The 60,948-nt window shown below is 43.6% G+C and overlaps 2 protein-coding genes across 4 annotated transcripts; both read right to left on the reverse strand.

Annotated features, from left to right (window-relative positions):
- Window positions 1-5,512: 5,512 nt before the first annotated feature.
- LOC115195972 (ADP-ribosylation factor-like protein 4C) lies at window positions 5,513-7,203 on the reverse strand. Its single transcript, XM_029756370.1, has one exon. It carries the CDS (start codon window positions 6,706-6,708, stop codon window positions 6,130-6,132), a length of 579 nt encoding a protein of 192 aa, XP_029612230.1. The 5' UTR covers window positions 6,709-7,203; the 3' UTR covers window positions 5,513-6,129.
- Window positions 7,204-18,385: 11,182 nt separating this feature from the next.
- LOC115195973 (SH3 domain-binding protein 4-A) lies at window positions 18,386-45,897 on the reverse strand. 3 transcript variants are annotated; one of them, XM_029756373.1, is made up of 5 exons: window positions 45,785-45,897; window positions 28,249-28,462; window positions 25,709-28,116; window positions 18,985-19,173; window positions 18,386-18,687 (listed from the first exon to the last, which is right to left on the reverse strand). In XM_029756373.1, the coding sequence occupies exons 2-5, from the start codon at window positions 28,370-28,372 to the stop codon at window positions 18,463-18,465; spliced, it is 2,946 nt and encodes a 981-aa protein (XP_029612233.1). In that variant the 5' UTR covers window positions 28,373-28,462; window positions 45,785-45,897; the 3' UTR covers window positions 18,386-18,462. The 3 variants fall into 3 exon arrangements, with proteins under 3 accessions (XP_029612233.1, XP_029612231.1, XP_029612232.1); XM_029756371.1 differs by having other exon boundaries at window positions 28,249-28,467; XM_029756372.1 differs by having other exon boundaries at window positions 28,249-28,492.
- Between the last annotated feature and the right edge of the window lie 15,051 nt (window positions 45,898-60,948).

The raw sequence follows: 60,948 nt of genomic DNA on the forward strand, positions 1-60,948 counted from the left end.
ATGTGACAGAGTTGATTGACACCCTATGTTCATCAATGGACAGAAAGTTCCACAGAATGGAATATCATCACGTGCTATCAGAAACCGCTGCACTTGACTCCAGGTTTAAGAAGTTAGCCTTCAGTGACGCCAGAGCGATTGATGAGGCTCTTCAAAGGATAACCTCAGCAGCAGGGAGGGACAGCCCCAGCAGTCAGCTGGCTCAGGCACGAGGGCAACAGGAAGAAGAGGGAGCAGATGGAGCAGAAGCACCAGCAGTAGTGCCACAAATGTCTGGATGCTGTTTGACGAGAGAGCAACTGGGGATGCAGCACGAAGGAATCTCACAGCAGATGCCATAATGGAGGTCCGATCCTATTTGGAGGAGCCCCTCCTCCAAAGATCTGCAGATCCTCTGAGCTGGTGGAAGAACAAGGCCTCTGTCTACCCACGGCTTACTGAAGTCATGACAGGGAGACTCTACATAGTGGCCACATCCGTTCCCTCTGAGAGGGTCTTCTCGAAAACGGGACAAATAATTACTGAGAGAAGAAACCACAACAGCCCCTCGAAAGTGAGGCAGGTTGCATTTCTGAATGCAAATCTGTCATTAAAGCAAAAATATGGTCAGCATTGCTGTGTGCTGCTGGTTATAACATGGCAATAAAGAAGAGAGAGAAAAGAGGGACCAGTTTAATGTTTTAAGTGGGATGCTGCAGTTTTGCACATTGTTATTTATTTTTCTTTGATATGGTGCAATATTCTATTATTATGTTGTTCAAATTGTATTAGTTTTGAATTGTTACATTTATATGCTCTTTGTTTATATACATAAAAAAAGTTATACTTTAAATGCACATGTGTAATAGCATCCATATTTTTTTTTACATTTATTTCAATTTGCTGTTAAACTACTACTGTTCTTTAGCATTTTTTGTATAATTCACCAGTTATGCCTAAAACTAGAGTCCATTGCAATTTACGGCAATTTACTGTTAATAATTAATACTTTACTGTTCGGTTTATTCAGTGGCGAACCATGACTATTGGACCTAGGCCCTGAGTTGCGGAAAAAGATCTGACATCATGCATATAGATGGATGACTCGTATGCTTGTTTATTTCAGAGCATGACTTGAGACCTTTCTTTTGCAGACCTACATAGGAGAAGCAATTCTTTGATGACAGAATCAAATGGTCCTAAGCCACGTCTCGGCTGTGGCTCACAGAAGCAGCACACGTACACAACGGTTGCAAATATTGATAGCAGGAACCAGGTTAGACGAAAATACGGTTGCGTCATTTCAAAGAAACATTTGCCAAAACAAACAGTCACTCAAAGAGTGGCGGAATAAATTCAACCACATAACTACTCACATTGTTTCAAGACCATGGACAGTATATGCTGTCAGAGAGAAAAATGTAGCGCTGTATTCGATGTTCTATCTCCAGCATGCAACAATAAAAAAAATGCACCACAACATAAAATGTCATGTACCCAGTACTTCCAATTGCAACGTCATTACCTTTGTTTTTACCACACAACCAGTGATCTAAATTTGAAATAATATTTTACACATTGTATTCACAATGATATGAATGAGATAGCAACAAAAAGCAAGCTGTAGATGAAAACAAAAAGTCCACTCACCATTATGATTATCATTTAAAAACAAAGTTCATTCTCCTGTCTTTTATGAAATGGGCAATGGCAGGTTCATATAGCTTGTCTTTTGATTTTAAATCCGAAATAAGTTATTTTTTCGATTGAGATCAAAGCCAGGGCTGACAGTCAGGCCTGTCCAGTGGTGTTCCTGGAATATGTCTTGATCCTTTTTAGTACAGAAAATGTTCTTTCTGCTGATGCAGTGGACACTGGAATGGTCAAAACGAGACAGGTAAGCAGATACAATTGGTGCATACTATCAATTAGTCTCTTCTGCTGGAGAAAGTGGAGCAGATCAGCCGAGCTCTTACCCTCGAAGTCAGACATTGAGTACATAATGGTGAGTTCTGTTTTAAGCCACGGCAAATCAAAATTAGGGCCATAGCTTTCCTCGAGACTTGAGGACGCAGCGTTTGGAAAGTTGGCCGTTTCCCTATATATTGGGAACTTTGTGAGTCAAGGAGGGCAAGGAACATGAGCCTTTCATTGTCATTGAACCTGTTTCTTAGCTGAGTGACAATGTTGTCGATGATCGCACTGTGTAGCTGTTGGTACTGCCAGCGAACGTCTCCTTGCATGTGTGTCCTGCTCCCCTTGGAACTCCAGTCTCACTCACGGTGTCCTCGTAGATGGAATCGAATTTTCCTTTTTCCCTCTCTGTGGTGTTGCAGAAGTCGTCCGCCCTGGACAAGCAGAACTGCATGTCAAACTCTCTGTTCTGCAATATTCCAAACAGCACGTCGGAGTATGCAAATGTGGAGTAGAACGCGGATAGCAGGAAGCACAACTCAAAGCTTGTCAGGTTGCGTCATGTATCCATCTGCGCTGTGAACCGTGTTTTCATCAGAATCATCGTGATGGTCCACTATATATTCAAAGAGTTCAATTAGTTACGCCTTTTTTTTATACACAGTGCAAACTAAGCGTGAGGAGAAGTTCCATCAAATTGGCGCCATTCTGGGTAGTCTTCGCTGGTATATTTCGTCCAGTAGTTTTGTTCGTTTGACAGATCTTGAGAAAAACGCTGCTAACCCGACCAAGATAAGAAAAAAAATCTTGCATTCTTTTAGTTTACCAGCACCTTGTGACATCACCAGATTAAGAGTGCGTGCATAGCAATGAATGAACAGAGCTTGCGGGATAGTTTCTTTCACCTTGGCTTGTACTCCGTTTATACCAGAGGCCATGACTGTGGCCCCATCGTAACACTGTGCCACAACTTTGGCCATGCATTCACACTCCTCTAAAAAGCTGATCATTCGGGCGGCAACTGCTTCTGCCTGTTTATCCTCAGTTACATCCTCAAGTTTGAGAAACCTTTCCTTCACACCACCATCGGTAGTGTAACGCAACACATAATACATTTGGGCTACATTGCTGATGTCTGTCGTCTCGTCAACCATAATGGTTACAAAGGGAGTTTTCTTCAATTCTTCCTTCGTGACATCTGTCATTACATTTCTAACCGCGTGTATCAGGTCATTTTGGATTTTGCTGGAAGTGCCTGTGAACACGGTAACCATAGCCACATGGCAGTTTAACGTGCTGTCATACTCAGCCAAGAAATCCAGTATTTCCAAGTAGTTCCCCTAATTAGCTGATTCTTTACCCTCATCATGTCCTCTGAATGCTAATTCTTGCTTGCCTAAAAACACAACCGTATGAATAAGGCCCTTTAGAATCTCCCTGTTGTGCCTGACTTCATCATTGTGAGCAAGTGTCTCATTGCGCCGCTGCTCGTTAAGAAGAAGGTCTACTCTTGTTTCCCCGAATGTTTTTAAACTCACTGTGCTGACGAAGTGCTGACTTTGTCAAACAGGCTAAATCTTTGAAACCAGTTGTCCAGGTTGAGCTATTATCGGTGCTGAAGAGTAGGCAATTTCAACAGTAAAGCTTTTTTTGTCAGCTGACAGCCGGTTATCCACGGATATCGCTCTTAATTGTTAACTTGAAAATGCCTTTCAAAACTCTTTTCTCGTTGCACCAAATCAGGCAGTACAGGAGTTGGTCTCCCGGTCTGTACAAGATTCAACTTTTCATTAAAAGTTAGTCTTGAAAAGGGCGATGCTAAACATTTAGCCACCACATCGTCCTCGATTACTCTCTCTGCAGTTGCCATCGCCATCGTTACAAACACTCACTGCAAAAAGCTAGCCAGCTAGCTAGGCTCAAGCGTGACAAAAAAAGATGAGGCTCGCTGTTGTCTCTGAATTAGTGACGTATACTTAGGCCCTCTAGAGGGCCTTGAGGCATCATACAGTTGTCCCACCTATTACAAGACAATTTGTGATTGGTTGATTCTACTGTCATTCCGAAATTCTGCTCTAATTGAAATCAATGTCAATGACATTGGCTGGTGTCTTCCATTCAAAGCCTGAGGGCCAAGCCAATGAGCGTTGTGCCCAGCTAGATTATTTCTACCAAGAGACTACCAAAGAAAAATTCTGATTGTATATTTTTTCTCTTGGATATTAACCCTTCCTTTTCCAACACAGACTGAAGAAATTAAATAGGAAGGTCAGTACAATTAAGACAAAAAAAGATTAAATCAATGAAAACAAAATTACAAATTATAATATATAAAATATATACAGATTTGTATCTATCCTTAGGCCTTCTCTGAGGCCGTTGAGGGCCCTGACGGTTCCCCACTGGGTTGATTGTATAATACTGAAAATAATAAATACAAAAATCATGGTGTGATGTATTTTTGTGTCCTTCCTTTTAAATGCCCCTGTCTTTGAAAGGTAAAGTGTGTGGTTGGTTAGCATGAACTGGTCTGGGACATCCCATCATCACTGGCTCCTGAGTGGCTCAGCGGTCTAAGGCTCTGCATCTCAGTGTTAGAGGCATCACTACAGACACCCTGGTTCGAATCCAGGCTGTATCACAACCGGCCGTAATTGGGAGTGCCATAGGGCGGCGCGCAATTGGCCCAGCGTCGTCTGGGTTTTGCTGGTGTAGGCTGTCATTGTAAATAAGAATTTATTAATTTGCTAGCTATCATACAGTAGACTAATAATTATATATTTAATATAAGTAGACATGCACTCATAATTGACCGTAGCGCATATATGAAAAGACAATCATTATATGAAAACACAATCATCGCAGGATGAACGAGTGATGAATTTCCGGCCAAGGGTGGTCCATTTAAAAATCATTCATTCTTTCCTCCCTCGCCCATTTCCATGCAACTGTATACTTGTCAGACGTCATGAAACGAAGTGTCCACTTAATTTGAGGGCTGAGGGGATCAGGTGTGTCTTTTAAGTGTTTGGACTGCAACCATAATGTCTCATAGGTTGCACCTCCAGCACGTCGTTACCATTGTTATCAACGTTATACAGATACCGCAGCATATTGATGTCAGACTGATTTAATGCTCAGTCTTTCTGAACGGGGGCTAATGACTGTTTCGTTAAAATTACACTACAGGGGCCTGGAAATGCGATGATATTGCTAAAGAAGACAAATAATTAGTAGAAAACAACTTTGCCATCATTATGATGTCGTGAAGTTTACTTGAGAGAGATGGAAATGTTGCGGTGAGATAGCAAAGTTTGTCAGAAATAGGTAACAACGCTAACGTTAGCCAGCACAAAATGTTTGCGCTCTCCCTTCAATCTTAGCTAGCTCGCTAAAGTTATACTGCATCTGAAGTCAATCTGGCGGCATAACAATAATGACAAAAGCTTGTCCTACTAATTATTTGCCTCCTTTCGGAATGTCATCGTGTTTCCAAGCCACAGTAATGCACTTTAGATTAAATCTTCCATGGCACTTACTGACACTGCATTGAGTAGAATGCTCAGCTGGGCATCAGTCATAAAACAAACATTCAAAACAATATTGTAACGAAACGTGCAAAATATGAATAGCCTTCTTTATTTGAAAGACACATTAAACCCAATATAGGCTATTGTATTCTACTATAAAAGAGCACTGTTTGCCCAGTTATCAAAGGAGTAGGGGAATGCCCAGTTATCAAAGGAGTAGGGGAAATATTAGAACGAAATGGACGGTCTCTCAAAACGTGTTAGTAACATAAACAGAGCATGCAATGTGGAAAAATTATAAGCACATTATAAGCACATTGATATTGATTAATGACATTCATTCCAATCTGGAAATAATGTGGGCTACTCCAGTATGTCAAAAAGTGTTGTGTAGGGCATTCACTCTCCAGGGAACAAGAAAATACTGTGAAGCAGCAACAAACAGGTACCAGCCTGTCAAGGACATTTCTGATAGCAAGAGGCAAGTTTTTATTTTCCCCCCTATGTGTGATTGAATGTAACAGCACAGCTAAAAGTGACTAACTTCACCAATAACCCCAAAGCTATACAGTGTATCATTAAAAAAAACACTGCAAGTGTAACAGTCTGCATAACAATAATCACCTGACATGCCTACTACAGCAAAAGTCATGGTACAGTAGCAGGCAGCTCAGAAGATAGGGGTCAACTTTACAGTAATGAGTCTTTATCTCTTTTTCTTTTGTTTCAATGATTTCCTTCGTTTCACAATCATTTCATACAGTTGATCCATGCCTTCATGGAGCCCTTCGCCTATGATGGCACATGCAGGCTGGACATGGTAAGTGGTAGAAGGGCTGAGCTCATGCAGTGCCAGTTGCTTCTCAATCTCATGGACAGGTAGAGACTTGGGCAAGTCCTGCTTATTGGCTATCACTAGTAGTGGAGTCCCTTGGTTTTCTGCGAATTTGGCAACTTTATGCAGTTCTGTTTTTGCTTCCTCTAGTCTGTCCACGTCCACTGAGTCCACTACGTAAATAATGCCATCCGTGCACCGACTGTACGATTTCCATAACGGTCTTAGCTTCTCCTGTCCCCCGACGTCCCAAAAATGACAACTGATCCCTTTGGCGGTACCGTTACTTAGTTTTATCCTCTCGGTGTTAAATCCGATTGTGGGAACAGTGTTCACAAATTCGTTGAATTTCAGGCGGTACAGGACAGTCGTTTTACCGGCGGAATCTAAACCCAGCAAGACAATATGCAGGGACTGAAAAGCAGCTATGTTAGAAAAACTGTTACCCATTTTACGCACTGGTGAATGAAAAGTCAAATAAGAGGCACCTGCTTTATGCTAAACAGACATATGGGCTATATCTTTCTTAGATCTCTATGAAAAAAAGTCATTGATGTTCCATTTCTGCTATTGCATTCTGCAAGCACGCATTTCTCAAGGTAGATAACCTGTATGGATTGGAGAAGAGCGCACGGTCACAATTAAATACTATCCAAAATTGTTATTGTCATCAGTCCCCTTGGTCTATAAAAGCTTCGATGGATGCAGTCACCTCTGGCACGTTGGCTCCCGACGCATACAGCTGCAGCAACAAATGCTATTCAATAATGGGATGCTGCCTAACAATCCACCACGAGTTGTTGTATTAACAGCTCATCTTGAAGTTAATTAAAATGCAAATGCCGACCTTCTCTGAAGAGGCCAGGTAGCCGAAATTCAGAACATTTCTGTTACCAGCGAAAATAAGAACATCCTGACGCGAGGTGCTGTGGAGAGACTGTGGTTCACAAGGTTGCCACAGTGGTTACCATTCAGCGTTGCGCACACATATCAGTCTACTACACTAGGAGACTCCGCCTTCGCGTAGCAGACAAATCAGGAATGTTATAGACTTCAGCATGGAGGGGCGAAACTTCACATTACCCGTGCCACATGTGCATAGAGGCAAGCAACCTGCACCAAGGGAAACGAAACCTCAAGGTTGCAAAACTTTGTAGTGTTATATTTATTTATTCATTAATGTATTTATTAAAATACATTCCTGGCACCTGTGTAGGCTATGACATACAGATACAAATAAAGATAAACATGAAGAATATGTAGGCCTATGACATGAATACTGCACCATAATTGAGGAGGTGGAGTTAAGACACACATTTTTGGCAGGTGTTTTTCTTTTTTTTGTTGCCAGGTAAGCCTATTGCCTTTTGTTTATGACCCATGGCAGGTTCTATTGAATGACCCATGGCACGTAGGCCTACATTTACAGCACATTACAAAAAAATGCATGTGTTGAAAATATTCACCACTAGATGTCAGGACAACTCCTCAGTAGGCTTCCAGTTCCATCCTTCAGCTTTATAGCAAACTAAGTGGCAGGGCTGCCGTTTTATTGTTTTTCAAATTAATGAGGGGACCTTTAATGTACAGCCTGCCTCAGGGGTTATTAACTAAGCACCTAATTAATATTTTCTCCATTTATCACAGTTCAGCCAGGGCTGCATTTTATTTTCAAATCAGCCTTTCCTAATCATATATGAGACAATTTAGGGTAGGACTATTAGTGTATGCCTATGCTTTGTAACTAAAGAGTTTGTGCATAAATACACACACTGCAACATATAGACTTTTTGGCTAATAGGCTATATATTTTGTTTCTTCAGACAAAAACTTTTATCCCGAGAGAGAGAGCGAGAGAGATATGCTCCCTCCATTAGGATGCAGTCAAGGGTGGCCTTTCTAGCTATCTAACTGACTCAACAGGGCCGTGTTCCCCACTAATTGCTTTCTATCCTTGAATGGCTCATTGATGCAGCATGTGGTGGGAGCTGGGATCAATAAAAAAGCTGAGACTCTTCACAAATCAACACATTGCAAATAATGTTGCCCTATCCAGCTCCCTATAGGAAGACAATAGGAGTCTCGCTCCCTCTCTCTCTCTCTCTCTCTCTCTCACTCTCTCTCTCTCTCTCTCTCTCTCTCTCTCACTCTCTCTCTCTCTCTCTCTCTCTCTCTCTCTCTCTCTATCTCTATCTCTCTCTCTCTCTAGCTCTCTCTCTCCATGTGAAATGTCACTTCTTCTTAATTGGTGTTTAACCAGTCCTACTTCCTGACACCTGAGACACCCTTCCAGCCAGGCCGGCTCATGCATTTTACAGTAGCTCTGTAAAGGGCTTAATGTAAAGGGCTTCAGTGGCAAAAGGAGGCATCAGCAACATTGATTTCCTTCCAGTTCTCTCAGTTTGCGTCTCAACTGGCAATCTTTTCCCCATGTAGTGCACAACTTTTTACCAGAGCTCCATTGGATGTGGTCAAAAGTAGTGCACTATGTAGGGAATAGGGTGCCATTTGGGACACAGTTGTTACTGTAGTTTTGATGGGGCAAATAATGACACAGGCCAAGTGTGCTTGGCGTTCTTGGAGGCTTGTAGCGTTTCTGCCAATACCGCAATCATCACTTTGTAGGCCAAATCTTATCTTACTATGTAATGTAGTTGTCATTTTTGGTTTAACTTTCAAGATTCCAGAACTTTCTTTTAATTCATGTTGTACATTGTTAGTTTTAAAAGAACATTTGGTGCCAAACAAAGTAATTTTAGTAGCCTACGGTTTCTGTATATTACACCTGAAAGCCTGATTAACAGCTAAATGAGGATACACTTAATGTTCTAACTTCTGCTCTATCTAGTTCTACGTTCAGCGAGGTTTGACATTTCTCCTTCTCTGAAATCGACCCCACACACTCAGATGTCCCTTGACTTTGTCTTCCACTCCATTTCCAGTGTACCTGGTACTGCCTCTGCTATGGTCCAGTGGACACAGCCTGCCTGCAGAGGAGAGGGTACACTACAGGGGGAGGGAGAAACAGTGCTGAAACACGACTGCTTTTTTCAGTAGGGAAACCGGAGTAAAATGGAGACCACACACGCACACGCACAGACCCATTCGCAAACATACAGTTGTGGCCAAAAGTTTTGAGAATGACACAAATATTAATTTTCACAAAGTTTGCAGCTTCAATGTCTTTAGATATTTTTGTCAGATGTTACTATGGAATACTGAAGTATAATTACAAGCATTTCATAAGTGTCAACGGCTTTTATTGACAATTACATGAAGTTGATGCAAAGAGTCATTATTTGCAGTGTTGACCCTTCTTGTTCAAGACCTCTGCAATCCGCCCTGGCATGCTGTCAATTAACTTCTGGACCACATCCTGACTGATGGCAGCCCATTCTTACATAATCAATGCTTGGAGTATTTCAGAATTTGTGGGGGTTTTTTTTGTCCACCCGCCTCTTGAGGATTGACCACAAGTTCTCAATGGGACTAAGGTCTGGGGAGTTTCCTGGCCATGGACCCAAAATATCAATGTTTTGTTCCCCGAGCCACTTAGTTATCACTTTTGCCTTATGGCATGGTGCTCCATCATGCTGGAAAAGGCATTGTTTGTCACCAAACTGTTCCTGGATGGTTGGAAGAAGTTGCTCTCGGAGGATGTGTTGGTACCATTCTTTATTCATGGCTGTGTTCTTAGGCAAAATTGTGAGTGAGCCCACTCCCTTGGCTGAGAAGCAACCCCACACATGAATGGTCTCAGGATGCTTTACTGTTGGCATGACACAGGACTGATGGTAGCACTCACCTTGTCTTCTCCAGACAAGTTTTTTTCCGGATGCCCCAAAGAATCGGAAAGGGGATTCATCAGAGAAAATGACTTTACCCCAGTCCTCAGCAGTCAAATCCCTGTACCTTTTGCAGAATATCAGTCTGTCCCTGATGCTTTTCCTGGAGAGAAGTGGCTTCTTTGCTGCCCTTCTTGACACCAGGCCATCCTCCAAAAGTCTTCACCTCAATGTGCGTGCAGATGCACTCACACCTGCCTGCTGCCATTCCTGAGCAAGCTCTGTACTGGTGGTGCCCCGATGCCGCAGCTGAATCAGCTTTAGGAGACGGCCCTGGCGCTTGCTGGACTTTCTTGGGCACCCTGAAGCCTTCTTCACAACAATTGAACCGCTTTCCTTGAAGTTCTTGATGATCTGATAAATGGTTGATTTAGGTGCAATCTTACTGGCAGCAATATCCTTGCCTGTGAAGCCCTTTTTGTGCAAAGCAATGATGACGGCACGTGTTTTCTTGCAGGTAACCATGGTTGACAGAGTAATAACAATGATTCCAAGCACCACCCTCCTTTTGAAACTTCCAGTTTGTTATTCGAACTCAATCAGCATGACAGAGTGATCTCCAGCCTTGTCCTCGTCAACACTCACTCACTGTTAACGAGAGAATCACTGACATGATGTCAGCTGGTCCTTTGTGGCAGGGCTGAAATGCAGTGGAAATGTTTTTGGGGGATTCAGTTCATTTGCATGGCAAAGAGGGACTTTGTATTGAATTGCAATTCATCTGATCACTCTTCATATCATTCTGGAGTATATGCAAATTGCCATCATACAAACTGAGGCAGCAGACTTTGTGAAAATTAATATTTGTGTCATTCTCAAAACCTTTGGCCACGACTGTACATACACACACGCACACACGCATCTACAGAAACACATACACACACGCAAGCTGTTGTGAAGCAGGATTTGCATATCGTCTTTAACCAAAAATGTACTTAACAGGATTTTTAAAATTCTATTCTATTAAATTATATACTGCTCAAAAAAATAAAGGGAACACTTAAACAACACAATGTAACTCCAAGTCAATCACACTTCTGTGAAATCAAACTGTCCACTTAGGAAGCAACACTGATTGACAATAAATGTCACATGCTGTTGTGCAAATGGAATAGACAACAGGTGGAAATTATAGGCAATAAGCAAGACACCCCCAATAAAGGAGTGGTTCTGCAGGTGGTGACCATAGACCACTTCTCAGTTCCTATGCTTCCTGGCTGATGTTTTGGTCACTTTTGAATGCTGGCGGTGCTTTCACTCTAGTGGTAGCATGAGACGGAGTCTACAACCCACACAAGTGGCTCAGGTAGTGCAGCTCATCCAGGATGGCACATCAATGCGAGCTGTGGCAAGAAGGTTTGCTGTGTCTGTCAGCGTAGTGTCCAGAGCATGGAGGCGTTACCAGGAGACAGGCCAGTACATCAGGAGACGTGGAGGAGGCCGTAGGAGGGCAACAACCCAGCAGCAGGACCGCTACCTCCGCCTTTGTGCAAGGAGGAGCACTGCCAGAGCCCTGCAAAATGACCTCCAGCAGGCCACAAATGTGCATGTGTCTGCTCAAACGGTCAGAAATAGACTCCATGAGGGTGGTATGAGGGCCCAACGTCCACAGGTGGGGGTTGTGCTTACAGCCCAACACCATGCAGGACATTTGGCATTTGCCAGAGAACACCAAGATTGCCAAATTCGCCACTGGCGCCCTGTGCTCTTCACAGATGAAAGCAGGTTCACACTGAGCACGCGACAGATGTGACAGAGTCTGGAGACGCCGTGGAGAACATTCTGCTGCCTGCAACATCCTCCAGCATGACCGGTTTGGCAGTGGGTCAGTCATGGTGTGGGGTGGCATTTCTTTGCGGGGCCGCACAGCCCTCCATGTGCTCGCCAGAGGTAGCCTGACTGCCATTAGGTACCGAGATGAGATCCTCAGACCCCTTGTGAGACCATATGCTGGTGCGGTTGGCCCTGGGTTCCTCCTAATGCAAGACAATGCTAGACCTCATGTGGCTGGAGTGTGTCAGCAGTTCCTGCAAGAGGAAGGCATTGATGCTATGGACTGGCCCGCCCGTTCCCCAGACCTGAATCTAATTGAGCACATCTGGGACATCATGTCTCGCTTCATCCACCAACGCTACGTTGCACCACAGACTGTCCAGGAGTTGGCGGATGCTTTAGTCCAGGTCTGGGAGGAGATCCCTCAGGAGACCATCCGCCACCTAATCAGGAGCATGCCCAGGCGTTGTAGGGAGGTCATACAGGCACGTGGAGGCCACACACACTACTGAGCCTCATTTTGACTTGTTTTAAGGACATTACATCAAAGTTGAATCAGCCTGTAGTGTGGTTTTCCACTTTAATTTTGAGTGTGACTCCAAATCCAGACCTCCATGGGTTGATAAATTGGATTTCCATTGATTATTTTTCTGTGATTTTGTTGTCAGCACATTCAACTATATAAAGAAAAAGTATTTAATAAGATTATTTCTTTCATTCAGATCTAGGATGTGTTGTTTAAGTGTTCCCTTTATTTTTTTGAGCAGTGTATTTGTTTATAGATTAAATCAAACGTGGCAGCCTGTCACGTACTCACCATTTCTTAGAGGAGCTTGAAATGGTGTGTGGATTAGAATAATATACATATTGAAATGGAAAGCAGACCACTCAACACATCTGAACACATGGGACCCATTCTGTTGCTAGGCACTGGCCATTTCAAGAGCCTTGAAGTGTTCCTGAGACGAAAGGAAACGTGTCAAGGTATAGACACAACAAGGATGCATTCAATGGAGAATAGCAACACCCAGTAGACTTAGTTCAGAGCTCGGACTTAAGAAACGATAAAGGTTAAAACCGTAGAGTTACAATGCAATACAATTTCATTCTGTGCCTAAAACACAGAACAGCCTATTTCGAATGACTGTATGGCAGAAATCTTCTGTAGGCTAAATGAAACTCCAGTCATGTGTTAAGAAACAATTACTGCAGCACTCCTGGTATAATAATCACTTTCTCATTTGGAGAGGTTAGAAGAGGGGATTGTCTAATAACCTCCTATTGATTATAAAAAAATGCAAGAAATGTAACCATTATTTAACAAGGCAAGTCAGTTAAGAACAAACTCTTATTTACAATGACGGCCCACCCCAGCCAAACCCGGACGACACTGGGCCAATTGTGCGCCGCCCTATGGGACTCCCAATCCCGGGCGGATGTGATGCAGCCTGGATTGGAGAGATAGAGAGAGAGAGACAGACAGAGAGAGAAAGAGAGAGGAAGAGTAAGAGGGAGAGAGAGTGCCAGTCTCCCTTCGCTGCTGAACCAGTGAGACCTTTACTTTAAGAGTGTCCCCTTTGTGCCATGGGTGTCCTGGCCATTCCCTCCTGTCCTCTTACTCTCGTGTGCTGACACCTGACAGTATGATATACAGATATCTACAAGACTCCATGGGACATTAGTGAGAAAGTGAACAGGAAAAGTAAAAACAAGGCCATTTGCTATACTGCTTAGGACATCATTTTTATATGACCAGGCCTAGAGAGTAAGACTACTGTAACTAGTCTACACTGGTTTCATCTGAAACTAGGTTAGCAGGCTTTTGTTTCCTGGTTAGGTTATTTATTTTGCACAGATAAAATATTGTTGAATATTGTAGTAACATTGAATTGAAATCAACAGGATGTAAGATGATTACTGTGTGTAGTGTTGTAGAGTGCGTAGACCCTCCCCCTCTCTCTCCCTCAGTGTCAGGCTGTTGGCAGTAGAAGCTCAAGTGCTTTCCCCCTCTTCTCAGACAGAGGCAAGCTCACTCCCTTGGCAAGTGTTTATATGGAGAGGTTACCATGGAGACAGCAAATCATCAATGCAGCACATTCAGCCAATATGTTCTCCCTCCCTATAAAGTCACACACACACACACACACACACACACACACACACACACACACACACACACACACACACACACACACACACACACACACACACACACACACACACACACACACACACACAACCACACACACACACACACACACACACACACACACACACACACACACACACACACACACACACACACACACACACACACACACACACACACACACACACACACACAAGGAGTCAGGGACAGAGGTGATTATTCATGATCCCAGGGAGACAGGATATGAAATCAAACAACATTTAGTAAATGGGACAAGCATCGCCCTCAGCTCACAACATTTTCCATCGTTAGACTAATGATCACATCATCATTACCTCAAAAGGGCATCCTACATTACAAAACCCACTAGCCTAGGCACCTCTTTAGACAACAACAGTTCATTTACAGTTTGAGAAATTAAAGAACACATGAGGTGAAACATGGGCCTGGGAAACTAAACCACTTCCCTGTCCCAAGCTGAGGAATTGAAGCTTATCTGAGAAAGTGATGATTGTAGGCCTGCTTTGCATTTGTACTTTGCATTTGCGTGAGGATTTCTTTCACAGCCATCCTCAATGTCCCAATACACTGTGTATGGTCTGGGCTGGCCTTAGTGTCTCATGGGCATTCATTGGTTTATGCATGATTCACAAGCAGAGGGTCGAACCCCAGACAATGGCGTGACCCTCTCTCTGAGCACGCACGATGAAGGCCATTGAGCTGTAACCAGGCGACGGGCAGGAAGGAATGTTCATCGCCATGGTGACTCATATGGAAGCAGGAAGAAGGGAACTGAAGGTGCCCCTCCGTCACCATGGGGAGTCTGTCTCCGTTAGGGAGGAATAATTATCATAGATTTAGTTTAATTAATTAACCCCATTATTATTATAAAAAGGTGCGACAGGACACAGTTACACAAAAATAGACGTGATCTATACGTTTAGGAATGCAGTGGTGTCTGGCCACTCTTCTCCTCTTTTTTGCTCCCCCTCTGTCTCTTTCATCCTCCTCTCTTTTGATAGAGGGGGTGGCACATTTAGATCAGAGCTATGGAAATTACATTGATTCAACTGCTGCAGTGCCCTTTGCTAGGCTCTAATGAGAGCTCTACCTTCAATATTGGGTACAGAGAAAGTTTCATATATTTAAACATCCTTCTACTTAACTATGTGTAATACCTTGGCTTGGGTAGCCACTCTCATATCACTTGAACTCAGATAAACCAAGGCCTCCCATGAACTCAAACAACTAGTGACGCAGGGCCTAATCCAAGCACTAGTCATATCCCGTCTGGACTACTGCAACTATCTGTTGGCTGGGCTCCCCGCTTGTGCCATCAAACCCCTGCAACTTATCCAGAATGCCACAGCTCATCTGGTTTTCAACCCTTCCCAAGTTTTCCCATGTCACCACTCCACTGGCTTCCAGTCGAAGCTGTATCCACTACAAGACCATGGTGCTTGCCTACTGAGCAGCAAGGGGAACTGCCCTTCCTTCAGGCTCTGGTCAAATCTTATATCCCAACTTGGCTTTCCAACCCCTCAGCCAAGTCAAAGTTCTTCTATGTCCTGGCACCCCAATGGTGGAAGCAGCTTCTCCCTGGTGCTAGGACCCCAGAGTCCCCGTCCATCTTCCGAAAATGTCTGAAACCCTACACTTAAAAATAAAAAGTTGCTATCTAGAACCTAAAAGGATTCTTCGGCTGTTTCCATTGGGGAACACTTTGAAGAACCCTTTTGGTTCCAAATAGATCCGTTTATGGTTCCACGTATAACCCTTTCCACAGAGGGTTCTACATGAAACCCCAAATAGTTCTACCTGGAATTAAACAGGGGTCTCTAATGGGGACAGGCCAAGACTCCTTATTGAACCCCTTTTTCTAAGTGTATCTTAAATAAGACATCTGTTTCACCCCCCCCCAAAAAAAAAAAATTGCACCCATCTAACTGTCTCTGCTCATAACTTCTTTATTGAGGAAGAATTGACTTACTACGACTGTGATATGTGGTCGTTTCACCTTGCTATCTTAAGATGAATGCACCAACTGTAAGTCGCTCTGGATAAGAGCGTCTGCTAAATTACTAAAATGTCAAATGTAACTAACAGACAGTTGCTGCAACCCAATCTCACTTTTTGACTGCATAATTTGACATTTGACTGCAGCCTCGCAATTAGACCTTAGCGCAAGTTGGACGAATGTCTACACTGGAAATTAGTTTGTGAGATCCTGTTGCATACAGTATTTAATCCATCCATATATTACTGTGATTTGTTGTTCATTATAATATCTTTGTGTTTTCATTAATTCCAGAATTGTTTTAGCTTAATTCATTAATCAGTTAACTCATTAAAAGTACCTTTTTTATGGAAATGCAACAAAAAAATTGATTCCTTTTGCAAGTCTACAATTAATTGTGTTATTCATCTACAGTATGAGATTGATCTCATGAATCAGCCTGATGCAAATGCTTAGGAATGCCTTAAATTAGCAAACAAGCCAACTGGCCACTAGCCCAAGAGTCTAATACCTCCTCCCCAGAAAACATTGTAGCCTAGGCTACTCTTTCACTATGCTCCTTTGTGTAGGGCCATACTGAGACAAATTATGTTTAATAATGTCTGTGAATGTAGAATCACGGAACACAAATTCCGACCATGAAAGCTGCACACTGCCTGACAGAGGCACTTTAGAATTGTCAGCCATTTTATTGAGTTAATACGAACCAACAGGTGTAAAGACAACAACTAATAGAGGCATCGATGTGCAGAACTTGTCAATCTGTACCGTCACAGACCAGTGTGACCATTTAACTACGCAAATAATACTATTAACATTTCATCTGCATTCACAAAACATACAAAATACAAAATCTTGCACTGAAAACACAGTACCGTTACATGAAGAGGAAGAATGTATAAAGATTAAAAGCTCCAGAGTTTGAGCTTTTGATTGATAAGGGTGTCATTGAAAATGCAAAACACAGCAACCAATATAAATATATTTATGAGCAAATCAAGGACAAAAAGGCTTGATTAGTTCACAAGCTTCAAAATGGAGTACCAAACCATTTAAACCATCACATCAAATTGAATTCCTCAAAAGAATTGTTCATTCCGTTAGTGCCGGTTAAAACAAATGAAATAAAGAGACCATGTCGTGAGGTAATTCTGCATTTAAATTTTCAGAAAACAAAGAGAAAAGATCCTTGTTGGATACATTATGTAATTATTATTCTGATTTTTGTGGCACGCATTTTGTCCTAAAATGAACATAGAGGAAACTAACCAAAGGGGGTTTATTCTGAAATGATGATACTTTTGTGTAGAACAACTGATCTAGGCTAGCACCTAACTGTTTTGGCAAGCAAAAAGTACAAAGCAGAGCAGTCAAAAAGAGATTTTAAGCACAGAAACACTTAAGGGGGATAGAAATAGAAATCAGAAGTGATTGCGTATAATATAATGCACTTCATAAATCAAGTTTCTGTACATTTTTCATTTGAAATATATATCTCTATATATTTAGTGAAAAAAAAGCCATAAAAATGAGTACTATGCCACTTTCTGTAGAAAAAATGTGTAGCAAAAGACAATACAGATTAAAAACCACCCTTTAGAAATTGATTGAAAGATCAACCATTATGAAATCACATCAATATTGTGGCTTAATAATAATCTACTTTAAATTCCAATGAGAGTGTTGAGTGTTTACCCCGCCAGAGAAATGAACCTACAGTAACATGTGCTCTGTGTGAAGTGGTGGTTACTAGTTACAAACCATTGTAGTCCTGTGCAAGAGGATGGGAGCAGGGTCAAGAGTTGAAAGTTCCTGGTATAACAGCGATGGTCAAGGTGTGATTAGTGATTGGTCATCCTGAGGGCTGGAGGAGACCAGTAGTAGTCCTGCTGGATCCATAGTGCCAAGCTCCAGAGACTCAGTGTGCATCCTAAATGGCACACTATTCGCTATATATCGCACTACTTTTGACCAGGTTCTTGCAAAAACTAGTGCACTACTATGTAGGGAATAGGGTGCCATTTCTGACGCAGCATCAAAGTTAAACTTCAAGTTAAATCAAACGTTCACCTAGTCTCCCACTGACGTCAATGCATGACAAAGTGAACATTTCACATCAGTGGAAGTTAGGAATCACCCCTCAGAAGGCCTCCTGAGACACAACTTCCTACATAGTGCACTACTTCTGACCAGGCTCCAGACAGAATGTGTGGTCTACTATGCCTGCATTTACACAAGCAGCCCAATTCTGATCTTTTGTTCAGTAATTGGTCTTTTGACCAATCAGATCAGCTCTGAAAAAGATCTGATGTGACTGGCCAAATGACCAATTAGTGGAAAAAAGATCAGAATTGGGCTGCCTGTGTAAACGCAGCCTATTTAGAGAATAGGATGCCATTTCAGATGTAGATGGTCTCAGATCAAATGGCATAGTCCCCCTGTCCTATAGGGCTGAAGGCAGAGCTGCGTAACGTATCTAGGCTGTTGACCAGAATAAGCGTTCCGGTGAGGTGCTTCCAGCGCTTGGTTATGGGATTCTTCATTCGGTCCAGGCCCAGGTGCAGCTCCTGGATCACGTCCCGGTAGCTGTCCCCGATTTGGGCCGCCCAGGTCAGCAGGAAGTCATAGGCTGGCTTCCACATTGACTGTCAACATAGGATCAATCAATCAATCGACTGTTATAGAACAACCGATCAATCAATCAATCAATCAATCCAATGTACTTATAAAACCCTTCAAGATCAACAGAGGGGACAGAGAATCATTCCAAACGCTTCTAAGGTCAAGTCTGACTGGCTGATATAAAAGAACATTGCACACAAGAAACAGATAGCAGGGTTAGCATTTTCGCACGTCCATTTTATTACAGGTCTGAGGCAGCCAATACCAGTCAAACCCAGTAAACGTTAGAGTATCTAGAAGTAATGGGCTGATAATCTCACCTCATTGTCCACCAGGCCGTTCTTGTCCCTGTGCGGAGCATCGTATTGCTCCATCTGCTGCTTGTTCACCCGGGCCAGCTTCTCCGCCAGCTCCCTCCAGCGCGGGGCCACCTCCACGGCCGTGGTCAGCAGGACAAAGTCCATGATCAGCCTGGCCACCAGACCTTGGCAGTCCATCTTCAACAGGGCCTAGAAGAAAGGCCACACAAAGGCAACTTGGTTTACTAATTCAAGCTTTCTATTCCTCCTGGAGCATAGGTCGTCGACGGAAGACAACATTTAGCTACGACACAACAGTTCAACAACACACCCCAAGGATCAGCAATGACACACCATTGTGTCACATAGTGTTCACCATTAAAGGGGTGTGAAGACATGACTCTCTAGACATAGTGAAAGGAGTGGGGAGGAACAGCATTAGGGGGCCAGGGTATTGTCTTGATACAATACATTTGCGTCTCTAACTACGGCTACACTATCCCTCCCTATTCTCTACAAAGCCTGCTGTGAAGTCTGAGGGTGAATTATAGCATGATTCAGAAGAGCCTCTCTAGGTCTTACCACACAAACACACATATGTGTTGAATGAGAATAAAACCAGGAGGCCAGGGAAAATACACTCTTAATCCCCTCCTCTCTCTACCAGAAACACCACAGACGAACAGGGGATGAAAGAGAGACTATAAATCAAGTCTATCAGGATCCCACGAGGAGGTGGGTTGCCATACAGCATGTCTACACTGTGTAGGCTACAACCCAGGAGGGCTATATAATATCAAAGGAAAATGGAAAGTGCAACCCAATAAAACAATATGTTTTATGTACAGGAACTCATGTTTTGAAGTCTGAGCCAACCAGTTAAGCCTGCCAATAAGAGACTGCATATTTTTCACCACTATATCACAGTTAATACATAAACGTTTTTCCACTTCAAAGTCTCTTTGGAGAGTTTGCTTGCAACTTGACAGGATCTGCTGAGGTAGGCATACTATCTATATTTTGCACAGTACTGTATCTAAATAGAAGAGCCAGCATGTGTTTGCTTTGCAGAAAGAGAATGAGGCATGTGGAGCTCATACCACTCAAAACCATATGTTGGTCTGTCAAACTGGGAGCTGAGTGACTGCTGCATCCCAAATGGCACCCTATTCCCTATATCGGTGTTTCTCAACTCCAGTCCTCCAGTACCCCCAACGGCATATATTTATGTTGTAGCCCCAGACTCATTTAGGGCTTGAATCAGGTGTGCTTGTCCAGGGTTATAATAAAAACGAGTTATGTTGGGGTACTCGGGGACTTGAGTTGGGAAACACTGCTCTATATAGTCCCCTATGGGCCGTGGTCAAAAGTAGGGCACTAAATAGGGAATAGGGTGCTACCGAGACACACACTGTCTTCAAAGCATTTCAGTGCTACTCCAGTCACCTCGGGCCACCTGGCCTGACTCTGAACAGCACTGTTTTAATGAGCTGGCCTCTGTCCTGCGCTGACTGCTGTATCAGGACTCACATTTCTGTCAAAGTTACTAAAATAGGACTGCGGCGTAACGTCCACCATCACCACCATCTGTCTGGCTACTGAGCCGGCTTCTGCAGCCATCTGCCAACAATGCCAACTGAGTCAACTGTGAGTGACACAATGGAGTGGCTCAGTTCAGTCACAGACCTAATGCTGTGTCATTCACATCTGGCACCGGTCTGGCAGGGCCACGGAGTCAACATGGTAGCATAGTTACTAGGCTGAGTCCCAAATGGCACCTTATACCATATATCAAGGGTATTCAACTCTTACCCTACGAGGTTCGGAGTCTACTGGTTTTCTGCTCTACCTGATAATTGTACACACCTGGTGTCCCAGATCTAAATCAGTTCCTGATTAGAGGGTAACAATTTTTAAAAAATGATGTTGAACTGGCTTTGAGGTCCAGAGTTGAGTTTGAGGGCCCTATATAGTGCACTACTTTTGACCAGACCCCTATGGAGTGCCATTTGGAGTGCAACTCTAGTGACCATTTCACAGTTATGTAATATAGCCTTCAACCAGCAGGAAGATTAGTTGAATCACTGTCTCTTAAAACCTCTTAACTCAACATCTATCTTCTTAATCCTTCAATCACTTCCTGTCATGGAAACCTCAAACCAAATGACATGTCATTTTCCCATACAGTGCTGAGGAGTTGGGTCTTGGCAGCAGATAAACAACGTTTAAATGTTGCTTAAGTTATATCCCATAACATGAGTAAACCAAAAACTTAGTGATAATGTGGTTCATGCAGAACTCTTTTATGAAACCAATAGCTAATAATGTCATATTCCATTATCTTTATCTTCAGAGAGGTACTGTATAAAAAGGAATCCAGCTCTGTTGAATGACCTGCACAGTTCAGTGAGTGATCTCATTTATTTTTTAAACATTCCAGAATGCAATGGATCCTTATAAAACCTTCCAATTCCAAAAGGCCTTATGCAATTCACGTTTACTTATCGTTTCAACTCTTAATCTAAACCGATGATAAAACTACGTAACTCGCTGAAATTTTCTGAAGTGTATCCTGTGTGTGTGTGTGTGTGTGTGTGCGTGCATGCGCACACGCACACTCAGACAGTTTCCCATCCAATCAGAGAACGGCACCTGAATGCCAGTGGTAGGCAGGCTGATGAAAATGAGGAAGCTTTAGGGACATCCTTCAAAATTGTGTGTGTGGGTGTGGAGGCTTACTCCTTCTCTGACTTGATCCACATGTCCACTGGGGGAAAGCCCTGACAGACATGACTGACAGCTCAAATTTACCATGTGCCTCAGAGCTCTCAGAGGCAGTTATCTCTCTAAGCTTCATTCCAAATGAGCCTGTCTGGCTCTTCTCCCTGCATTTAAAAGGCAGGGAAAGGAGCGCATACACACACACACACACACACACACACACACACACACACACACACACACACACACACACACACACACACACACACACACACACACACACACACACACACACACACACAGGCAAGCGCCAAATGCATGCACACACACACACACACACACACACACACACACACACACACACACACACACACACACACACACACACACACACATACACACACACACACACAGTGTCCCTGAGACTAACAGCAGGGGAGGGGAGAGAGGAGAGAGGAGAGGGGAGAACACAGTAACAAGGACTCAACCTCCTCATTAAAGTCAACCAGGGACTTTATATGTGAGGAAAATGTTTCTACATCAGCAGTCTATAAACTTCTCTGTAGTTTGAAATAGGGAAAGTAGTCCCAACGGTGACTTTCAGTCATTATATTTAATGGTGCGTACACCATACATAGGATGATGGCAGTAGTGACTAAAATCATTGCCGTATCTATTTGTCAAAAGTGTCTGTGCAAAGTTACAGTGTCTTAATACACACACAATTTATTAAATGTATTTATTGTTTAATTTTGTATTTATTTATTACATTTTTCATATTTAAAGATTGATTACATTTCATATTTAAAGATTGATTACATTTCATATTTAAAGATGATTTTTTATTAAAATAGTCCAAAATAAATTAAAATAGCTTCTTAGCAAAGAGCAATTTATCAAGCAAGAATTTTGCTTGGACTGAGATACCTGGGTCTCAATAAATAAAGTTTAGAGAGAAAAAAGAAAGACTCTGGAGGTGTCTTACTACTCTGTGGAATCTGCAGGTGTCTCTCTCTGTCTTTCTGGTTGGCCGTTGGGATCAATTTCAGTGATGAGCAGTGGGATGGCATTTCAACTGTCTGCTACCTGAGCAACACCATCCATCACATTGAGAATTCTTAGCGGTGTCAGTTTGCGTTGGTCGCCCAACCACCCCCCTGGCCTGCTATCTCGCCTGACCAATGACTCCTTTCCTCTCCTCACATTTCAACTGACAACACCTGTCAGACCATGCTAGCGACTCAGAAAAAAAGGGAAGGCAGGCTGTTAAAGCCCATAGAGCACAGCATTGTGTAGGCTAGACAGAGCTATGAATATGTTGGTCGCACTTGTGAATGAACGTTTTGTTTGAATCATAGGCCACTTAGCGTGAAGTGCTAATCTCGGTTATCTTTTATTAAGCAACGTTTATATAATAATCAGCTACACTATATATACCAAACTATGTGGACACCCCTTCAAATTTGTGGATTCGGCTATTTCAGCCACACCCGTTGCTGACAGGTGTATAAAATCGAGTACACAGCCATGCAATCTCCATACACAAACATTGTCAGTAGAATGGCCTGTACTGAAGAGCTCAGTGACTTTCAACGTGGCCCCGTCATAGGATGTCACCTTTCCAATAAGTCAGTTTGAATTTGACTGGCCTGCACAAAGCCCTGACCTCCTTCCCATCGAACACCTTTGGGATGAATTGGAACGCTGGCTGTGAGCCAGTCCTAATCGCACAACATTAGTGATGCTCTTGTGGCTGAATGGAAGCAAGTCCCCGCAACAATGTTCCAACATCTAGTGGAAAGCCTTCCCAGAAGAGTGGAGGCTGTTATAGCAGCAAAGGGGGGACCAACTCCATATTAATGCCCATGATTTTGGAATGAGATGTTGGACGAGCAGGTGTCCACATACTTTTGGTCATGTAGTGTATTTTTTGTTGTTGTGTTAATTCAGACAAGCATATGACCTAACCATGGTTATGTTCTGTCTAACAATGCCTACTAACTGAGCTTTAAAGCTTCTTAGTTTAGTTTTTGCACAAACTTTTTGATTAACAGTTTCATTCCAGAGAATGAATTACTACTGTGTGAGATTAAGGTCACCAAAAGGGCAAATTACTCAATTTGAGGAAAGGCTACAGAACCACAGAATGACCACAGAACAACAGAAAGACCACAGAACTCTCACTAGACTCTCACCATAGACTCTCACTATAATGACATAATGTGCTGCAATATTGTCAAACCTTTATACAACCATCTCCCCCACACAAACCTATATACAGATCCCATATCTTAATTTGAGCCAGTTTCACACCGCAGATAAATAATCTTGTAGCAACAGGAAATGTGAATTGTTATGTGGAATATAATTAATAGAAAAATTGTATAGCGGTTGATACATTTTTTGTTAGTCATTTCCTTGATTTGCCCTAACTTTTTAAACCTTGAATACATTACACGTTTGCATTTCTTCTTGCTGTGCGGGAAAATTCCTGCAACAACAGGATGATCAAAGTAAGACGCAGCATATGTAGACTACAGCACAGCAATATCAATGGTCCTCAAGAACCTGCTCTAATGTACAGTATTTCATGGATCAATATGGACCAACAGTTGCGTCACTTATGTTATATCTGGTGTTTCTTGGCCTGATCAGGATAGTCAACAACACTCTGTTTCTACTGTGGCTAGAAGGCTATCAGGACTGGCTGGAATGAAAAGATAAGACATGGATCTTTTTCAGGGACCGCCTCCAGGACACCATTAGCAGAGTTGCCAACAACCAGATGCCTCCAGGTTTCAGGGATACAACTCATTCAACCATTCAACTTCCTCTTCCACTGAAAACCGGATGTGGGAACTCCACTCAGGTGTTTTCTTTTATGCCTGCAATGTTAGGTTACTCCCAGGCTAGGGGGCACAGTAAACAGATCTGTGTGTCCACCATAAATAATGTGTGTGTGTGTGTGTGCGTGTGTGTGTGTGTGTGTGTGTGTGTGTGTGTGTGTGTGTGTGTGTGTGTGTGTGTGAGGAGGGGTAGTATGAGGGCTTTGGGCATGGATCATTGTTATCTGAGACCAATCCATCCTCATCCCTTTGTCTACTGTATGTACAGTAGCTAGCAGTGGCAATATTTGCACAAACCTAAAGCCTAACATCAGCTTATCAAGCCTGTTGGCAGAAAAAATGGTTGCTTGTTTGAATTCTAGCCTGCCTTTGATCAAAAGACCATTGAAAGGCATAAACCACTTATATTTCATACCAAAATAAACTGATATATGCTAGCTCCGACTGATAAGAGGTTTACATAAGCAAGCATTGTGAAAAAGACACCTCACTTTCCCAGACAGATCCAATTTCTCCACAGATCCAAATTCAAACAACTGTTGCCTGTTTGTGACTGTTGCAATGCGGGGTATAGTTACATTACCAAGCACTTCTGTCTAAAACTTGAAAAGGGTGACTGGAGAGGAAGTGGGAGGCATGTTGAGTCAACACTTTTTGTCACAACAGCAACCCTGCCTGCTTTGAGGAGAATCTCTCAGGATATTGTCGTCTCGGTTTGTGTCTCAGTCTCAGAGTTGCACTGAATGAGGTGATGTAGCTGTGTTTTTGTGCACAACACACTTATTCTCCCAACAAGTAGACCTACTCCTAAGGTGATAAGGAAAACTTCTTACCACATGTGACTGAATAACCTGAGTGCAGTAACATATCAGCCCCCCCCCCCCCATCTTACAGTACATCACAGCCCGTTGCCTCTGACGGAATGGAAAAACCATGTCAACATCTGCTGCTGCTGATGGAAAATAGGAAATAAACACAGGAGCACTACACATTTCCAGAGAAAGTGGAATTTCCTATTTCTTTAGCTTTTTGATAAGGTTTCTGTATTGAACCATACATTTGAATAGCTTCTATAGCCTAAGAGGTACAACGTGCATGACGAGCGGTTTCCAAACACACATACACACACACATCAGAGAGCGAGAGAGACAGAGAGACAAACACACACACAAACGTACTGTCATGAGTTCCTTCTGGAAGGTCTTTCTCTCCTTGATGTCCATGTTAGTGCAGTCCTCCTTGAGCTTCTCCAGAACCGATGCAACCTTCTCAGGCTCGTTGTCCAGTTCAGTCCGACAGAAACAAGACAAAGGTAAGTTCCCATATCCCAGTGCATCTGCAAAGGCCTTCCAGTTCCCTATATTTTCCATGAGTACCGTCCTCACAGAGGCGTAGATGTATGTGAGAAATTTGCAAGGCTTCAGAATCTGCTCCACTAGCATGGTCGTCGTGAGGTCCGGACCACAGAAATAAATAGGCTTGACTTTCCCCAAAACCAGAACGTTTTTCGCGTGAACAAGACCGGTCTTTCCCTGATAATATCCAATATACCACTCTTTGGTCCACAGTTGTCCTCGTAGTTTGATTTTCTCCTCGCTCAGCAAGGCGATCACATCTCCCTTCTTGTATTCCAACAGGTATGTGCTCTTGTTTTGCCTGATCACAGATTTGAGCAACTTGCCAAACTTCAGGTTAGTGATGCAGCGCTCCTGAAACTGTGGATATTTGGCAGTGATGGCCAGAGGTGACAGAAGAATCTTACCCACCACCTCTTTCTTCTTCAGGAACCTCCTGTGGCCGGTGTTCCGCGCTCCACTCTTCAGAGGCGGTTGCGGTGTTTGGACGCAGAACTGAGCCAGGATACAGTCCAGGCCGTCTTTGACCTGGACCTGCAAGGTGAAGTCTGATATGTCCTCAGGGTTGTTGGATGTGATCATGTAAATGAGTCGGCTAACCTTCCCCAGTTTGACCTGGAAGGCCCGAATAATCCTGGCTTGCTCATTAGCCTTAATCATATAGTTAGACATGTTGGAGTATAGGCCAACCTTAAGGTCCTGGGGCCGTTCCAGGACAAACTGATGCTTCCCCCACAGCGTGAGCGCCACTGGAGGGGCAGAGTGGGCCTGCTTCCCCACCTCACTCACCAGTAGAGTATTAGGTGCACAGTCATGCCCAAATAGGGCCACGACCGTCTTGAATGTAGGATGGATGTGCTTGGGCCCATAGACACCCAGGGTGACTTTCTTCAACACATTGTCCCATACAGTTGTATTAAGGTTGACGTGCTGGGCCTGCACTACTACCACCACGTACATACACGGCTCCAAGTTATCCAACTGGACTTGTACTGTGTCCTTGTATAGGTAAGCATGTGGGATGATTATATAGGGTCCCTCCTTGCAGTCACTCCGGACGCAGAGCACCTCAGCTACCTGACCACTGTCTTTCTTCACCGTCACGGACACAGTCATCTCCAGAGTGATGAAGGACTTAGTCTCCATGTTGGACAGTTTGATTTCCACCACTGGGCTGACTGTGGAGCAGTGGTCATTGTTCAGCTCCAGTGGAGGGTCCAGTAGGGCCTTCATGGAGATCTGCTGGGTCTCTCCAGGAACCACGTGTCCCTCAGGGACATGGACGCTGATCTGGGTGTCTGGGAGCTGAACAGCCCCTCCACGACTGTCTAGTTTACAGACAATGTTGGTCTCCACCGGCTGAGTCTGTCCCCAACCAGGGCTCTGCCCCAGAGAGTCCAGGTCATGGCAAGATCTGGCCAGCTTCCGATGGTTTAGCCATGCAGTCCTGAAGTCCTCCCTGCTCTGAAACTGCTCTGGCGAGGGAGCCTTGAGGCTGGTGAAGAACCCGGAAGAAGGCAAGGGGGGGTTGGATTGCGTCTGTAGGATGGACAACTCAGATAAACTGTACGATCGCTTGCTCCTGAAGAATGGGTTATCCCTTCTCAGTGTCTGTAAAACCTGTAAGTCCTGGTTGGGGCTGGTGGCTGTCATCATGTCAAATATGTTGCAGCTACTGAAGCCATTGATCATGGTGGTGCTGGAGGTAGAGTTAGGTGCCGAAGGGGAGACTGGGGAGGCCAGGGAGTCAAAGACGGACAGGTCCGTGGACCTTCCCCTCTCATTACAGTTCTGGTCCAGAGAACCATGTAGATGAGCACTGTTGATGAAGGGGTTGGTGGAGGAGGTATGGAGGGAGAAGGGGTTGCTGTTAAAATAAGGCGAATAAGGAGTGGTCTTAACGGACACCCCTGTCCACTCCCCTAGGAGATCCAGCTCCTTAGCCCCTTCCTCTGTACACTCCCCTAGATTGTCTATCATGCCACTATCGCTGAGCGATGAGTTCCTACAGTTGATGGGCTGGACGTATGCTGAGGGGATGTAGCCCATCTCTGTGTTGTTGTGGGCATACCACCACTCTCCACCCGACGTGTCCATCACATAAAGCCGGTCACCTTTGGAAAACTTTAACGTGGTAAAGCTAGATGGGCAGTAATCCTTGATGGCGACTACTTCACGAGCAGTTACAAAGGAAGCTGAATTGTCCAGCCGTAAGGCACTGGAAGAAGGCACTGCATGAAAAGAAAAGGAAGATCAGAAATTCACATAAACATCCTCAATTCATCCTCAATTTGCATTCAAATCAATATATCTTTAAATGAATGAATTACTGTCTGGTACATTAGTCAGTATTGAATCCTCACCTTTGACATCTGTGAGGCTAGCCTCAGAGAGCCCTTCATTGAGATCAATGAGCGTGCCCTCCGATTTGCAGCGAGGGAGAACATGGTTAGTGTTGGTCACTCTGATGATCCGGTGGGCCGCCATTTTGGTGCGAATTGCCCGAGTTGCAGTCGCACTCCTACTCTTCCATTTCTCCAATTATGATATTCAGTCTTTGGCAGCTCTCCATTCTATCTACACTAAAGGAAACAAAAATGAGAACATCTTCATTAGCTGTGATTGAGCCATTCCTGTAAGAGCCATAAATGATTAAATCATCACAATTTACAACATGGTTTGATTCAGTAGGAAGTGGGGACAGTCTTGGCTAGGGACAAAAATGAATAGATTCCAGCAGATGCCAAATAATATCCTGTGAAGAGAATAAACATTTTGAGCAGTGCACCCTGCCTTGGGACAGTTTAACATCTTATGACACTCATATCCCACTGGGCACACACTGGTTGAGTCAACATTATTTCAAAGGCCATTCTATGAAATTACATTGAACTAATGTGGAATAGACGTTGAATTGACGTCTGTGGCCAATCAGTCTTCTGCTATTTTAACACCTTTCCAATTACTTTACAGTCATAGGTGTCCTCAATATGCTTGCATTTGCTGTTGTGTGTTCTGTATCTCAGTGCGCAGTTGAAGATGATAATTGCATATTTTCCATCTCATTCTGTTGCTTTGCAAAGCATAAAGCCTCAGGGAGAGACACTGAATCACATGGGGGATAGATATACAGGAAATCATGGGACATTCCCTGCTTAAACCCTCTCAGATGTACAATGTTCAGTAAAAATGTAAGCGCAGACTAGATAGGTCAGATAGGTTTCTTCCTTGACATAGCTATTGTCCTGACAATAATTTGGACATGACTTAGTGTAATTTGACTTGATACCACATGTAACATTTCAAATGTATGCAATGTGTATAGAGCAAGCAAATATCGCACAGCTGAGTACCATGTCACACAGCTTCCCCTATTTACAACAAACTAGCTCAAAGACCTCTCTCATGATTTCACATTTAGCTAATCCATAATTCAAAACACACTGTCAGTTGAGCTCAGGAGGAGAGTACTTTTATATGAGTGAGACCATATTCTTGATTCCAGCATTTTCTCTCGCACAGGAAGCAGGAGGGGTTAGCGAGCTACACTACACCTCAATGCAGTGAACCATACTGCCCTGGCCTAAAAGCTAAAAGGTTTTGTTCAGAGACACTAAAGTCCCCAGAGATGTCAGGGAGAGATTTCACGCCCACTCTCAGTCCTTGATGAAAATATGTGGCTCAATGTATCCTGTTTGTTTCTCCTTCCCCTTGCCAGGGAGCAAGCTAGGCTCGGGGGACAGTGACAGTCCATGGATGTGAGGATCAATAAAGCTCGACTGACAAAAAGACTGTCATCCACTTTGATGCAACACCCGGGTCAGATTGCTAGTCGATGTTCTGCACCAAGATAAATAGCAGAGGCCGGCGGTGAGATCCTTTCTGAGATGAATCCACAGATAGTACAGCAAGACATCATGAATTGGAACCAGAAGCCACTTCTCACTTGTCACTGAGTCTCTGAAGATGCTTTCCATAGTTCACGGGAAAGTTTTACATCTTTATTTCGATCTTATTCCAATGTTCGTAAGATCGAGATCTCTCTAGATGCTTTCAATCTTCAATTCAGTTCATGTCTGTGCAGCATAATCCAAACTTTCCCCATCAAGCTAATTACGTTGTCAAAAGTAAGGCTGTTAATCACGATACAAAATGTAATAAAATATCAGAATAATTTATGAGACACACCGAGTTTTCCTGTCAATAAGTTCTGAAAGGCCTGAAAGGCCTCATTTCCGTCAATACATTCTGAAAGTCCTCATCTAATCTAGCCGACAAAGTGGAAGGGGGTATATTGTTTCAGCAAACTGTTCCTTAAACACACTCGCGATGGAGCAGAGACTGTAACACAATTAAATCCACAGCAATTTTCTCTAATCCCCGATCGACTTGCTACTTTAATTACCTTTTCCAAGTATGTTCTCAAAGATTCTCTTTCCCCCATTTTTATAGCAATATCGTTAAGCATATGCCTACAGCTTTGGCTCCTAGAAACATCTGTGGTCATTATAGGAATGAGATGCCTGTCAAAAAGACGCAGTCTATGTAAAAACAACCAGGCCTTCTCAATAACAGTTACAGTACACACAATTTCAAACGATGTGTAACAACTGTTTATAACTCATCTATAAACTAACATTAACAGTTTCTAAACTATTTATAACCTCTTTTAGCATTTTGTAAGTATACCTTCACCTTAATGTAAAGTGTTACCTGATTTTCTTACACTATGTTGACTGATTCATGCCAATGTCATTATTCTGTCCTGCTTCACTGACAAGCTAATTACTTTGTCAAAAGTAAAGCTGTTAATCACTATACAAAAAGTTATAAAATATCAGAATTATTTATGAGACTCTTAGACGATGTGAATGATGAGTCTGAAGGTTCCTTTAATTTGAGACCACAGAAAGCTAATTGTTGAAGTAAATCAGAATTGGGTTTAGTTCCTAACCCGAAAGATGAGAGTATACTGTAGTAAAACAGTGAAGACTTATACTTCATTCACCATAGACCTTAGTCAGCATAGACCTACTGTTCTAATGTTAAAACCAACAGTACTATGTTATTGATATCCACCCCGAGACTTTGGTGTAGAGAAGTTCGCTGCACAAGAAGACATGGGTATAGTAGTCAACCGCTAAATCATTTGCATTCATTAGCATTAGTTCATTAATTAATTGGTGTTGAAGCATCCATGATCTCCCTGGAAACAACCAATAAAAGAACTATAGGAGTCTGATATTGAAGTCATGCCTTAGGCGAGGGAAGGATAAATGAGCTCTTAAAGAAAGCAGCCTTCCAGGAAGCTCAAACACTGATTATTACATTTATTTCCAACACAGTGACACAACATCATAATTAACTAAAGTTGTTTCTCAGCTAATGGAACTATCTGACACTAATAGGCTTCAGACTGTTTCACTTGGTGTGTGCGTGTGTGTGTGTGTGAGAGAGAGAGAGTGAGCAAGAATGAGAGAGAGAGAGAGAGAGAGAGAATGAGCAAGAATGAGAGAGAGAGAGCAAGAGAGAGAGAGAATGAGCAAGAGAATGAGCAAGAGAGAGAGAGCAAGAGAGAGAATGAGCAAGAGAGCGAGCAAGAGAGAGAGAGAATGAGCAAGAGAGCGAGAGAGTGAGCAAGAAAGAGTGAGCAAGAGTGCGAGAGCAAGACAGCGAGAATGAGCAAGAGAGAGCAAGAGAGCAAATAAGCAAGAGAGCGAGAGCAAGAGAGCGAGAGAGAAAGAGAGAAAGAGAATGAGCAAGAGAGCGAGCAAGAGAGTGAGAGAATGAGCAAGAGTGAGAGAGAGAGAATGAACAAGAGAGCGAGAGCAAGAGAGCGAGCAAGAGAGAGAGAGAGAGAATGAGCAAGAGCGAGAAAGAGAGAATGAGCAAGATAGCAAGAGAGCAAGAGCGAGAGAGTGAGAGAATGAGTCAGAAAGAGAGGGAGAGAATGAGCAAGAGAGCAAGAGAGGGAGAGAATGAGCAAGAGAGCAAGCGAGAGAGAGAGAATGAGCAAGAGAGTGAGCGCAAGAGAGCGAGCAAGAGAGAGAGAATGAGCAAGAAAGCGAGCAAGAGAGCAAGAGAACGAGCAAGAGAGCAAGAGAACGAGCAAGAGAGCAAGAGAGAGAGAGAGAATGAGCAAAAGAGCGAGAGCAAGAGAGAGAGAATGAGCAAGAGCAAGAGAGCGAGAATGAGCAAGAGCAAGAGAGTGAGCAAGGGAGTGAGCAAGAGAGAGAATGAGCAAGAGAGTGAGCAAGAGAGAGAATGAGCAAGAGAGTGAACAAGAGAGAGAATGAGCAAGAGTGAGAGAGAGAGAGAGAGAGAGAATGAGCAAGAGAGCAAGAGCAAGAAAGTGAGAGAATGAGGAAGAGAGCGAGAGAATGAGCAAGAAAGAGAGAATGAGCAAGAGAGCGAGAGCATGAGAGCGAGCAAGAGAGAGCGAGAGAATGAGCAAGAGAGCGAGAACAAGAAAGCGAGAGAATGAGCAAGAAAGAGAGGGAGAGAATGAGCAAGAGAGCAAGAGAGGGAGAGAATGAGCAAGAGAGCAAGCGAGAGAGAGAGAATGAGCAAGAGAGTGAGCGCAAGAGAGAGAGAATGAGCAAGAAAGCGAGCAAGAGAGCAAGAGAGCAAGAGAACGAGCAAGAGAGCAAGAGAACGAGCAAGAGAGAGAGAGAGAGAATGAGCAAAAGAGCGAGAGCAAGAGAGAGAGAATGAGCAAGAGCAAGAGAGCGAGAATGAGCAAGAGCAAGAGAGTGAGCAAGAGTGAGAATGAGCAAGAGAGTGAGCAAGAGAGAGAATGAGCAAGAGATTGAACAAGAGAGAGAATGAGCAAGAGCGAGAGAGAGAGAGAGAATGAGCAAGAGAGCAAGAGCAAGAAAGTGAGAGAATGAGGAAGAGAGCGAGAAAATGAGCAAGAAAGAGAGAGAGAATGAGCAAGAGAGCGAGAGCATGAGAGCGAGCAAGAGAGAGCGAGAGAATGAGCAAGAGAGCGAGCGCAAGAGAGCAAGCAAGAGAGAGAATGAACAAATGAGCGTGAGCATGAGAGCGAGCAAGAGAGAGAGAATAAGCAAGAGAGCGAGAGCAAGAGAGCGAGCAAGAGAGAGAGAGAATGAGCAAAAGAGCGAGAGCAAGAGAGCGAGCAAGAGAGAGAGAGAATGAGCAAGAGAGCGAGAGCAAGAGAGCCAGAGCAAGAGAGCGAGCAAGAGAGCGAGAGAGCAAGCAAGAGAGCGAGAGAACGAGCAAGAGAGCGAGAGAGCGAGCAAGAGAGAACGAGCAAGAGAGAACGAGCAAGAGAGAGCGAGCAAGAAAGTGAGCAAGAGAGTGAGAGAACAAGCAAGAGAGAGAGCAAGAGAGCGAGAGAACGAGCAAGAGAGAGCAAGAGAGAGTGAAAGAACGAGCAAGAGAGCGAGAGAGAGCGAGAGAACAACCAAGAGAGCGAGCAAGAGAGCAAGCAAGAGAGCGAGAGAACGAGCAAGCGTGAGAGCAAGAGAGAGCGAGAGAAAGAGCAAAAGAGCGAGAGAATGAGCAAGAGAGAGAGCAAGCGTGAGCGAGAATGAGCGAGAGAACAAGCAAGAGAGAGAGAATGAGCAAGAGAGCGAGAACGAGCAAGAGAGAGAATGAGCAAGAGAGCAAGAGCGAGAGAACGAGCAAGAGAGCGAGAGAATGAGCAAGAGAATGAGAGAGAGAGAGAGAAAGAGCGAGCACGAGAGAGTGAATGAGCAAGAGAGCAAGAGCAAGAAAGCAAGAGAATGAGGAAGAGAGTGAGAGTGAGAGAGAGAATGAGCAAGAGAGTGAGAGAGAGAAAGAGCGTGCACGAGAGAGTGAGAGAATGAGCAAGAAAGAGAGAGAGAATGAGCAAGAGAGCGAGAGTATGAGAGAGAGCAAGAGAGAACAAGCAAGAGACAGGGCAAGAGATCGAGAGAACGAGCAAGAGAGAGCAAGAGAGAGCAAGAGAATGAGCAAGAGAGAGCGAGAGAATGAGCAAGAGAGAGCAAGAGAATGAGCGAGAGAACAAGCAAGAGAGCGAGCAAGAGAGCGAGAGAACGAGCAAGCGTGAGAGCAAGAGAGAGCAAGAAAAGAGCAAAAGAGCGAGAGAAAGAGCGAGAGACAGAGCAAAAGAGCGAGAGAATGAGCAAGAGGGAGAGCAAGAGTGAGCGAGAGTGAGCAAGAGAATGATCGAGAGAATGAGCGAGAGAGTGAGAGAGAGAATGAGCAAGAGAGAGAATGAGCAAGAGAGAGAGAGAGAATGAGCAAGAGAGCGAGAGCGAGCAAGAGAGAGAGCGAGAGCGAGCAAGAGAGCGAGAGCAAGAGAGCGAACAAGAGAGAGAGAGAATGAGCAAGAGAGAGAGCAAGAGTGAGCGAGAGAATGAGCGAGAGAATGAGCGAGAGAACGAGCAAGAGAGCAAGAGCAAGACAGGGAGAGAATGAGGAAGAGAGCGAGAGTGAGAGAATGAGCAACAAAGAAAGAGAGAATGAGCAAGAGAGCGAGAGCATGAGAGCGAGCAAGCGAGAGAGAGAGAATGAGCAAGAGAGCGAGAGCAAGAGAGCGAGCAAGAGGGAAAGAGAATGAGCAAGAGAGCGAGAGCAAGAGCAAGAGAGAGAGAATGAGCAAGTGAGCGTGAGCATGAGAGCGAGCAAGAGAGAGAGAATGAGCAAGAGAGCAAGAGCAAGAGAGCGAACAAGAGAGAGAGAGAGAATGAGCAAAAGAGCGAAAGCACGAGAGCAAGCAAGAGAGAGAGAGAATGAGCAAGAGAGTGAGAGCAAGAGAGCAAGAAAGAGCATTCAAGAGAACGAGCAAGAAAGCGAGAGAACAAGCAAGAGAGCGAGAGAACGAGCAAGAGAGCAAGAGAGAACGAGCAAGAGACAGCAAGAGAACGAGCAAGAGAACGAGCAAGAGAGAGCAAGAGAACGAGCAAGAGAGAGCAAGAGAACGAGCAAGATAAAGTGAGACAGCGAGCAAGAGAGCCAGCAAGAGAACGAGCAAGAGAAAGTGAGACAGCGAGCAAGAGAGCGACAAAGATCGAGAGCAAGAGAGAACAAGCAAGAGACAGAGCAAGAGATCGAGAGAACGAGCAAGAGAGAGCAAAAGAGAGCGAGAGAATGAGCGAGAGAACAAGCATGAGAGCGAGCAAGAGAGCGAGAGAATGAGCAAGCATGAGAGCAAGAGAGAGCGAGAGAAAGAGAAAAAGAGTGAGAGAAAGAGCAAAAGAGCGAGAGAAAGAGCAAAAGAGCGAGAGAATGAGCAAGAGGGAGAGCAAGAGTGAGCGAGAGAACGAGCAAGAGAGAGAGCAAGAGTGAGCAAGAGTGAGCAAGAGTGAGCAAGACAATGAGCGAGAGAATGAGCGAGAGAGTGAGAGAGAGAATAAGCAAGAGAGAGAATGAGCAAGAGAGAGAGAATGAGCAAGAGAGCGAGAGCGAGCAAGAGAGAGAGCGAGAGCGAGCAAGAGAGCGAGCAAGAGAGAGAGAATGAGCAAGAGAGCAAGAGAGAGAGAATGAGCAATAGAGCGAGAGCAAGAGAGCGAGAATGAGCAAGAGAGCAAGAGAGCGAGAAAGAGCAAGAGAGCGAGAAAGAGCAAGAGAGCGAGCATGAGAGCGAGAGAATGAGCAAGAGAGCGAGAGAATGCGCAAGAGAGAGCAAGAGAGAGCAAGAGAACGAGCCAGAGGGAGCGAGAGAGTGAGCAAGAGAACAAGCAAGAAAGAGAGCAAGAAAGCAAGAGAGAGAGCAAGAGAATGAGCAAGAGAGCGAGAGAACAAGCAAGAGAGCGAGAGAACAAGCGAGAGAACAAGCAAGAGAGCGAGAGAACGAGTAAGAGAGTGAGAGAACGAGCAAGAGAGCGAGCAAGAGAGCGAGCAAGAGAGCGCGAGAACGAGTAAAAGAGCGCGAGAACGAGCAAGAACGAGAGTAAGAGTGAGCAAGATAGCGAGAGGATGAGCAAGAGAGCGAGAGGATGAGCAAGAGTGCGAGAGAATGAGCAAGAGAGGGAGAGAACGAGCAAGGGAGCAAGAGAATGAGCAAGAGAATGAGCAAGAGAATGAGCAAGAGAGTGAGCAAGAGAGCGAGAGAACGCTCGAGAGAACAAGCAAGAGAGCAAGAGAACGAGCAAATGAGCGAGAAACCGAGCAAGAGAATGAGCAAGAGCGAGAGAATGAGCAAGAGAACGAGCAAGTGAGCAAGAAACCGAGCAAGAGAACGAGCAAGTGAGCAAGAGAACGAGCAAGAGAGCGAGAGAATGAGCAAGAGAACGAGCAAGTGAGAGAGAACGAGCAAGAGAGAGCAAGAGAGAGAGCGAGAGAACGAGCAAGAGAGAGAGATAGAGAGCGAGAGCAAGAGAGCGCGAAAGAGCAAGAGAGCGAGAAAGAGAACGAGCAAGAGAGCGAGAGAACGAGCAAGAGAGAGCAAGAGAGAGCTAGAGAATAAGCAAGAAAGAGCAAGAGAGAGCGAGAGAACGAGCAAGAGAGAGAGAGAACGAGCAAGAGAGCGAGCAAGAGAATGAGCAAGTTAGAGCAAGAGAGACAGAGAGAACGAGCAAGACAGAGCAAGAGAGAGTGAGAGAACGAGCAAGAGAGCGAGAGAATGAGCAAGAGAGAACAAGAGAACGAGCAAGACAGAGCAAGAGAGAGCGAGAGAAGGAGCAAGAGAGAGAGAACGAGCAAGAGTGCGAGAGAATGAGCAAGAGAGAACAAGAGAACGAGCAAGACAGAGCAAGAGAGAGCGAGAGAAGGAGCAAGAGAGAGAGAACGAGCAAGAGAGCGAGCAAGAGAGCGAGAGAATGAGCAAGATAGAGCAAGAGACCGAGAGAACGAGCAAGACAGATCAAGAGAGAGCAAGAGAACGAGCAAGAGAGAGCGAGAGAACGAGCAAGAGAGCGAGGGAATGAGCAAGAGAGAACAAGAGAACGAGCAAGACAGAGCAAGAGAGAGCGAAAGAATGAACAAGAGAGCGAGAGAGAGAGCAAGAGAGCGAGCAAGAGAGCGAGAGAACGAGCAAGAGAGAGTGAGAGAACGAGCAAGAGAGAGTGAGAGAACGAGCAAGAGAGAGTGAGAGAACGAGCAAGAGAGAGCGAGAGATCGAGCAAGGGAGAGCAAGAGAACGAGCAAGAGAGGGAGAAAGAACGAGAAAGAGAACGAGGGAGAGAGAGAGAGAGAGAGCGAGAAAGAGTGTAACATATGTGTGTGTATGCAGGCTGTAATAGCTAGGGCTAGGCCTATATCTCACGAGAATACACTAGATAATAGAGGTCGACCGATTAATCGGAATGGCCGATTAATTAGGGCCGATTTCAAGTTTTCATAACAATCGGGAATCGGTATTTTTGGACACCGATTTGCCGATTTTATTTTTATTAATTAAAAAAAATGTAAATAAAATTACACCTTAATTTAACTAGGCAAGTCAGTTAAGAACACATTCTTATTTTCAATGACGGCCTAGGAATAGTGAGTTAACTGCCTTGTTCAGGGGCAGAATGACAGATTTTTACCTTGTCAGCTCGGGGATTCGTTTTTGCAACCTTCCAGTTACTACTCCAACGCTCTAACCACCTGCCTTACATTGCACTCCACGAGGAGCCTGCATGGCAGGCTGACTACCTGTTACGCGAGGGCAGCAAGAAGCCAAGGTAAGTTGCTAGCTAGCATTAAATTTATCTTATAAGAAACAATCAATCTTAACATAATCACAAGTTAACTTCACATGGTTGATGATATTACTTGTTTATCTAGCGTGTCCTGCGTTGCATATAATCAATGCGGTGCCTGTTAATTTGTCATCGAATCACAGCCTACTTCGACAAACGGGTGATGATTTAACAAGCGCATTTGCAAAAAAACCACTGTCATTGCACCAATGTACCTAACCATAAACATCAATGCCTTTCTTTAAAATCAATACACAAGTATATATTTTTAAACCTGCATATTTAGTTAATATTGCCTGCTAACATGAATTTCTTATAACTAGGGAAATTGTGTCAATTCTCTTGCATTCCGTGCAAGCAGTCAGGGTATATGCAGCAGTTTGGGCCGCCTGGCTCATTGCGAACTGTGTGAAGTCCATTTATTCCTAACAAAGGCCGTAATTAATTTGCCAGAATTGTACATAATTATGACATAACATTGAAGGTTGTGCAATGTAACAGCAATATTTAGACTTAGGGATGCCACCCGTTAGATACAATACAGAACGGTTGTCTATTTCACTGAAAGAATAAACGTTTTGTTTTCGAAATGATAGTTTCCGGATTCAACCATATTAATGACCAAAGGCTCGTATTTCTGTGTGTTATTATGTTATAATTAAGTCTACGATTTGATATTTGATAGAGCAGTCTGACTGAGCGATGGTAGGCAGCAGCAGCAGGCTAGTAAGCATTCATTCAAACAGCACTTTCGTGCGTTTGCCAGCAGCTCTTCGCAATTCTTCAAGCTTTGCGCTGTTTATGACTTCAAGCCTATCAACTCCCGAGATTAGGCTGGTGTAACCGATGTGAAATGGCTAGCTAGTTAGCATGGAGCGCGCTAATAGCGTTTCAAACGTCACTCGCTCTGAGACTTGGAGTGGTTGTTCCCCTAGCTCTGCATGGGTAACGCTGCTTCGAGGGTGGCTGTTGTCGATGTGTTCCTGGTTTGAGCCCAGGTAGGAGCGAGGAGAGGGACGGAAGCTATACTGTTACACTGGCAAAACTAAAGTGCCTATAAGAACATCCAATAGTCAAAGGTATATGAAATACAAATCGTATAGAGAGAAATAGACCTATAATTCCTATAATAACTACAACCTAAAACTTCTTACCTGGGAATATTGAAGACTCATGTTAAAAGGAACCACCAGCTTTCATATGTTCTCATGTTCTGAGCAAGGAACTTAAACGTTAGCTTTTTTACATTACACATATTTCACTTTTACTTTCTTCTCCAACACTTTGTTTTTGCATTATTTGAACATGTTTCATTATTTATTTGAGGCTAAATTGATATTATTTATTTATTATATTAAGTTAAAATAAGTGTTCATTCAGTATTGTTGTAATTGTCATTATTACAAATAAATAAAATAAAAAAATTGGCCGATTAATCGGTATCTGTCACGTCCTGACCATAGAAAGCTTTTATTTTTCTATGGTAGAGTAGGTCAGGGTGTGACAGAGGGTTTTGTCTAGTTTATTTATGTCTATGTTGGTTCTAGTTTCTTTTTTCTATGTTGGGGGTTTTGTCTAGTCTAGTTTATGTATTTCTATGTGGGGTTCTAGTTGTTGTATTTCTATGTTGTTGTTTTTTGGGATGATCTCCAATTAGAGGCAGCTGGTCATTGTTGTCTCTAATTGGGGATCATATTTAAGTGGTTGTTTTCCCACCTGCGTTTGTGGGAGATTATTTTGAGTAAGTGTATGTTGCACCTCTTCGTCACGGTTTGTTGTTTTGTTCATTAATTTATTTGTATGTCTTGCATAGTTTCACAGTTATAATAAAATGTGGAACGATACACACGCTGCGCTTTGGTCCCATTCTTCAGACAGCCGTGACAGAATCTCCCAACACCAAAGGACCAAGCAGCGTGGTCAGGACAAATGGACATGGGAAGAAATCTTGGACGGGAAAGGACCCTGGAGGCAGGCCGGGGAGTATCGCCGTCCGAAGGAGGAGATTAAAGTAGCGAGAGCAGAGCGGTGACGATACGAGGAACTAGCACGGCAACGACGGAAGCACTCTCGTGCAGCCCCAATAAAAAAAATTGGGGGGGCACACGGGTTGGTCGGCAAAGCCGAGGGGTGAGTCTGAGAGCGAAGAGGAATATTGGGAGTGACTGAGCGAGGAGTACTGTGAGATAGTGGAGGGGGGTGATGAGAGAGAGCTGTTGGTTTGGCGTAGTATGTACGGCATTGTCCCTGAGGAGCATGTTAGCCGTCAGATACCACCTGAGTCAGCTCCCCGTACTCATCCCTAGAAGTGTGTTAAAGTTCCGGTACAAATGAGGCCGGCTATACGCACCATGTCTCTAGTGCGCATTCACAGCCCAGTACATCCTGTGCCAACTCTCCGTACTCACCGTGGGGAGTGTGTGACCTGTCAGGCACCATGTTTTGCGGTGATATGCACGGTGTCTCCAGTGCGCATTCACAGCCCAGTGCGCCCTGTGCCAGCGCCCCACACTTGCCGGGCTAAAGTGAGCATCCAGCCAGGACGGATTGTGCCAGCCCTACGCTCCAGACCTCCAGTGCGCCTCCACAGCCCAGTACTCCCTGTTACTGTTCCTCGCACTCGCTCTGAAGTGCGTGTCACCAGTCTGGGGCCACCTGTCCCGGCTCCACGCACTAGGCCTTCAGTGAGTCTCTCCAATCCGGTGTGTCCTGTTCCTGCTCCCCGCACTTGCCCTGAGGTGCGTGTTACCAGTCTGGCGCCACTTGTGCCAGCCCCACGCATCAGGCCTCCAGTGCACCTGCCCAGTCCGGGGTGTCCTGTTCCTGCTCCCCGCACTCGCCCTGAGGTGCGTGTTACCAGTCTTGCGCCACCTGTGACAGCACCACGCATCAGGCCTCCAGTGCGCATTCCCAATCCAGGGTTTCCAGCAACAGTTCCCAGTCCAGGGTTTCCGGCGACAGTTCCCAGTCCAGGGTTTCCGGCGACAGTTCCCATTCCAGGTCTTCCGGCGACAGTTCCCAGTCCAGAGCTTCTGGCGACAGTTCCCAGTCCAGAGCTTCCGGCGACAGTTCCCAGTCCAGAGCTTCCGGCGACAGTTCCTAGTCCAGAGCTTCCGGCGACGGCCTACAGTCCGGAACCACCTGAGACGGCCCACAGTCCGGAGCCTCCTGAGACGGCCCACAGTCCGGAGCCTCCTGAGACGGCCCCAGTCCGGAGTCTCCGGCGACGGCCCCCAGTCCGGAGTCTCCTGCGACGGCCCCCAGTCCGGAGTCTCCAGCAACGGCCCCCAGTCCGGAGTCTCCAGCGACGTCCCGCAGTCCGGAGTCTCCAGCGACATCCCCCAGTCCGGAGTCTCCAGCGACGTCCCCCAGTCCGGAGTCTCCGGCGGCGTCCCCCAGTCCGGAATCTCCAGCGGTGGTCTGCAGTCCGGAGTCTCCAGTGGCGGTCTGCAGTCCGGAGCCTCTGGCGATGATCCACGGTCCGGTGACACGAAAGCGGAGGGATCAGCTAGCGGAGCGGGGGCTACGCCCCGAACCGGAGCCGCCTCCTATGCTGGCGGATAAGCAGGATGTAAAGGTTCTTTGTCCTGCACCAGAGCCGCCACCGACATTAGACACCCGCCCTAACCGTCCCTGTTTTTTTTTGTTGTTTGGGGTTGTGCGTTCGGAGTCCGCACCTTTGGGGGGGGGGGGGGGGGGGGGGGGGGTACTGTCACGTCCTGACCATAGAAAGCTTTTATTTTTCTATGGTAGAGTAGGTCAGGGCGTGACAGAGGGTTTTGTCTAGTTTATTTATGTCTATGTTGGTTCTAGTTTCTTTTTTCTATGTTGGGGGTTTTGTCTAGTCTAGTTTATGTATTTCTATGTGGGGTTCTAGTTGTTGTATTTCTATGTTGTTGTTTTTTGGGATGATCTCCAATTAGAGGCAGCTGGTCATCGTTGTCTCTAATTGGGGATCATATTTAAGTGCTTGTTTTTCCCACCTGGGTTTGTGGGAGATTATTTTGAGTAAGTGTATGTTGCACCTCTTCGTCACGGTTTGTTGTTTTGTTCATTAGTTTATTTGTATGTCTTGCATAGTTTCACAGTTATAATAAAATGTGGAACGATAGTATCAACTTTTTTTGGTCCTCCAATAATCGGTATCGGTATCGGCATAGAAAAATCAGAATCGGTCGACCTCTACTAGATAAATATAAATAAATTGTTCCCTAACTGCATTTAATGTCTCTCCTCATAATAGAGGTGCTAGGTGTTTTATCAAAACGATTATTAAGCGAGGTATGTTGATTATATTAATTATGAAATGGAAAGTTGGAAAATTATGACATGTTATTTTTCAGCCTTAGCTTAGCTAGCTCTACACCCCTTGAGGGAAAAAGGCTTCCAGCATTACCAAAGCCACCAGATGAACAAAACCGATTTTAGAGGCACCTTTTTTCCGATATTTTGAGATGTGTATGGTTGCCAGCCCAATATTCTCCTCCTATCGGGTATGTGACTTCTAAAATTGATGTGAACCGCAATGCGTGTGTGTGTGTGTGTGTGCTTGCGTGTATGTGAGTGCTTGCATGTATGTGTATGCTTTGTGTGTGTGGAAATGTTCCACACTGTGATTGATCACACGCTCTCATTGCCCTTGTTCCTCCATATTTGAAGTCAGTCCTCTGGCGCAGTCAGGCCTCGTCAATATGATGCCTGCCACTGAAGAGGAGCAGGGTTAAAGAGAGGTTGACTGGTGAGTGACCCAGCCAGCATGACAGAGGCGGAAACCTCATCATTATACTATACTGCACCAGACAAACTAGCAGAGAAGATAGACAAGCTTCCAAGGAAACTCCAATGAGACAATAATAGGTCATAGGAATGAATGAATAGCTGTTTGTACCCCTCCCAAACCTCTCCCTCCATTATATTTTACTCTGTGTACCAAACATTGAAAATCATGTAGATGTTTATTTAGAGGTTATTGTGCTATAGCTTGGTAAATAATAATTAGTGATGGGGGAAAAATCTATGGAGTTACATATCGGGATATTATTTATATCATATGGTATTGTTTGGACAATATCGCAATATTATTTTTGCGCTAGTTGGCTGTACCTGTCCTGCACCAAAACATATTTCATTCATAGCTTGTTCTCCATCTTCTTTTTAAACAGGAAGACCATTTGTTTTCAGGACTTTTATTGCCATGACAGATCAAAACTTGTTTTCTCATGGCTCTCTCGTCCCTCTGCAACAGACATATGTTTGGAACATCGAATCGCAATAAAATCATAGTATCAATTCACAATACATATAGAATCGCAATACATATCTTATCGGCACCAAAGTATTCTGTTAATATCATATTGTGAGGTCCCAAGCCTCTCCCAGCTCTAATAATGCAAATATATATTGGTCCTGTTTCACATATGTACAAGTGTGTAAAATACACATGTGACATTTTATTTTTGCATATCTCAACTCCCCCGGAGAGTGGGGTCACAGCCAGGGTCTGCCATTATCAACAGCCCCTGAAACAATTAGGATTAAGTGCATTGCTCAAGGGAACACCAACAGATTTTTCACCTTGAGCATTCAAACCAGCTACCTTTCGGTTACCAGCCAAACGCTCTAACCGCTAGGCTACCTGCAGCCTTTAATGGGGAGGCTGGATTGAGGGTATTGAGGACTATGACACTGTTTGCTCTTTACAGCTCTGAGAAGGCAGGAGAAAAAGTGAAAAGGAGAAGAACTCCCAAGGATATTTTGTCATACCATGTCCCTGAGAGTAGCAAAAAGAGACCTGACCAAGGCCCCTTTCACCTTCTCATATAGGAATAACCCCAGTTTATGTATTTTGTTCTGTAAAGTTCTGTCCAGACCAGGGTCATTCTGAGGGAGCCGTTTTAGCTCAATAGAGTTTATATCCTGCTCAAGTGCTCTGACAGTTTCTGTTTACATACATACCGTACGTAAGGGTAAATCAACGAGGGGCTATGAGTTCTATGGAAAATAATAACCGACGTGGAAGGTGTTTTCCACGACGCGCTAGGAAGTTGCATTATTTTCCAGAGAACGCTAAAAATGTGTTCATTTGTGGGTACAAATGTATTCAACATCCACTGAAATAGCTAGCAAGTTTACTAGATAGCTATAGTAGTTGTTTTGGTAACCAAACAAATAGACTTGCTAGAAAAACAATATTAAGCTTTTTCTGTCTTATTACTTCTGAAACCAAAACCCTCTTATTCCTATTTCTCCCCCCATTAATTAAGACGAAGAGAAGAAAACAGGAAGGAAGAGATACAGTGAAGAAGAGAAGAGGAGAGGAGGACAAGACGAGACGAGAGCAAGACAAGAGGAAATGCTTCTCTGATGGGAAACAGACCAACAACATGAAGGTCTCCGGTCTCCTACAGTAGAGTACCTCTCAGCTCACATTCCTGCTGTAACTTAGAATCCCCCCAACCCCTGGCTTAAATCATCTCAGCCAGGAAATGAAACGGTGTCTGATGTCACACAGCAAGACGGCAGAGCTGAGCTGCATACTGTAGCATTCAACAGCATTTAATAAAGTCATGAGAGTCAAGAAAGGTGTAGTTACTATGTTATTATGATCATTGCTTTTTGCACCCATCACAAGTTTATCAACATGGATTTTGGATCGCTTTGAAATAACGGGGTGCAAGATATTTAATTTCATGTAATAATAACTATGCTTGGGAAGGACCGGCATATGACAGTCTGATAAATTCATTTGAGTCAAAGGCCCACAATGTTGAGTGACAACAGTAAAGGGTAAGCGTGACGGGCATGTCAAATGTGAGTGAGCGCTGCATGTTCTCCAACACCTCCTGAGCCTTTGGTTGCATCCCTAATGGCACCCTATTCCCTATGAAGTGCACAGTCAAAGGTAGTGCACTATATAGGGAATAGGGTGCTATTTGGGATGTATCCCCTGTGAATAAGGTCATCTGATAAGCCTAAAATCCTCTCACTACCCAGGCAGGCAGCTACCCACGTTCCCGTCTCAGTCCCAAGCCCTGATCCACTTCTAATGCAGTCTGGGAGAAAGGCAATAAGGGCATCCCAAGACCAACAACAATGCTGTTCTGCTGCCACACACAAAACACACACACAATAACACAAACACACACACAAACACACACACACAATTGGTATGTAATTAACAAAATAATACTGAAGACAAATGGCCTGGCTTCAAAACCATTTTCTGTCAAATAAAAAACGGTATTACAAAACCAATTAGAGTAGCCCTTTCCTGCAGTCAAATGACTAGTGGCCTCATGGGCGAAATGTTATATATTTTTCATAATTTCATAATTAATAAAAAAAATTAAAAATAACAGCCGTAAATCTGCCATTTTTATGTCAAACGGTTTTGTTATATTTCAGTCTTCTGTGATGTATATAAAGTGTAATATTAGGATGCAAACTCAAAATTAAATACCTTTCAACTGTATATCTGACATGATAAAGGTGTCTTCTTTTTTAAAGTCCATAACCATGTGTGTGAGGTGTATACTTCTGTTTCAAAGTAGATTTGTTTGACTACCGATAATCACTCCGTGTGACCCTGATTCAGCCCACTGCAGTATTAACGAATGTTATAAGATGGAATATCTCATCATTCATTACTTTCTATTTCTCCTTGAATTGAATGAGTGTAATTTAGGAGCATATCCCTTCATTATCACAACAAACAGGATATATGTTCTGCTAATAAAGAATGGAGGAAGAGGAGAATATGTAACAAGAGAAGGATGAGTACGATGATGGTGATGATGGTTTCTATAGTTCTATATTTGTATACTATGTTATAGTAGTAATATTATAAAGGTGATGTTAATTGCGATGATTCTGCTGATGAAAAATGAATGATTTGACAACACTCCAAACATTACAGGGAAGCCCACATTGTTTCACAGCATGAGCTCTTGTGGTAGGAGGCTACACATGGTCAACGGTGAGGTATGAGGTGTCAGTTATGACTATTTGCGATATTCAAACAACAGTTTCATAAAATACTATTCAGCAGTATGGTAAATACTTCTAAATTAATTGCACGTGAATACAACCACTTACACATTATGTAATGGATACGACAAGTAAGGCAAGACTTCAGAAAGTATTGGAAACCCAATGCGTTGACTTGTGTGCTTCATCAATTAATGGGTTATCATAAATAGGCCTACTGTATCTTGGCATCTCTCTCGTTTAACGAAATGTAAAATAGTTGAGAAGCTTGACATACCTTACAAGGGCCTGTGAACACCTAATCAAAATGTTGACCACGTCCCAAAACGTAACTGAAACTTCGGAACGGGCTTCGGACGTTGCTCTTTTACAGCTCCCTTACATGAGTGCTAGTTCTGTAAAGTGCTCTGCTCAAACTGGAGCTTGGCGATTGCCGACGTTATCAAGGGGGAGGAGACTGGAAACGGAGGCTACACGAATGAATCAACATTTAATCGTATAGTCTCTGAATCTGTAATGATGCTGATTAGAGCTATAAATAAATTACAATATTATGCTCAATGTCATCATTAATCCTAATATCGTTATTGCTGTGTAATTATTTTTGTGTAACAACTTGATAATAACTCATTGTTCCTACTTGGCTACGAGAGAAGAGAGAGTGAGAGAGAGCGACAGGGAGAAAGACTAATATAATTTTCTCTCTGGAATCTTGTGTGGTTTGGTGGTTGATAATCCCTATTGATTTCAGTTTTGTATACCATTTAGCCAGTAGTTCTGAAAGTAGTGCTCATAAGCAAAAAGCTGTCCCCTGAAAATTGCCTACTACGTCACATACAGTGCCTTCAGAAAGTAATCATACACCTTGGCTTATTCCACATGTTGTTGTGTTGCAGCCTGAATTTAAAATGGATTAAATCACAACACCAAAAAATGTCAAAGAGAAAACATGTTTTTATTTACATAATTATTCACACCCCTGAGTCAATACAGGTATGTGACGATCGTTGTAGAGAGGAGACCAAGGTGCAGCGTGGTGAGTGCTCATGATTAATATTTATTATAACTCAGAACACTAAATCAAAACAACAAACAAATTAAAACGAATGTCACGTTCTGCAGGCTTTACTGAGCTGTACAAAAACAAGATCCCACAACTGAAGGAGGGAAAAATGGCTGCCTAAGTATGAGTTCCAATCAGAGACAACGATAGATAGCTGCCTCTGATTAGGAACCATACTCGGCTAAACACAAAGAGATAGAAAACATAGAATGCCCACCCCATGTCACACCCTGACCTAACCAAACAGAGAAAAACATCTCTCTCAGGTCAGGGCGTGACAATGTAAGAACCACCTTTGGCAGCGATTAAGTATAAGAGCTTTGAACACCTGGATTGTACAATATTTCCACATTACTATTTTAAAGAAATCAAGCTCTGTCAAGTTGGTTGTTGATCACTGCTAGACAGCCATTTTCAAGTCTTGGCATAGATTTTCAGGCCACTCAGAAACATTCAATGCTGTCTTGGTAAGCAACTCCAGTGGATGTTGGGCCTTGAGTTTTGTCTTGCTTGTCCTGCTGAAAGGTGAATTTGTCTCCCAGTGTCTGTTGGAAAGCAGACTAAATAAGGTTTTCCTCTAGGATTTTGCCTGTTCTTCGCTCTATTCCATTTATTTTTATCCCCAGTCCTTGCCGATGATAAACATAAACATAACATGATGCAGCCACAACCACGCTTGAAAATATAAAGCGTGGTACTCAGTGATGTGTTGTGTTGGATTTGCCCCAAACTTAACACTTTGTATTCAGGGCAAAAAGTTTATTTCTTTGCCACAAATTTTGCAGTATTACTTAAGTCCCTTATTATTTAGACGTGCCATATCGAAGTGGTTGAAGACTTATTGACTAAAGCCATTTCAGCGTTTCATTTTCAATACATTTGTTAAAAAAAAAAATCTTCATAACTTCACATTGACATTATGGAGTATTTTGTGTATGCCAGTGACACAAAATCTCAGTTTAATCCATTTTAAATTCAGGCTGTAACACAACACATTGTGGAAAAAGTCAAGGGGTGTGAATACTTTCTGAAGGCACTGTATGTGCAGATATTTCCATCATGTTATTGCTGTCTCTCTCGCTCTGCTGTGGGTGCATCATGTGCATCTTGCTAGCTGTCACTCATATGGCGAGGGGCTGAAGCTCATTGATTAAACTCAAATTGCTACGGGCTGGCCCACTTGAGGGAACATGTAGTGAAAATGGCGCAGCACAGTTTCTAGAATAACATTGCTTTCAAACTAGGGATTTCATGGCTAATTGAGGTAAAACAGTAATTCTGCTAATAGATTATGAATGTATGAACCACACATCGAAACATCCAGCCCAAAGCGGGAGGTTTAAAAAATACTTAGTACTCGCCAAAGTCCTGGAGTATGTCTGTAAGTACAGCCTACCATAACTGGCTGTGAGGTTTAGACCTTCCTCTAGCTAACAGAAGTTACGCCCAAGTCACCTAACTTCAGCTTGCTGGAATGTGAGCAGCGCTCACTCAGACTCTACTTGGTTGTACATTCATTACCTTATCTGGCACTTTGTTAGAGGGTGTCAGGTTTTTGGTTGTTGTCTTCTGGAAAGAGTTGTGTACAGCGTTGGGTAGGCTACTCACTGGGAAACAAATACACAAATAGCAGACATCAGGATAAATTAAGCCAAACAACTTTATAAAAAGCAGAGGAGAGCAGGACCAAGTGATGTGTTTATTATTTGGATACCCTTAGCTGTTACAGTCCCAATACTACTCCTATCCACCTGTGTGTGTCCTGGAACCACAGTGAGTCTATACTGTTTATATTCATCAAGTCTCCTCAGGTTCCTGTGCTATTGGGGGTTTTCTTGGCTCCAGTGCTACAATCCCCTTATCAACTGGACTGCTGGTACTATTGTGGGCTGTAGCCTATTCTGCCAGGCACCATTGCCTGAAGTCGGCGTAGCCTGCCCGGGATGTTTTCCTGTGGACTTGGGAAGAAGCCTTGGACCTCTCCACCATTCCCGCGGAGTACCAGGATCTCCGGAGGTTTTCAGCAAGGCCCAGGTCACTTCGCTTCCTCCGCATCGACCCTATGACTGTGGGATTGACCTGCTCCCGGGCACTACACCACCCCGGGGATGGCTGTATTCACTGTCAGGTCCGGAGACCAAGGCTTTGAGGACATACATTGAGGACTCCCTGGCTGCAGGGGGTATCCGTCCTTCTGCCTCCCCCGCCAGCTGCCCGCTCTCAGGTCCTGGGGGGGCCAGCTGCCCGCTCTCAGGTCCTGGAATGGGCTCATTCCTCCAGGCTTGCCTGCCACCCTAGCTCCCGTCGGACTCTGGCCTTTGTGCGACAATGCTTTTGGTGGCCCACCATGGTTCCCGGACGTCTCCGCATTTGTCGCCACCTGCACTGTCTGGGCTCAGAACAAGACCCTTCAGCAAGCTCCGGCTGGCCTCCTTCAACCTCGTCCTGTCCCTCACTGTCCCTGGTCACATATATCGCTGGACTTCGTCACTGGTCTCCCTCTGTCTGATGGTAACACCACTATCCTCATGGTGGTGGACCGATTTTCCAAAGCCGGCAATTTCATTCCCCTTCCAAAGCTACCTTCAGCCAAGGAGACCAGCTTATGGTGCAGCATGTCTTCCGGATCCATGGACTTCTGGTGGACATGGTTTCATACCTTGGTCCTCAGTTCTCGTCCCGGTTCTGGAAGGCGTTCTGCACACATTGGGTCATCGGCCAGCCTGTCCTCCGGGTTTCATCCCCAATCCAATGGCCAGTTGGAGCGTGCCAATCAGGAACTGGAGACTACTCTTCGGTGCCTCGTCTCGGCCAACCCCACCACCAGGAGCCAGCAACTTGCGTGGGTGGAGTATGCCGGGTACACCCTTCCCTGCTCGGCCACTGGGCTCTCACCCTTCGAGTGTTCCATGTGTCATCAGCCCCCGCTCTTCCCGGAGCAAGATCTGATCATGTCAACATCTTACTTTCAAAGTCTTAGCTAGCAGTCATCATCATGAATCAAGTTAACATACTACTGGAAAATCCTTTTTAATCCTTGTCATATGAAGATAAATAAGAAATTATAGATAAAATGTGTCGGTGCTCATCGGCCATTGGACATCAAATCAAATCAAATGTATTTATATAGCCCTTCTTACATCAGCTGATATCTCAAAGTGCTGTACAGAAACCCAGCCTAAAACCACAAACAGCAAGCAATGCAGGTGTAGAAGCACGGTGGCTAGGAAAAACTCCCTAGAAAGGCCAATACCTAGGAAGAAACCAAGAGAGGAACCAGGCTATGAGGGGTGGCCAGTCCTCTTCTGGCTGTGCCGGGTGGAGATTATAACAGCACATGGCCTAGATGTTCAAATGTTCATAAATGACCAGCATTGTCAAATAATAATAATCATAGTAGTTGTCGAGGGTGCAACAAGTCAGTAACACAAAAGTAAGTGTCAGTTGGCTTTTTCATAGCCGATCTTTGAGAGTATCTCTACCGCTCCTGCTGTCTCTAGAGAGTTGAAAACAGCAGATCTGGGACAGGTAGCACGTTCGGTGAATAGGTCGGGTTCCAGCAGGTCTGGGACAACAGGTCTGGGACAGGTAGCACGTCCGGTGAACAGGTCAGGGTTCCATAGCTGCAGGCAGAACAGTTGGAACTGGAGCAGCAGCACGGCCAGGTGAACTGGGGACAGCAAGGAGTCATCAAGCCAGGTAGTCCTGAGGCATGGTCCTAGGGCTCAGGTCCTCCGAGAGAGAGAAAGAAAGAAAGAGAAAGAGAGAATTAGAGAGAGCATATTTAAATTCACACAGGACACCGGAAAAGACAAGAGAAATACTCCAGATGTGACAGACTGACCCTAGCCCCCCGACACATAAACTACTGCAGCATAAATACTGGAGGCTGAGACAGGAGGGGTCAGGAGACACTGTGGCCCCATCCGATGAAACCCCCGGACAGGGCCAAACAGGTAGGATATAACCCCACCCACAGCCTCCACACCACTGGAGGGATATCTCCAACCACCAACATACCATCCCGGGACAAGGCCGAGTATAGCCCACAAAGATCTCCGCCACGGCACAGCCCAAGGGGGGGGCGCCAACCCAGACAGGAAGACCACGTCACTCAAGTGGGTTGAGATTACACAACAACTTGGAAAGATTACACAACAAGTTAGAAATTGCAAATTCAACAATGAGTGGTTTGGAAGGAATCAGTGGCTAACTGCAAGCACTGCAAAGCAACCACTAGCCTGCTATTCAATGGTGGCTGTGTTCTTTTTCCAAGTTCCCACCATAAATCCAGAGAATGTCAGACTTTGACAAAGTTTGATGACAAAATGTGCCCATAAAGGAACGCCGCACCACCTTCATCAGGTAAGTCCAAAAATGTCTTGTATGCTGCTGCATAAATGATGTAATATGCAAGGGAAATATGTATACTAGGTGTATGTTGTGTAGTAAGCTGTTAGTAGCCCATGTGCCTCACCCTAGTAATTTGGTCTATTTTCACCAACGCGGTATTGTAAACACATCGTTCATGGCCGGTGTGTGCTTGTTTGCCAACTTTTTTTGTACAGCTTTGACAGTGCTACTGATAGTAGTGGTGGCGCTTGGCTTGCACGTGGAAATTCAGCACACACAACATTCTATAATAGAATTGTGTAATTTACGTGTCAAATTAAAAGCTTATTTAATTCATCAAATAGTGTTATATGACATATATGACATCTTTTTGACACACAAATACCCAAACGGCATTCAATGTTCCTCACCCTAATCATTTGGTCTATTTTCACCTCTTAATTTCACCTACTGTTCTAACTTGGGGGTGCACATGTAGCCTATAACCTGTTTTAGAGAAATATAATCATTGAATATTGTAAGAGCTTTCATTGTCTGTTTATATGCCACATTTATTTATCCTATGGTTCTGACTTGTTGTACAGGGAGTACACTGTAAAAAGAGCCCGTGTTCTGAATTCTGTCGCAGTACACTTCAAAAGTGCTGAACAAATAGTTATGTTGACTACGTCCGTCGTTGCTCGCTCATTAATGTCTTAATCGAAATTACGGATTGCCTCTTATCCGCTTGTCGTCCCCTTATGCCATAGTTTGTACATCTCAATTGTCAGAAGAAACCACATTTGTTTAAGCAAGTCAGCCAAATCAGCTATGTTTTTTCAAAAGGCAGTAAATTATGCTGAATGAACTGTTTCGCTGCCAGACAAGGCTCCGCTGATAGCCAGGTGTAGCACTGGTAAGGTGTTGGGACTGCTGTTGGGGCCCTAACAGTTTGTGGGCACCGTTTGTCACAGTTATAGTGCAATTCATGTATTGTTTAGTGTTGTGTTGAGTAGTGGCTTTGCTGGCATGCATCCCATATGTATGATTTTGTTTTGCCCCACCAAGATTTACACGCTAGAATCGCCACTGTCATGACGCTAGTCATCTTTTGATGGTCATATCCACATGCTGTAGGTTTGAAAGCAAAACAGCAAAACAGCAATAGCACTTGTACAATCCAATAAAAATGCCTACTCATAGGATTCTACTGTTACTGGACTAGATGAACACCAATCTATCATATGAGTCTATTGTAACACACACTGTGTGGGATGGCAGCTCTCTGGACTGGCTGTGGAGTGAGCCAAGAGAAAATCTCCTTTGAAGTCCAATCCATGCTCTTCTGGTTCCCATGGTACGAGATAGATACCCAAACACTAACTGACCAACACCATGGAACAGCAGTGTTGGTCTGCTCAACTAATCTTCCCTGACACTGTATACTTTTGTACAAGTGCTATTGCTGTTTTGCTATCAAACACAGCATGTGGATATGATAATCAAAAGATGACTAGCATCATGAGAACATTTGATATAACAACTGCCATGAGTTGAGTACATGTATTTACAACGTATACTGCCCAGATAGACTACACTGCTTCCAACATCTGTCTGTCTCCTACATTGTCATGAGAACATGTTGTTGAGGGGAATCATAAATGCATAATAAAGAAAAATCCCCAGCAGAATCTGTCAGTTTAAGCCGGCAATATCTGGTGTTTTGCATGGGCTGCATCTCAATACACTTGGTCTGCGTTTGTGAGGCAGGTTGGAAGTACTGCCAAATTCTTTAAAACGACGTTAGAGGCAGTTTATGGCAGAGAAAGGAACATTCAGTTCTCTGGCAACAGCTCTGGTGGACATTCCTGCAGTCAGCATACCAATTGCATGCTCACTCAAAACTTGAGACATCTGGGGCATTGTGTAGTGTGAAAAAACAGCACATTTTAGAGTGCCATTTTATTGTCCCCAGCACAATCCCTAGTACAAGGTGCACCTGTGTAATGATCATGTTGTTTAATCATCTTCTTGTTATGCCACACCTGTCAGGTTGATGGATTATCTTGGCAAATGAGAAATGCTCACTAATAGGGATATAAACAAATTTGTGTACAACATTTGAGAGAAATAAGCTTTTTGTGCATATGGAACATTTCTGAGATCTTTTATTTCAGCTCATGTTGCATTTATATTTTTGTTCAGTATAATATGACCACTCTGTGAAAAGATGAGACTCTCACGAAAACGATGGTCCATTTTGCTCTACAACCCCTACAAGCCCCATGGGACTCATCTGAAGGTAACCCATACAAATGAATGGAAGTTTTGAGTTAGTTTTGTGCCAACAAAAATAAGGAGTTAAAAATGTTTAAAAAAAACCTGAAATATTTCCGGAGCTTTCTTATATCTTCTAGATATAGGACGGACACTTCAAAACCTTACTCGTTATGATAAATGTTTTGACTGCCTTTTGTTGCCATTTATGAATGCGTTATTCGATATGTTTCTATGGGCTATAGTAGTAAAGTCAAAAATTCTATATTTTATCAAATAATTGTTTCATATTTTTTGATGATACCTAAAGGAGTACCAAAATTCTAAAACAATTAGCTAAATGATCCATGGTACGATCACACACCCACACACACAGTCAAAATAACTGTGTGTAAAATAGCTAGATCCGTTCAGACACAAGTTCAGTTCAGGAGGTGACAACACATTCACATTAATGTAACCTAATGCACATTTACTGTAAAAATACATCCCCCTCTTACTGTACATGTTTACATACTGCAGAGACTCTATGCATTCAATGATGGAGGTAATTTGACATTCATTACAACACAGTAATACCTGGAAGAACTAATCATGAGCAGCAAACAGACGCAACCTGTGCATTCAGTTTTAATTGACGACACCGCTGTTAGCGCTCTGTTGTAGGTGAGATCAGTCCACGACATGGAATAGCTGTCTGAGCCTTACACTAGGGAAAGGGGGATACCTAGCCAGTTGCACAAGTGAATGCATTCAATCGAAATGTGTCTTTCGCATTTAACCCAACCCCTCTGAATCAGAGAGGTGCAGGGGGTTGCCTTAATCGATGTCTCGGGTACGCTAACAGCATAACAAACAAGGTAACATCTTGGAATATATACATTTATGGGAGACATCAAACATCACACAATAGAGTAGAGTCATCAAATAAACATGGAGCAGTGAAAAAATCGTTACTAAATGAGCGGTTTGACAGAGTGCTGAGTCCTATTCCTTATGTAGGGCACTACTTTTGACCAAGACTCTTAGAGCTCTGGTCAAAATAAGTTTACTAGATAGGTTATTGGTTGCCATTTGGGACTCAAGCATCATATCAATCAATCAATCGGTATGCCTTTGCCTCATTAGATAGGGAAGGCAGGCAGCTAGGCCTTCAAACGGATTAGTCATACAGTCAATCGTATGATATTTAGGAGCATTTGTCACCATGTCAATTAGGGTTCACTCCATGGCATTCATCATACTTAGGACAACAACAAAACACAGCTTATTTGCTCAAGTGGACAAGATGGGGCATGTGCATCGGTTCATTTAATCAGCGGACTTGCCCTCTGGCATGGACACACACACACACACACACACACACACACACACACACACACACACACACACACACACACACACACACACACACACACACAAGTTAAAAGATTAAGTGTAATGAGATAGGGCTTCCACTTTTGGATTTAACCCACATCAATCAATTTAGACTGAGTGCAAACTTTCAATGAGTGAGCTGCAGTAAGTGTCTGCCTAGAGCTGGGGGGCGGCAGGTAGCCTCGTGGTTAGAGCGTTGGGCCAGTAACTGAAAGGTTGCTAGATTGAATCCCCAAGCTGACAAGGTAAAAATCTGTCGTTCTGCCCCTGAACAAGGCAATTAACCCACTGTTCCTAGGCCGTCATTGTAAATAAGAATTTGATCTTAACTGACTTGCCTAGTTAAATAAAAAAATAGCCACAATTATGTCTCTCGTTCCAAATGCTACCGCTTTTACAGCAGAGAGGACTGCTATGATTTGATGAGCTGTGCTGACTCATTAGACAGTACATAAAATCCATATTTTATTGCTGGGAGAAAAGTCAGCTCTTCTTTTTAATCTACTGACAGAATAAAGTTCTTGTTAATATCAGCACGCATAATAATATTGCAGTGTTCATATCAGAGAAAATGTTCAGTGGCAGGACTGATCGGAAGATAATCTGATCTGTTGAAGTCAGTTCAGTAGGTACATTTCCTGTATCTGAGCAATGCCCAACTAATCGAATCCCTAATCCACAGATAACCATCTGCCTTTGTTGCGTTATTCTTTTAGATAGCAAAGGATAAAGTGCTAGGAAGTGCTACAAGCCAACCCTACTAACGACACACAACATTGTCAGAACATTGCAAATAGTTGGTGAGAAGGTCATGACCATTACAGTGTGGCAACGTCGTTAGAAGGTACTTTAGCTGGAAATCATAAGGCCCAGATTCAGTAATACTCTGATTACCCAGAGGTCACAGGGTTTGGCACCCTCTATCTCCATGGCAACCCACCTGGCCAATTTAATGATTCTGGGATTACGCCCTCTTCACCCTTTCCCTGGATATCCTGCAGGTACCCTGGAACGTATAAATTATGATATTTATAGTGTCACTGGAGATGTACAATCTGTTTTACATGGTAAATAACCGAATAAAGATACAGAGGAAGGTATATCTAGCTAAATAGATTCACGTTCAGCACTTCATCATGTGAAAATAAAACTGGGTGTTGAAAAATACATTCATGTGTGCAGAACTTTATGATCTAAATCGATTACTGAATGATAGTAAAGTTTGTCCCCATACATCTGCACTTAACACATCATTTAGCCTTAAATCTAAAGGGCAGGTTGATTGATGTCCCCTAATTCCCACTGATGAAATAAACACCCAGCCTAGTCACTGTCCATGTGCTGGAGCTGCATGCTCTCCCATGGCACTGACTCTCTAGTGGCAGCGGTGAGTAATGTGTTACCTTAGTGAGAGGTCAGCTGGACAGATACTCCTTTGTGTATGTGTCTGTGTGTTTGTGTGTTTGTGTGTCTGTGTGTCTGTGTGTCTGTGTGTCTGTGTTCGTGCGTGCGTGCGTGTGTGTGTGTGCACCTCCCCATCCCCAGAGTGTGTGTGTCTGTGTGTGCATCTGTGTGTGTGTGTGTGTGTGTGTGCACCTCCCCATCCCCAGAGTGTGTGTGTCTGTGTGTGCATTTGTGTGTGTGTGTATGCGCGTGTGTGTGTGTGTGTGTGTGTGTGTGTGTGTGTGTGTGTGTGTGTGTGTACAGTACAGTACAGTACAGTACAGTACACCTACCCATCCCAAGAGGATATTTAAATCTTATGTGTCTGGAGATTTGGCTCTGGCCGATGCCCTTTAAGATTTATCATCCCTAATTAATGAAGTTGGCAGGATACAGAGGTGTAGGTTTTATAATCAAGGCAAATGTTTTCAAATTGCTCTCCGGTCTGAACTCATCTAAATGGACAGAATTTATCCCATAGCTAGACTCTGCAGTGAATCAATAAATCAATCAAATGTATTTCTAAAGCCCTTTTTACATTAGGAGTTGTTACAAAGTGCATATACAGAAGCCCAGCCTAAAACCCCAAAGAGCAAGTAATCCAGATGTAGAATCACGGTGGCTAGGAAAAACTCCCTAGAAAGGCAAACAAACATTCATATATGAACAGGATCAAATAATAATCACAGTGGTTATAGAGGGTGCAACAGGTCAACCCTTTTAGGAGTAAATGTCAGTTGGCTTTTCAAAGCCGAGCATTTAGAGGTTGAGACAGCATGTGCGGTACAGACAGAGACAGAGAGAGAGAGAAGAAGCAGGTTTTCGGACAAATACACTACCGTTCAAAAGTTTGGGGATCACTTAGAAATGTCCTTGTTTTCCATGAAAACATACATGAAATGAGTTGCAAAATTAATAGGAAATATATATACCCTTTCTTTCTAAAATTATCTGCCGAAATTGTTGCAACCCCTATTACTAGCCTGTTCAACCTCTCTTTCGTGTCGTCTGAGATTCCAAAAGATTGGAAAGCAGCTGCTGTCATCCCCCTCCTCAAAGGAGGGGACACTCTTGACCCAAACTGCTACAGACCTATATCTATCCTACCCTGCCTTTCTAAGGTCTTCGAAAGCCAAGTCAACAAACAGATTACCGACCATTTCGAATCCCACCGCACCTTCTCCGCTATGCAATCTGGTTTCAGAGCTGGTCATGGGTGCACCTCAGCCACGCTCAAGGTCCTAAAGGATATCGTAACCGCCATCGATAAGACACAATACTGTGCAGCCGTATTCATTGATCTGGCCAAGGATTTCGACTCTGTCAATCAACATATTCTCATCAGCAGACTCAACAGCCTTGGTTTCTCAAATGATTGCCTCGCCTGGTTCACCAACTACTTCTCTGATAGAGTTCAATGTGTCAAATCAGATGGCCTGTTGTCCGGGCCTCTGGTAGTCTCTATGGGGGTGCCACAGGGTTCAATTCTTGGGCCAACTCTTTTCTCTGTATACATCAATGATGTCGCTCTTGCTGCTGGTGAGTCTCTGATCCACCTCTACGCAGACGACACCATTCTGTATGCTTCTGGTCCTTCTTTGGACACTGTGTAAACAACCCTCCAGACGAGCTTCAATGCCATACAACTCTCCTTCCGTGGCCTCCAACTGCTCTTAAATACAAGTAAAACTAAATGCATGCTCTTCAACCGATCGCTGCCTGCACCTGCCCGCCACTATTGCCCGCCTGCCCGCCACATCACTACTGGACGGTTCTGACTTAGAATATGTGGACAACTACAAATACCTAGGTGTCTGGTTAGACTGTAAGCTCTCCTTCCAGACTCACATCAAACATCTCCAATCTAAAGTTAAATCTAAAATTGGCTTCCTATTTCGCAACAAAGCATCCTTCACTCATGCTGCCAAACATACCCTCGTAAAACTGACCACACTACCGATCCTCGACTTCGGCGATGTCATTTACAAAATAGCCTACAACACCCTACTCAATAAACTTGATGCAGTCTATCACAGTGCCATCCGTTTTGTCACCAAAGCCCCATATACTACCCACCACCGCGACCTGTACGCTCTCGTTGGCTGGCCCTTGCTTCATACTCGTCGCCAAACCCACTGGCTCCAGGTCATCTACAAGACCCTGCTAGGTGAAGTCCCCCCTTATCTCAGCTCGCTGGTCACCATAGCAGCACCCAGCTGTAGCACGCGTTCCAGCAGGTATATCTCTCTGGTCACCCACAAAGCCAATTCCTCTTTGGCCGTCTCTCCTTCCAGTTCTCTGCTGCCAATGACTGTAATGAATTACAAAAATCTCTGAAACTGGAAACACTTATCTCCCTCACTAGCTTTAAGCACCAGCTGTCAGAGCAGCTCACAGATCCCTGCACCTGTACATAGCCCGTCTATAATTTAGCCCATACAGCTACCTCTTCCCTTACTGTATTTATTTATTTATTTTGCTCCTTTGCAACACATTATTTCTATTTCTACTTTGCACTTTCTTCCACTGCAAATCTACCATTCCAGTGTTTTACTTGCTATATTGTATTTACTTTGCCACCATGGCCTTTTTTGCCTTTACCTCCCTTATCTCATCTCATTTGCTCACATTTTATATAGACTTATTTTTCTACTGTATTATTGACTGTATGTTTGTTTTACTCCATGTGTAACTCTGTGTTGTTGTATGTGTCGAACTGCTTTGCTTTATCTTGGCCAGGTCGCAATTGTAAATGAGAACTTGTTCTCAACTTGCCTACCTGGTTAAATAAAGGTGAACTAAATAAAAAATAAAAATAAAGGTTATAAATAATTTAATTGAAATAATAATTGTGACCTTCAAACATTGCTTTCGTCAAAGAATCCTCCATTTGCAGAAAATACTGCCTTGCAGACCTTTGGCATTCTAGTTGTCAATTTGTTGAGCTAATCTGAAGAGATTTCACCCCCATGCTTCCTGAAGCACCTCCCACAAATTGGATTGGCTTGATGGGCACTTATTACGTACCATACGGTCAAGCTGCTCCCACAACAGCTCAATAGGGTTGAGATCCGGTGACAGTGCTGGCCATTCCATTATAGACAGAATACTAGCTGACTGCTTCTTCCCTAAATAGTTCTTACATAGTTTGGAGCTGTGCTTTGGGTCATTGTCCTGTTGTAGGAGGATATTGGCTCCAATTAAGCACCATCCACAGGGTATGGCATGGCATTGGAGTGATAGCCTTCCTTCTTCAAGATCCCTTTTACCCTGTACAAATCTCCCAAAGCAAATCCACCAAAGCACCCCCAGACCATCACATTGCCTCCACCATGCTTCTCAGATGCCGTCAAGCACTCCTCCAGCATCTTTTCATTTTTCTGCGTCTCATGAATGTTCTTCTTTGTGATCCGAACACTACAAACTTAGATTAGTATTTTTCCAAACTTCCTCTGTCCAGTGTCATTGTTCTTTTGCCCATCATAATCTTGGAATAGCCTTCATTTCTCAGAACAAGAATAGACTGACGAGTTTCAGAAGAAAGTTCTTTGTTTCTGGCCAATCCACAAAAGCTTATGCTCCAGATACTCAACTAGTCTAAAGAAGGCCAGTTGTATTGCTTCTTTAACCAGAACAACAGTTTTCAGCTGTGCTAACATAATTGCAAAAGGGTTTTCTAATGATCAATTAGCCCTTTGAAATGATAAACTTGGATTAGCTAACACAACGTGCCATTGGAACACAGGAGTGATGGTTGCTGATAATGGGCCTCTGTACGCCTATGAAGATATTCCATATAAAAATCTGCCGTTTCCAGCTACAATAGTCATTTAGGATATTAACAGTGTCTACATTGTATTTCTGATCTATTTGATGTTATTTTAATGTACAAAAAATGTGCTTTTCTTTCAAAAGCAAGGACATTTCTAAGTTACCCCAAACTTTTGAACGGTAGTGTGTATGAACAGACATTTGAACAAACAACATGTAAAGAAATATATATATAAAATATAATTCACATGAGTCAGACATGTGGTTTTCAGACATTTGTGAAGTCTCACATGGATTTGTCACATGACTCAGACATGTGGTTCAATAACATTTCACTGCTTTTGTAACCAGTGGGATTAGAACCCAGGTCTCAGACTACTGACTGTTCAATTAAAAAAAGGGCTGTCAAACGTTTACATTTTTTTTTGTCAATTAAAGGTTTTGCTGTGATTGATCCCGATTAACTGCAAATTCAGAAATTGCTCAAATAGAGCTGTAAATTAAGATTTTTTTTATATAAAAAGGATTGTAAGAAAATGTATGTCTTGATTTTGTCCAAAGTAATGGTTAGCAAGATAAGGTAAATAAAGCACACTTTTTTTTACCTCAATATCAATTTGTATTTTGGATGTTTTCAGTGTATTTCAAACGCTTTCAGACTATGCAATTAATAGTGTAATAAATAAATGTGCACAGAAATTAAAAGAAGTTAACTCGAGTTAACTCTGACAGCACTATTTCAAAATCATGTTGTTGTGGAAAGTTATATGTTTACATTCATTCCAATGGCAAACACAGTCACACATTTTCCAATACAAAATAATCCCTTTTAGGCCTGTTTATTAAATGTAAATTTAAAAAAAAAACAATGGACAGCTAAAAATAACAGATGTTAAAAATAGCTGGGAAAAAATGGAAGGCTAGCTATCGTCTATCACTAAGCAATCTAGCAGTTAGCAATTATGTGACCATTAGATACAAATTTCATAAAAAGTAACCTTCTAAAATACATATCATTATCATGGTTCAAATTTAGAGAAAATGATTAATTTCAGCTTTTATTTATTTCATCACATTCCCAGTGGGTTCTATTTTTGTTTCATCAGACCAGAGGACATTTCTCCAAAAAGTACGATCTTTGTCCCCATGTGCAGTTGCAAACCGTAGTCTGGCTTTTT

This window comes from Salmo trutta, chromosome 6 (genome assembly GCF_901001165.1).
Source record: "Salmo trutta chromosome 6, fSalTru1.1, whole genome shotgun sequence".
NCBI classification, from domain to species: Eukaryota; Metazoa; Chordata; class Actinopteri; order Salmoniformes; family Salmonidae; genus Salmo; species Salmo trutta.

What these genes read in the sequence shown, in the direction of transcription:
- LOC115195972 (XM_029756370.1), bottom strand. Translation starts at nt 6,708, where the DNA reads ATGGGTAACAGTTTTTCTAACATAGCTGCTTTTCAGTCCCTGCATATT.
- LOC115195973 (XM_029756373.1), bottom strand. Translation starts at nt 28,372, where the DNA reads ATGGCGGCCCACCGGATCATCAGAGTGACCAACACTAACCATGTTCTC. An exon ending in TAGCCTCACAGATGTCAAAG is followed by an intron (nt 28,117 to 28,248) that starts GTGAGGATTCAA and finishes CTTTTCATGCAG; the next exon opens with TGCCTTCTTCCAGTGCCTTA. An exon ending in TCCAGAAGGAACTCATGACA is followed by an intron (nt 19,174 to 25,708) that starts GTACGTTTGTGT and finishes CCTTTCTTCTAG; the next exon opens with GCCCTGTTGAAGATGGACTG.